The sequence below is a fragment of the Phaethon lepturus genome, unplaced genomic scaffold (assembly GCF_000687285.1).
Source record: "Phaethon lepturus isolate BGI_N335 unplaced genomic scaffold, ASM68728v1 scaffold6039, whole genome shotgun sequence".
NCBI classification, from domain to species: domain Eukaryota; kingdom Metazoa; phylum Chordata; class Aves; order Phaethontiformes; family Phaethontidae; genus Phaethon; species Phaethon lepturus.
Genome location: NW_010562637.1, coordinates 1 through 54,368, shown reverse-complemented (window position 1 = coordinate 54,368; position 54,368 = coordinate 1). Strand labels below are relative to the sequence as shown.

The window sequence follows — 54,368 nt, the reverse complement described above, 5'->3', positions numbered from 1 at the left end:
GGGGCTCTTGGCCGGGCGCCGCCGAGCCGGTGCCCCGAGGTCAGCTTGGTGGTGCGGGTAGTAAGCGGACCAGTCCCCCTTAAGCCGGGGTGGGTTACAACGGTACCGGGGACTCCCCGGGGGCAGGGGAAGAAGTGGGGCCCGGGCTGCCGCTGAGGCCTTCCCCGCCCACACCTCCAAGCCGAGCAGCTCGTGTCCTGCCACGCAGGGTTGCGGATGAGCTCTGCCAGGGCAACCTTGGGGCAACCAGAGCTTCTCGTTGCAGGAGCCCCCCCAGCGACCTGCTGCTGCAGCCCTATTTCCCCTCCCGGCACGGCCCTCGGCACCACCACCGGCACGTCAGAGACTGTCAGCCCCTCAAGTACGGCAATGTCACACACGAAGCTTGGCCCAGTGACAACAGGACGGGTGGCCCCGTGGCTACCACCAGAACATTTGTTTCTTACATCCCTCCGGAGGGCGAGGACCGCAAGGTGGTCTACGGCCACTTCACTTTCGTGAGGAACCCCCTGAGGACTTTCTCTGTGCTAGAGCCAGGCGGCACGGGAGGCTGCCGGGCTCACCGCAGAGCCCCCGTGGAAGAGACCGCAAGGCTTGGGAAGTGTCTGGTGGCCCAGAATGGCGGGTACTTCGACATGGGAACCGGAGAGTGTCTTGGGAACGTTGTGAGCAACGGAAAGCTGGTGAGAAATTCTGGAGGCCTGCAAAACGCTCAGTTTGGCATCCGGAAGGATGGCACCATGGTGTTCGGGTAAGAGCTTGGGGGTGGTTTGGAGAGCACTCTCTCCTCCCTGAGGAGCCAGTAGGCATCACTGGGGCAGGAGTCACTGTCTAGGCACTGCCTCCTTGGCCTCTCCCACTGAGCGTAGAACCATGCTTTGAATGCTGAAATTAGGCAAGTCCTACCTGTACGCCCCTGAGCTATCTCTCTGGCCATTGGCTTTTTTCCCTAGGATGAAGGGAAGTGGGATAAGTTACTCTGATGATCTCTAGCTGCTTAAGTTCCTGTGTGTCCTCTCCCAACATTCAACAGGCACACTTGATTATGGCAGAAGGGAGGGAGGGCTCTGTCCCCCCACCAGAGAAGAGGCAGGGTGGACTGGAACTGATCTGGCTGCAGTACAGAAACGCTGGTGTTGGAAGGGACCTCTGGAGGTGCCTCATCCAACTCCCTGCTCAGCACAGGGTTAGGTGAGCAAGCTGCTCAGCGCCGTGTCTAGTTGGATTTTGAACATCTGAGGGTGGACACTGCACAACCTCTCTGGGCAAACCTGTTCCTATGATTGACCACCCTTTAAAAAAGTAAAAAAGTTTGTCTTAAGTTACTTACTTTTTTAAGTATTTACTTTAAGTAGAAATCCAGGCATCTCCTGGATTGCCTGTGATCCGCTGCATTGCCCTTTCAACAGGTGGTTAAGTCCCCCATAAGCACCAGGGCATGTGAACACAAGGCTTTTTCCAGTTTTCCAGACCAGAAGGTCTTACCTACTATTTCCCAACCAGGCAGCGTGTGGCAGTCACCCACTGTGATGCCACCCACACTGATCTGCCAGAGGTCTAATCCTAACCCGTAAGCTCTCAGCCAGCTTATGGTCAGTGCCAAGGCAGAGCTCCAGGTGTTCCTGCTGCTCTCGCACGTAAAGGGCAGCCGCTTTTCCTAAAGAGCCTGTATCCATCCATTGCAGCACTCCAGTCACACGCACTGTCCTGCCATGTCTGCAAGATCCTGGTGAGGTTGTAGCCCTGCAGCTGTGCAGACCTCTGAGTCCTCCGAGTCCTCCTGTTTGTGCCTATACTGCACAACTTCACATAGGCACCCACTCTGATTTTCCAGGAAGAGGGCAAGAGCTTCCCCTTAAGTCCTCTCACCATTTGCTTATTTGTGTGCATATGGTTGAGACCCCTTCTTGTTTATACTTTTTTGTTTCAAGTTCTTACGCCCATGTCACTCTGCAACCTTCACTTGCCAGCCTGGTCTACCACTTCCTCACTTGTCTGGGGGTGATCATCTCCCTCCTGTGTCATTCCTGGTCTAAAGCTCTCCTCAACAGATTACCTATTTACAGAAGTTCCTTTTGCCTCACTTGGTCAGGTTCTCATTCCTCAGAGAGGGTTCTGTCCTTGTAAAAGCCAAATTCCTGTTGTCAACACCAGCCGTGCTCCTGCATATTGACCCACAGAACCCATCCACTGCTTCTCAAGCCCTTCCTCCTCACCAGCAGGATTGAGGAGGGGACCACCTGGGCCACCCTTGGCTATTGCCTCCAGCGCCATGCAGGCGCTCTTGATGCACTCCTGGTTTCTCCTGGCACTGCTGTTGGTGCCTGTGTGGAAGAGCAGCAGGAGGTGACAGTCCAGGGGCCGGAGAAGCCTCAGCAGTCTCCCCACACCATCCTAGATCTGAGCCTCCAGCCCACCTCCCTAGACAGGTTAGCAGATGGGGGCCCTGTACCCCACAGCAGAGCTTCCCCTATCACTCACCCGCCTCCTCTGATGCTGCTGCAGGGTTCAGGCTCAGCTGGCACAGACGCTTCATTTCACAGAGCTCACAGCCCAGTACTGCCAGGGCACTGAACCTGGGTGGGGGAAGAGCTCCCTCCTAGTGCCAGAGCTCATGGACTTCCAGCCTTCATCATCACAGGATTTGCCACCCCACTGAGCAGATACTGAGTGCTCTGGGGCATTGTGGGGTTCAGGGTTTTGTTTCTGTGGGTGATTAGGGAAGATCTGTCCATCTCCTTCTCATCATCCCTGCTGCTCTGCAGCATGCAGACCTCTTCCTGTAGCTCCTTGTGCCAGCAGCACAGCTCTTCAGCCAACACACGCTAGGACACTGCTTCCCTTTGCCCCAGTGAGAGGCACCAGGTATCCTCGCTGCTTTCGCCCTCCACAGTTTGGGCTGAATCAAGCTATCTGCTGTGCTGAGGGTGGTTGTAGAAGTCGGTGCTGGAGGCTGTGCCCTGCGGTGTGTAACCACAGCTGACCACAGACATTGCTCTCTGCAGAATTTCCAGCTCCCCACCATATGAGCTGCAGCATTTGTTGGCTGCTAGGAGCCACAGTCTCAGCCCGTCGGTTATGTAGGCTCTTTCTGGCACCAGCTGAAAGGGTGTGTGCCACTCCCAAATGAGGAGTCAGCTGGAGACAAAAGCTCAAAGCACCCTTTGATGAGGAATAGCTGACAGAGGGACTGTTTGTGCTTGCTGGAAGTAAAGGCCCCCGGTAGCTACTCTTCCTTGGCAGCAGCAGGCACCCTAAAGGTCTTAGAAGGGTTCCCAGAGGTCCTTCTTATGGTCTCAGAAGATTGAGAAGCAGTCTGGAAGCTGCTGCATCTGTTGGCTTCATTCCCCACCCTTCTGCTAACCCACTCCCACGTGTCCTCAGACCTCAGCAAAGCCAAACTGACTGTACCAAGCCAGGGCTTTAGCCTGCAGCCATTCCCTGACAGCCCAGAGAACTATAGCCTTAATTTACGTGGTGGAGTGGCTGGCAGAGTTGGTGACATGTGTGCTTAGTGAGGAGCCTTCTGCCGAGGAGACCAAGTGCAAGGTCACTGCTGAGTCCTTAATCTCAGGTCTGCCCTGCCTCTCTCCTGCTCCGGCAGCATTTCCTGTGGTAAATGGAGTCACTGCGCTGTGCGGGTTGTTGGCTGCTCGATGTCTTTGCAGCTTCCAAAACATGACCCTAGAAATAGTTTTGATGTAAATAATTTGGTCTGTCAGGGCAGCGGGGGAAGTAATTTGCACTTGACCCTTTCACACTAGATCATGATCAGCAGGACAGTGCACCAGGGCACATAGTTACGCCCCACCTAGCAAAGATGCTGCCTCTACCACCTAGACGGGTGATGGATAATTGTAGGCTTTAAAAGCTGACAGTTGATTAGTCCATGCTCAAGCTGTTGTGCAATTTGATCCTTTTTCAGCTGTGTTCATTTTATCTTTGTGCTCTCTTCCCATGGGCAAAGGGATTTCTTTTTGCATGTTTTTCATTCAGGTATTTTCAATTACACTTTTCTACAAAGCGTGAAGCTTTGTTTGGCTGCAGTCATGGATACTAAAAAACTAAAAGTTGAGCATCCAACTCCCACAGGACATATCTGGAGTATGCAGAGCAATCAGCTTTAAACCAAATGGGAAAGCACAGATCTTCAGCCCCAACCTTTGCTGCTGTCCTTTCCTGTCCGTTGCAGACATCACCTAGCATCGGGTTCTGAGGAGGCGGATGTTACTTAGCACCCTAATTCTTGAGGGGAGTATATCCCTTGGGAAACAGCCCACAGTGACACGCAATGCCGATCATGGAAATAGTAGCTGAACAGTCCTTTTACTGTCTGACACTTCAGTGAGAGGTTTTGCTGTCTGCAAGAGTAGAGGAAGCTCTTTCCCAGACGGAGGGGAGCAGGTAGCATCCAGCCATGTCTTCCCTGCAGTGCAGCTGTAGGCAGACTGGATGCTGTTGCTGAAAACCCTCTCAGAGGCTGTTTGGTGTCACTGTTCTGCAGAATGGAAGCTGACAAACAGCAAGATGTTACAGCTGCTTCCATAGATGCCTGAGTATTTGGCAATGGCTCTGCCCTCATGTTCTGCCAGATGCTTTCTGTCATTATGCTGGCTCAGGTCCGCTGGCCACTTTGTTGGCAGGAGTGGTTTCATGCACAGTGGCCTTGGACCATCATCAACAGTGGTTTTGTGCAGAATAGCGGAGAACAGGGCCCACCCTGGCTGCTGAAGTGATGTTTCGTGCTGCTTGGCCTCTAGTTTTGGGTGTCGCTAGCCTTCATTCAGCCACCTTCTCCCTGCTTCTGGAGCCTGCTGACAGCAGAAGAGGCTTTTACATGACACTGCTGTGACTGTGGGTAACCCCTCCTGCTCTCTCTTTCCTAGTTACCTGTCTGAGGAAGATGTCTTGGATCAAGCAAACCCTTTTGTGCAGCTTGTGAGTGGGGTAGTTTGGCTCCTAAGAGATGGAGAAGTTTACATCAGTCAGAGTCAAATGGCTGAGTGTGGTGAAATTCAAACCACAGGTAAATACTGTAAAGCCTACCTTCAGCCTGGGTCTAGTGTGTCCTTCTGATGGGGCTATTGGAAGGAGGGGGTAGCAGTGGAAACTATGTTGTCTAGTTGCAGTTTGCAACTCTCTTAAGAGGTCCAAATTTCTTCTGTGCTACTTTACCCCGAGTCTGCGGCAAGTGCAGTACAAGAAATAGGCTGCCTGCAAGATGAGGCTGCACTCGCCTGTTCAGGGTTGTTGAACAGAATTTGCCAAGGACTGTAAATAGTGGTGGCATGGTTGGAATTAATACTTGTCCAGAGAAATTCAGAGTAGATGCCTCTTACAGGAGTTTAAAACTGAGGGCTTCTGAATCCCCTTCTTTGTTCCTGTGCCAGACAATGAGTTAACAAGAGTGCTTCTGGAAACGTTATTCCTAGATGGGCTTGGATGAACAAGAGGAAGCTGGGCTGTTTTCTCATTGTGTTTCAGTTTAGATGAGCTCCTTGCTGGGAGCTGTTTTGCAGACAGATGTGTCTAAATGGCCAGTTCTGTCACGCAGCCAGTGCGCGAATGATTCCCTCTCCTGCACAGGAACCTTCGACAAGTTCATCAATGTGATATCAGCCAGGACTGCGGTTGGACATGACAGTCAGGGGCAGCTGGTCTTGGTTCATGTGGACGGACAGACAGAATCCAGAGGGTAAGGCCAGGGTTGTGGTAAGGTCTTGGGTCAGGTGCAAGATCAGTCTTTAAATTCTGTCACTGGAACTGGAGGGACTCTGCAGCTGCCAGTAATATGTTTTAAGGCAGAGACTTGCAGAGCTCGAGAGGTCTGTTGAAGGCATCGCTGTTTGGTGTCTTTCTGGCAGAGCCAGAAAAGGCTAATGCAGCCTCCAGGCAGTGAGTGAGCGTACCCTGGGATGGGAGAGCTTCCCCCCTTCCGCTGAGGAGATGCGCCAAGCTTCTAGTGTAGCAGTTTCATTGAAGTCAAATAGCGTGAATGAGCAATGAACAACTGTTCACTCTTACAGGGTCAACCTCTGGGAAATGGCTGAATTTCTGAAGCAGCAGGGAATCATCAATGCTATCAACCTGGATGGTGGAGGGTCTGCAACGCTGGTCTTAAATGGGACCCTCGCAAGCTACCCGTCTGAGCACTGGTAGGTGCTGGCTGCACATGCCCAGGGCTGCACAAGTAACCACGCAGCTCCTGTTAGCGTGCAGAGCTCAGTCCTACCCCTCTGCTCTGCAAGGGAGTCAGTCTGCGTTGCTGGGAGGTCACAATGTAAAGGCAAGTGACAAGTTTTGAGGCAGAGCACGACTCTTAAAATTTAAAGCGATTTAGTGACTACATATTTTTTCTATGGTTTAGCTTTTTGAGACATGCAGCAAAGCTGTTTGACATGACTGAGTGGCCTGATGTGGAAATGAGATAAGGAAGCAGCTCTTAGACTGGAAGATCCAGAGCTGGGCATTCACAGGAATTAGCAGACATCTGTCAACAGCTTATTGTTAGGGAAGAGAAACACTGACTTGGAGGCCCTGTCCTGCCTCACGTTAGGGTACCCGGAGAATATTTTCCTTCCAGTTTAGCTTTTTAGTAATTTCTGACTGTAAATATGAAAGGATTTAAAATTCAGTTTGCAGTCAGACAGTTGAAAGCCAAGCATTGCTATAACTGCAAAGATGTCGCTTGTATCAAAGCAAATAATATTCAAGGAGAGGTGTGTTGAATGCCAAGTGAGGGAAGCCGGGACTGCTTAAAGGGAGACGTTGCGTGTTGCTTTCTGTGCTTCTGTGTTTGAAATGACTCCTATCCAATAGAAGTTAACAGTTAAAACATTGACTCAAATCTAGTTTTGTGTTTATATTTTCCCATTATTAATGTTCTTGTTTGCCAGTGTGAATCGGGATGAAAATTTGTGGATTATATCAACTGGTTTCACGTAGGGCTGGGAGCAGCACAGTGCTTGCACCCCTTTATGGGACCCGCCTTCTATCCCCAGCTCCTTTGACAACATGTGGCGTTGCCCTCGGAGCATCTCGACCATCATGTGCATCCATGAGCCTGCCTGCGAGCCCGCGGACTGCAGCGGTCACGGGGACTGCGTGGAAGGGGTGTGCCAGTGCACCGGGGACTTCTGGAGAGGCCCAGCCTGCGACATCTTGGACTGTGGCCCTTCCAACTGCAGCCTACACGGCGTCTGCACCGACTGTGAGTCACTGTGGTGCGCAGAGGTGGCCTCTAACATGGAGATGCCAGTGGTGCCCTTGGGTAGCTCTAGGGGAAGCATGGACCTGGGCAGCGTATACATGGGCAATATTGCTTACCTGCCTGCAAGGCACCATGGTGGGGCCTCAGTGTGTTGCAGTGCACAGTCCTGCCTGGTCCACGAAGTCCTTTCCCACCCTGCTGTGAAGGGCTGTAGCTCACATGGACTGGCACCAGCAGCAGCCGCATCCTTCGCTGCAGAGAGCACCAGTCTTTGGAGAGGCTGCCCAGCCCTTTAGGGCTGCAGGTACCGATTGTCTGGCCAGCCCACGCCCTGACTCTGGAAGCCAGCTGGAGCTGTGTGCCTCAGCCCTTGTCCTACCTTCTGGGCATATGGAGCTGCTCTCCCCCTTCCCTCCAGCATCTGAAGCAGCAGTAGAGATGGTCAGAACACTTTTTTGCCTTTAGGAGACAGCAGCAAGTGCCAGGCTGGGACTCAGATCTGGAATCTGGACCTGTAATGGGACTTGACTTCAGACTCTGTGTCTCAGTTTCCCTCTCTGCCCCCTGGGCTTGTGCTTCTGGTTTGTTTGTAAATCTGCTGACGGGAAGGGCAGTGTATTATGCTGTATGACAAAGCAGCTGAGTTCTGCCCCTTCCCTTCTTGACTCTCCTGCTTCATGATTTTTGCAAGTGAGCAATTGCTTCTCTTCCCTAAAGTTGTTTTGAATCTAGGGACTGCCATGATGTACAGCCCCAGCTTCTGCTCTTCTGTGCCTGCTCAGTCCTATTTTCCTGTTTCTTTGCTACCTCCCTGATTGAATTCACAGCCAAGCTTGCACCAGTGAAGTGACTGGGCAGAGGTCAGTGGCTACAGGTGTTGGTAATAGTTGACCCAGAGTTAAATCTCTGGAAATCCAATCAGCAGGAGGTTCTGCTGTGTTTGGCAGCGGTAGTGGGTGTGTAGTTGAACCTAACCTGTGTGAGTTCAGGATTCCTCTTCTGTGGGTTCCCTGGCAGAGGCAGGGGAAGTTAAGAGGGCACCCCAAGAAGCAGAAGCTCCTAATTTTGAGTTCCTGCTATTTCTAAGTCTTTCTCTGTTGTTAACGCCTGTTTGTGTGTGTTTGCACAGCTGGATGCCTGTGTGATGCTGGCTGGATTGGCAGCAGCTGCAGTGAAGGTAATGCTGACTTCCACTCCACATCTTCATAGCCAGCAAAAGAATAGTGTGAAGCACTTCCTAAGAGCCAGCTGCCTGCAGTGGTGGGTGGCTCCCAAGAGGGAGCAGTGAAGGGAAAGGCTACACAGTGCCTTTCTTTTTGTCAGCATGAGTTTAAGTGCAGCTTGAGCATCTTAAGATGGGCTTGGTGTGAAGCCCTTGCTCCTTGTTCAAGGCACAGGCTCAGGTTCTATTCTCTGAGCAGCTGTCACCACCCTGTGCCAGTGGCTACCCTGTGGGTATAAGCATGGGCTGGGAGTGCTGCCTTTGTAACAAGGGCCCTGATGAGTTCTCTGCTTGTCTCCTCTAGCTTGTGCTAGCGGTTTCTATGGGTACACTTGCACCCAGAAATGCCAGTGCCAGAACGGTGGCTTGTGTGACCCCGTGCACGGAGCCTGTTCCTGCCTGGCTGGATACTATGGCACCAGCTGTGAGCAAGGTAAGGGCTGCTCTGAGTAACAGCCTGGGCTGGGGAGAGGCTTTTGTGTCACAGCAGAGCCACCTCTTGTAGGTAAAGCAAGTGCAAGGTCTGCCAGGCAGGCTCAGGCCTGAACGGCACAGCTGGAGGGTAACCTGCCAGCTCCCGGCTCTTAAGGGCTTGCCTGTCCTACCCCATTTGGCTAAAAGGAAGAGGGAGCAGAGAGGAAAGAGGAATTTTCTTCCTCATTAGAAAATTGTGGACTCCTGTCTAGTCTCTGCCCCAAAGAACTGTGCTGCTTCTCCAAGCTCGTGAGCGTAGATACTCGAATATCCTGTGCTTGAGGGCCTTGCACCAGGGCCTGCCTGTAGCCCAGGCTTCAGGTGATCTCAGTCAGCAACTGTGAAATGCTCCAAAAGGCCTTTGAACTCTGGCTGCGCATGTGCGAGTGCTAACAGAGCTAGCGCTGGTCTCGGTTGTGTAACCACTCCAGCTTTTCTGAAGTGCACACAGCCCCCGTGTACTTGACTGAGGAGCTTGCTCTGGTGACAGGGCAAGTTAATTACAGCGTGGGTGCAGACTTCTTGTGTGCATGGTTACGTTAGCGTAACCTAGGTTCTCAGCCTAGGAACGCTCCGCCAGCCCGATCCCCATTTTACAAAATCTTTTCTGTGAAGTAAACAAAATTAACAGCAGTTAACGCTGTTAAGGTTGGTGCTTTCAGGCCGTTGGAGGAAGCGGGGCGGGCAGGCAGAACAGCTTGGTCAGGCTGCAGGAAACCTGGGGCCCCGACTGCTCAGCATGGCCAAAAGAGCATGGGGGCTTGTACTCAAACACGAGTACTTGCTGCCCTTTAGGAGTCAGCCGCTGATGCCCCCCTCCACCTTTGCTTACAAGCCAAGCAGCAGGACCATAGCTTGGATGTGACAGGGAGAGAAACGCCTGGGAAGCAAGAAGGGCAGAGCTTGCTGTGCAACACGAGTACCTCAGGGAGATATAGGTGAGGTTTGAGCCTCTCCTAAAGCTCCGAGTGTTCCCATCCTTCCCAGCACTGAGCCGGTGCAGCTGGGGAGACAGGCAGGGCTGAGCTGGGGGTGAGGGGAGCTGCACTGGTGAAGTAGGTGGTTTCAAAGCACATGGAACTTTGCCAGTGACCGACTTCTTTGTAATCAATTCCCTAGAGTGCCCCATGGGCTGGTACGGGCCAAACTGCCAGAAACAATGCGCATGTGAGCACACGTGTCCCTGCGACCGGGAGACGGGCAGCTGCAACATCACCTATGAATGGGCAATACAGGACCAGTTAAACAGAGGTACCTCTGGGCACAGTAGTTGTGTTTCTTTAAAATAAAAGAACAGCTTTGGTGCATGATGTTCTGTTTGCTTAGTTATCAGCTCTGGGTGGCTGTCATCTGACCTAAGCTTACTCTTTTTCAGTGGAATTTACACCTTCCCCCCCGCCAACACTGCCTTTCTTTCCTCTCTTTGTTTTCCAGCTGGGCGGTGTTTGGCTTCCCAGAATAAGGGAAGGAGCAAAGAAAAGTTCTCTCTGTCAGAGTAAGTGTGTAATCCTCATGGTATACATGCATACGTACACACCGAGCCCACGGAGTCGCTCACTGTGCGATTTTGTTGTTCACATCAGGGCAGTCTGTCAGACCTGCTGCTTCATTGCCCAGAGCATCTGTGTTCTGACTTCGTCATATCACCTGCAGCTCTCAGGGTGGGGAGGAGGATATGGAAGGCAAAGTGATGGAAACAGAGCTGAAAGCCCTCATCCATGACCGCTCATGCTCTGTATATGTGGCAGGCAGACAAGGACAGGTCACTGCCGTAGTGTTGGCAAAGCTACAGAGCTGTGCTCTGGGGGCACAGCTGGGCACTCGTAAACCAAGTAGAAAAGCTAACAACATCCATTTGCTCCAGCTGCCAGAGCAGCCTTTCAGAGGCTTTCAGTGAGCATGTTCTCACCTGCCTGAGAGCAGAAGCACAAGCTTGTGGTGACAGAGAAGGGACTACAAACCTCGAGAAGTCATTTGCACACTGGGAACATGTGAAAGCAGGTCAAGATCTGTTGCTTATGTGGATTTTTCTTATGTCTGACAGAAAAACCTGGATCTCCATGACCTCTGTCTTGGCTCTGCTTCTCACGATTAGCGCCATGGGAAACGTAGGCCTTTTTCTCAAGGCCAGGTCAGAGAGGCACCATGAGAGTGGTGACTATCTCTACCACCCCCTGAGGGAGATGAACGGGGAAGCCAGTCAACCCTCCACCTCCGCTGCCTGCGAGACAGAAGATACTCGGGACCAGAGTCAGGCACTCCTTCAGAGTCCCAGATGAGAGGAGATGAGGTATTTTACTCTGCACCTGGTACTGTTACAAACCTGGAGTGTAAAACTGCTGCCTGACTCAAGAGCAAGATACCTCAGTCCAAGGAAGTCCCTTGCTTCTGGCCCAGCCCTGCTGAGAACACGGCTAGATTCCCCCCTTCAGTTGCTCTAGCCTGAGCAAACAAGACTGTATAATCAGTTGCCAGGAGAGGCTGCAGGGCACAAGCCACAGGGCTGTACAAGCCACAGGGGCAGCATCCACACACACAGGTGGATAAGGGAATTCCATAGCTACAGCCAGAAAGGCAATGGGCTGGTTCCCTCCAGTACTTGAGGGAAACAGGTGAGGAATGTAAGCCATAGGCACTTCAGAAAGGTCCCTTCTCACCTGAGCAGTGGTAACTATTTTTAAGATGGAATATAAATTCTCTGTAGCATAAAGCTAGGCTTAAGGAAGCTGGCTTAAGGATGGTGTAGTCTGTAACTGTCTGCCCATCCCTGATAAGCTCAGACTTCTATTAGAAAACTAAAAAAAAGCCATTTTAAAATGTTGCAACATATGCAGCACACAATAAAACCACAGCATTCCTCTACCTGGCCACAGTGGTAGGCTGAAAGGCTGACACACAGGGTTGGGGCTTTCTCACACCTGACTTTCTTCACCAGCCCTGTGTTGGCTGCAGAATGTTTTCTTACTGAATCCTTAGTCCTAGAATTAGTCTAACCCATGCATGATGAGCATTGCATTTTTGGTACAGTACAGCAACATAAAAAGCCTTTTCAGTTAAAAAAAAATCATTCTTTAATTCTTTTGTACCTCACAGAAGCCGGTGTGCTCTGCCCGGCCGCGTGGCCTGCCACTGAGGTACCGCAGCCTGGAGCTCTCCGACAGCAGCGGCCTGGCATGGCCGGCACGACACGATGGAGCCGTGGGACTGGGCTCGTCCTACCCCAGGCAGATCAGCGGGACCGTCCGTGCAGCGGCGCTTGCTCCCTGCTGCTAGAACTGCCCTTCCCTCCTCGGAGGGAACAGCTGCCAGCAGCCAGCTGGGACCATGACCAGTAAGTACTTCAAGCAACCCAAGATCCTGAACATCTCAGCTGGAAATTGGACATTTTACTAGAATACATCCTTGCACGATGCATTTAAAAAAAAAAAACACAACATATTTGAGTTTGCTTCCTTGTGAGGAAAGACTAGCCTTAAATGTGCTACTTTAATGCTGCAAAGGTGGGGGGTTAAAGCCTGTCTGAGCCTGAATACTAACATTTTTATGCTCTCTGTTTTTATCTCTCCAAGTAAAGGATATGTGATTTTTGTGCCACTGTTGGCATCAAATCAAGCTGTAAATGGAAGATTCTATTTTTCTATTACTTACAGAAGACTATTTGAAACTTGAATAAAGTCTATTAGTAATAACTGCCTGAAACTAATTCTTAATACTCAGCTGAAGAAGGAAGGCGTGATCCTTTCCCAGTTATAATCCCTGTTGGCCACTCAAACCCAGTGGGCCCTTTTTATTTTAAATAACCAGCTACACTGCAGGATGGTGTGTTGTACCAGCCTAATCTGTGGTATGAAATACACAAAAAATGCTGCATCTACAGGAAAAATTTAAAGAACTTTTTAACTAAAAAGGAATAACTGAGTACAAGTAAGACTTATCTCCATTTCTGTGGGTAAAGAGAGGCACACATGCTGAAATTTTCAGAGTTTACTAGAGTTAGAACAGTTGCATCAGACACGTTCTTTAAAGATGCTCTTTTATTTCCAACATACAGAAATGTACAGCTCCTACCAGAACCTACCGATACTGTAACGAAGTACATTTGTTGTCAAGTAACCCGTTACAAAGAACTCTGCATTTTGCTAGTGTGCTCTTAAAGAATGTTTGGGGTTTTTTTTTGGCTGAGAAAAATGAGGCCTTCAATATATAAAAATGAAGACAGCTGCAAGAGAGAGAAAGTGCTTGCTAAAAACATTAATACCCAACTAATAGCTTGGAAGTGGATGTTGATGTCATTAAAAGCCAATGCATGCCACATGATTCCAGTTTAGCCTTCCAAGAGAGAAATCAGGTGTAAGAGTCATCACAAACATAGTGGAAAAATATTAAAGCTAATGGCATGCAGGAATCTTGACAAGCGCTTGTCAATGTTAGTCCTTAAGAGTACAATAGCTGTTCCTTGCATTGTTCAGCTCAGATTTCAGATATTACAGAAGCGTGAGCTAGGAAAATGCAGTTTCACACCTGAGTTGAGTGGACAGTCGGACTCACCGCTTCCTACCAGGAATTCCGAGTTGCAGTAAGTGTTACAGATTTAAGATGACTGGATTATGGCATTTTCAAAAAATTGCTATGAATAAACCAAATTGGGATTATAAATTCTTATTAAATGTTTTTTTCTTGCTAGTGAAAGGGAATTGATACAACCAAACGAGCCAGCCATAAGGCTGAAGTGAACAAGGCTATGCCCAAAACTCTGCAGCAAACACGTCTGCACAGCCAAAGCGACTGTGGTCACTCGGAATTTCCTCACCTAATGACAGTCAGGATTGCTCTTCCCCCAACAGCAACTACAGAGGAAGCCCAGAAACAGCCAGGACATGCTCCCAGTGCCTCCCTGCCGGCAGCGTGAGAGTGCCGGTTTTCAGCTTAACCCTCGGCACATGGAAGTGGAAAAGCAGCCTGCACTGCTGCTTTTGCACCTTCCAGGGTCCCTCCACAAGGCTAAGCCGTTCTGTCCACAGCAGTTAAAAAAGCCCTTTTCAAACCCAAAAGACAGCAAAACATTTAGCCAAAATGACTCACTGCATTCCAGCTTTACCCCGAGTCTAGGCTGACATCCACCTTCAACGCAGGCCCACTGGTGATGTGCTCCATGTCTGCCTTTCCCAGTCCTACTGGGACAGGAGCCAGTAAGTGACAGGATGGTGCAAGCCTGGGAAAACAGCTAAGGATAAAGGTTTCACATATGGCCATATTTCATTGTAAACAATGGCACAACACTTCGTACCTACAGCATAGCGCCCTTCCTCTTGAGATCTCGTATCGCACATTAAACATGGCAACAGCTCTTTGAGGTAGGTATTGTGTTTTGCATACGGAATATTTGAAACAGGGGAAGAGCCCCAATTTACTGAGGAGCTTTTTTTTTTTTTAAATACCCAGCTAGTTACCTGAACGCAGCCCGAGCTCACTGACTTCACTGGAGAGCAGCGGCCCGGATACTGCTGGGGAGCGGGGAGGGCCTTGCTGCAACTCTGGCTCAGCACCCAAAACCAGAGTCCATTTTTCAAGGTTCTGGCTTACAAGATTTTTGAGAGACGAGTGGCTCCCAGGGAGCCAGAATCCAGAACTCCTCTCAGTCTCAACTCACAAGAGGTTGCTGTGAAGAAAACGGCATGTTTCATTTTCTAAAGCACACTGATGTCATTTGCAGGGGGAGGAGGTGTTTTAGAAGAATTCTGCTTCTCTCCCTGCAGTTCAAAGTCAGGTTTAAAAAGCACAGCACCAGCCACAACGTCCAGGTTGTTTTGCCCTCTGTCTCCTGTTAACTTCAGGGGGAAAAAAAAAATTCCATATCGGATTATTTAAATTGGTAACAAAGTAAACTGGTAGGTGGAATAACCCAGGTAGTTTTGCTTACAATTGACAAGGGAGAGATCACGAGCTGTTTCCCAAAGAGACATGCGTGGCAAACTCCCGTGGGGCGGAAAAGCGGTACCATGGAGGAACAAAAGGAAAGACCACGGTGGTGGCATCCCTGGAGCCAGCTGGAGGGAGCGCTCCCTGGGTCCAGCCCTTCAGCAATTCCTGGCTCCTTCAGAGAGCTGCCAGGTTCCAGAAGCCTCACTGACAAGAGTTAAAGACCAAAATCTTTTACTGGTGGCAGGAGAACAGTCACATTTTAAAATAAATTAAAAAAAAAATCCCATGTAGCAGAAGAGATTCTTGACCAGGGCAAACCAAGGGAAATAGGAATGTTACCACCACTGGACGTGACCAACCATGTAAGAACCAAGCCACAAGAAGCTGAAATCCTGAAATGGCACAGGGAGGACGAGGCTGGGTTCACTCTTGATGCTTTGGGAGTCAGTTTGAAACTCTACTTCCAGCATCAGAATTTATTATGGGTAAAGGATTTTACGTGAGGGACACACGCACGTCTAATTCTGGAACTCTTGATTTTCCAGTGCAAAGGCAGTACTTCTCCCCCTGTGTCAGACTCCAGCTGAAATGCCAGAGACAGAAGTTTCATTCACCTGGGGGAAATGGTAAAGTCTGCAGAACAACTGAGGAATTCTCTGAAGCCAGAACTTTCCCAGAGGCCTGGCATAACTAAGGTCCCTGTTCTTCTCTCACAGTGAGAGATGCAAGGTGGGAGAGTAGTTTCCTTGGCTCCAATACTTTTAAAAAAAAACACCAACAAAACAACCAAGCAACTTAAACACATCAAGTTCTTCACCTCCCATTGTTCCAAATATTGGGGCTCTTTTCTCCTTCATCAACGCCTGGTGCTTCAAAACCGGTAATTAAAAAAGCAGGGTTAGAAGGAACTACTTTACATGTGTGGTGTTCTTCGCCGCACAGGCTCCATCGACGTGCATAAAAGCTTGGTGAGAGGGAAAGAAGCCCCAGGTTTTACTGAGAAAGATGGCCATGGACACACAGATTGCTGTGCTGGAGGAAGACGCCACACGTCCACCACCACCTGTGCTTCCCCCCGCACCAAGCCCAGAGCTGTTTGTGCTGTTCCCCAGCTGGGGAACTGGAAACTCATTCCTTTTAGCCCACATTTGCCATGTTACGTGACATGAGCCACTCAGCTGGGATAATGTGAACCACCATGGTAGCCCTCACGATCCTTCTGTAGGCAGCAGATCTGTGCAGAGGTAACCTCCAGCCAGTGGGGGTGAGGTCTTCACACAGCACAGCTGGATCCAGATGCAGACCCCCATCCACATCAAGTCCTGCCTGTCTGCTAGCTGCAAACACTGCCTAAGTATTTGAGTATTTGCCTAAGGCAATTGAGTATTTGATGCCTATTTTCACTCTGTTGCCACCTAGACATTTGCTACCCAACCTCAATGGATCACTAGGAGCTTTGCTACACATCTACCCTCTGGAATAATCAGTGGAGATTAGGGACAAGCAAGGTATTTTTGGTGTGTCACAAAGATGCGCTATCTTCTTCCAACTCCTGAACTCAATCCTTGCTTCTTGATCCTAAGAAACATCCCTCTAGAGTCCAAAAAGCATTGGACTAAGCTTACCTTGCCGGAAAAGGTGACACACAGCCCTCATCCCAAGCGCCATATATGACGCAGCCCTTCACGCAAGAACATCCAGTGATCGCAAAAGATTAGAACCCAAGTAGAAAGATTTCTTGGGATTGAAGACAATCAGTTGTGCCCTTCTAAAACAAAGTTCGTCCCATTAAAAAAAGGTGACTGGATTTAATAAATAGTCATTTTTGAAATTATAAATAAGTTAAAAATTAATTTAAAACAAGCTAGTGTTTGAATAAATATGTTTCAGTTAAGTGCTTAAATACATACATGCTTTTTTTTTGTTTAAGTTTTCTCTTCAAGTTAGCTCATGTTTAAAAGAAGCAAGTTCTATAATATTTCCATAAAATTTTGTGCCTTCAGGAAATAAAATATTGCTTTTCTTAGCCCTTTATAATTTGATTCAGTTCCCATCCACTTTGATGAGATGGGTCAGATCTACTCATTATTGCTTGTAAACCTGAGGAAAAATGAAAAATAGCCTATCTTTAAGAAAGATGCTGCTTACTGGAAGCAGGTTCTCTGCCTGTACTTTTTTAGAAAACCATTTTGACTTTTGTGTCTCAGTGGGTTAAAAAAATCCAACACATTTCCTAATAGCATCCTGTCAGATCTGAAGAGGTTTTAGGTTTGACCTGGAACTGATTTCTGAAACATCCTACCTGCATTGAGATATTTACAGTTTGCTTCAAGTCCCTGCACCTGAAATGATGTGTAATTGGTACCCTGGGCACCCAGAAAACTAGATTAGTTTTGCTACACATGAATAATCCAGTCCTACAGATCAAACAGATAAGGCAACATCAGTCTCCCCTACCACGTGTAGGAAACGGACTGATCGGAAAGAGCCCTTGGAAGTTGAGTTACACACGGATTCATGCAAACTGACATTCGTCCAAAAACACAATTCATAAGAAAAGCTACTGAGAAGTAGGCATCTGATATAAAGTTTCTAAATCTGCCATTTGAATTTTAAGTTTTTATGCTTAAAATAGCTCCCCAAAGCCTCTCCGTGTCCAAATGGCTGCTACCTGTGGTTACACGAACGACTGCCTCAAGGCTCAGCCCTTGTAGGCTCTTTGGTTTGGTGCACAGAGCAGCTCTGGGGTGGCCAGGAAGCCCCGAGCGAGTTTTCCGTGCCGCTGTAGCCTTGGCCCTGCTATCTGGAAAGATGGGAGCTACTCTGGGACTGGCTGGAAGATGTCGTGGCTCCACTCAGCTGGGAAAAGCCGCTGTTGCAGGATTCCAGGCTTGACATGGATCCCCTGGGATGGGACAAAGCAGATGTATTTGTAAGGAAGGCAGCTATAAATGGATAGCTCTGTACATCTGGCAGATCAACTTACACTTTATAACACTTGCAAAAGTATTTTTTTTGGCCCATCATTTTCAACTTTGTCTCTAAGAATCTCAGGGTTCCTTTGTGTCATAATGAAAAGTTAATTTGTCATAGACATCTTTTGTATGATACAGATATTATAGCTTGTCTCTTGCAGTTATTCTGGGAGTGAGACACAGCTGGAGCCTCCCTGGGGCTGTATTCACAGCCCCTGAGCACAAAGGAAAAGTAGAGAGCACTCCAAATGCAGCACAGCTCGGTGAATGCAGCTGCCACCGCTAACCCGAGGGCTCCAGCTTGCTAAGCACGAGAATCCCAGCTACGGTCTTCAGCTCCTCCTGCCGAAAGCAGACTGGGTTCACCGTAGCTGTGACTGCCTACTGCTCTTGACACATTTTATGCGGGTAGAGCAACAAGGAAAAGCTTTGAATGATCGGAGTGAGGAATTTGCTGCTGCTCTGACTCAACAGGTTCTGGCCAGAACATTCTCGGGGTCACCACCTGCCCATCTGCAAGTCTGGTCTACCTAACACTTCCTCCAGCTCCTAGGGAAAGGTCAGGTACTTGCAAGGTATTCAAATTGCTGGGTGATTTGAAAAGGACTTTTAGCATTAAAGGAGGCTAGACAAATCCTACCAAGGTTGATGTAGTCACCTACTCAGAACGCATGCTCCAAGTCACAACTGACATCCTTCTCAAGTGCCAAACAAAGTATATATGAAATAGCCCAGCTGATATTTCTTAAGTTATTCCAAAAGTAACTGTTCAGAATGTTCCCAACTAAAATAAAAAACCTCCTCAGCTGAAAACCTTCCCCACTTCAGGTGGCTGAAAAAAGAGCTGAAGCACAAATTCCACTGGTGGCCAAGGGGTCCCTTATTACCTACAGCACCAAAAGAGATTCTTTGCACAAAATGCCACCAAACTTTTGTCCATCTAGCTAACCATCAACGAAACACACACCCTGTGGAGGTATTTGAATGTTTAACTGGCACTCAGTCCTCTCATTTGGCTTCCCTATTGCCAGTCGGATAGTAAATCCCCCCAGTAAGTCTCCTACCTGAAGTCCTTGGATGCAAGCACCTCATAGTAGTAGATAAGCTTGCACTTGTGGCTGGAAACTTGCAGAGAGGCAAGAACATCATCCACCCGAGGGAGGCTAGTGCCAGAACAGGGCAGCGGGCCATGCATTTTCCACTGGAGAATGTAAAAGCCAGGCCAGCGAGTCACATGAGATCCCTGGAAGAGAAAGGGAGTGCCATCAAGTGGCTACCAGGCGTCTTCAGAAACAGACTAATGACTTGGCAAAGTCAAAAGAAACTACCGAGCTGACTACTTCGGGCGGCATACACATTCACTTATTTTACATGCCTGAGCTACACCCCTGTAATGCTAGTTTAAAAAAAAAAGGTGTCTTTTCAATTAGCTTTTTATCATGGGTTATTGAAGCCCTTTCCAATGGCTCAGCCTAAATTAGGACTGCAATAGCAGCCACTTTCACAGGGAATCCAGAGAATGATGAACACCACAACTATTTCCAAGCAATATGTGACTTCCCCGTGCCATCAGTTCCTTCCCCTCCCCACCACCTGACCATTTTGGAGTTTGCTAGGACTGCAAGATCCATGCCAGGACCCAAGCACATCTGACCTGGATGCTCTCTCCTTCCCGGCAAACCAGTGGAGATTCCATACGGCTGTAATCCACTCCAAGGACCCATGTCTTATCGATTAGCTGCATATTGTCCCCAGCAGCAGAGGTACTTGGTATTGTGGCTTCTTTATGACTTGTTTCAGGAGCTCGTTTGGAGTGAAAGAGGCTGAACACCACATCTCCCTTGAGGATGTCAAAGTCCCAGGTGATGACAGATTCCCCTTCCAGAATCTCCACAACTATCTAAGAAGGGAACAGAACAAGCATGTTGTAGAGAGTCGGGTCTTCAGGAGGCAGCCAGCATCTTCCTCCCCACTCTGCAAACATGCGTTTCTCGACAATTCTTCAGTTAAGCTATTGGCCTTGATTCTCAAGGAGGATGTAAACTGATTCCCATTGCCAGTCTTCTGCCCCAGGAGGTCTGCTCAGGCATTTTTGCCCCATCTCTCCCCCATATTGCTCATAAACTATTTGCTAGTTCTGGGAAAACCTCAGTGGAACTGAAGCAAAGCACTCAGGACACAGCAGAGAGCACCCTCCTGCGCTCCAGAAGGCACTGCTGCTTTTTCATGAGTCTGAGCAGGCCAAACCAGAGTTACTCATCATCAGGGAAGGCAGCGGACTGTTTTGACATTCCAGTGCTCCTTTTTTGAACATTTTATTTTCTGATGACCGCCGTCAGGATGTTCTCAGTGCATACCTTCTATCACCACCAGTACTGTCCTGGCTACGCCACTGAGAATGGAAGCTGTACTACCAGAACAGAAACTGGGGAAACTTTATTTCCCCAAAAAGGAGGGGAAAGAGACTGCATCTTACAGAAGATCAGGCCATAGTATATATGACAGACATTGCTTCTCAAATCCCTGTTCTTTACTACCACACTTCTAGCTTTTAGCTGGCCTGAGCCTTCCCAGGAAAGGCACATTGCTACTGAACCATGTCGTGCTCACGCTTTGGGAGCCCTTTGTTGTTCTAGTCAGCCTTAACAAAAGGAAGACATCACTGATACCGGTTCAGTACCTCCTTCAGCCTTATGAAGTTCCGGTTTTTACCTCGTGTGGAGCTCCTTTGAGGACACTTGCAGAATGATAGATAGTTTCTGTCCATAACCGGATGTGATCCGAGTTTTCTGGCTCTTCATCCGTTTGATAAAGTGACTTGGGAACAAGTCCACCTTCTGGGACAGTACACTGGAAGAGTCAAACAAATATGAGGGTTCATACTCATCTAGTGGTAAAGTATCGAGCCACCTATACCAGGAACACTTGCCAGCTGCCAGGCACAGAGGATGACACCCTCAGCTGGTGTAAGATTTCACAGTGGGACTAAGTTTACTTGAGCTATAATGGTTTATCTAAGCTCCATTTAGAGAGCTGACCTCTAATCCTCTTCTCCAGGGCATCACCAACCACTTCAGGGTGAAGTCTCCTGTGCACAAATCAACTGCACAGCAGTGGTACCCCAGCCAGAACAGAGGTTTAACCATCTTTCAGCAGGGAGTGGAAGGCCAGGGTGTTAAGGAGGAGGGAATCGAAGGAGCTTGCACGTTGCAGATTCCACCCGCACAACAGGAAGAAAAACTCACCATGCAGTCTCCTCCCAGGAAGTCTGGGATCACGTCTTTGTCCACGTAGTCTACCAGCCCTCCCGGACCCTGGTAGTTATTCCCACTGTAAATGAGGAACTTCTGCCTTGTGTTCTCATTGATAAAGGGACTGACCTGAAATAAGAAGTGGACAGAAGACATCACTGCCACCTAGTGAAGTTAGAGACAATGTTTATATCCTCTTTCATGGGTGCTTTAGGTGCTGGACTGGAAGGCCTCATGAACAGGAATGCAGACCAGCAGTAGTGCAGAGCTTCACAACTCTGAAGCACTTCCCCAAAGAAAAGGGTAACAAATGGGAACTGTACTACATCATCGTCTCACAACATTTTCTACTTCATGTAAAGCAAGTTTGCAGTCACCACAGCATGCAGAAACCTCACAAGAAATTTAACAAGCTTGGTCTTACATTGCCAGAACAGTCAGCAGGCACCAAGCAGAACGATATTTATTATTCTTCTCTTCGGTGTCCTCCAGCATGAGATTAAATAAAAAAATAATATTTGTCTTTACCCATCAACATGAAAACCCACTAAGTCTGGGCTACCAGTGCTGCATGAGGATTTGCAGTTTAGCTCCGACATCCTGTCCTGCCCTGGTGGCATGACAGCCACTAGAATCAAGTGGGCTACAGGTAGGCTATAGCTTGCTCTGTAGCAATGCTGTGGCCTTTTCAGGAGTTCAGCCACAAGTTACCTGGAAGCTTTTCCTTCCCTAACTCTTCAAATAAACAGAACTTACACTGACTGGATGATTCAGCTATTTGTACATGCACGAGTGCTCACGATCCTGCAGTCCAGATTTCACTCACCAGAGTCCAGAGCACCGGAAAAACCCTGGGTGCTCGCACGATCAATAGTCTGCCCAGGGTTTCAGGGTAGTTGTCCTCTACAACCTCAATTATCCGAAGCAGGGCCTTAACTCCAGGCCGCCAGAGGTGCCGCATATTTAGCCCTTCCAAGTCCACCAGACACGTCCAGGATCTAAAATAAACACGCAGAAGATGACCTGTCAGAACTTCATTGCACAGTGGCTGCCCAGTTTACGATCCACAAAACATTCCAGTAGCACCAGAGCTTGTACAGGGTCTAGTGAAGCCAACGAGGGAGACCAGCAGTTCCAATAAAAAGTAGACCTCCACTCAGGCAGCAGACAGCCTGAATCCAGTTGAGCTTTCAGGTAAAACAGACAATCAAAGGCAACCAACTGCAAAGGCAAGAACATCTGCTGTCAGTGTGGGAGAGGGGGAAGGTATGTAGGCCTATCGCTAAAAATAATTCAGAAAGGCATTTTCAATGAAAGTGGAATCTGGCAGACAGTTTCCGGTATTAAAAAAGATAATTTCAAGGATCTGGATTAAAATCACCAAGATAGCAAGATAAAATTCAGCTGAAACGGGACATAAAAAGATGTAAGGAAGGACCAATTCTTGCTTTCATATGAAGCTGTAGAATTTATCTGTATTTAAGTCCACTATATAAGGTACCCCAAGCCCAGGAGCAGCCCTTAACAGAGACACTCTGCTGTGTGCAGTTTAACCCTAAGGACATCATCTAAAACCTTCACAGAAGCATTCTTCTCACCATGTCAGTTTAAACTCTGTAAGGACACAAGAAAACTAACTATACTAACGTGATGGGGCGGCCAAAGATGTTGGTATTTTCCTCACACCTCTTTTGTCCTTCCTCGTTAATTGACAGAACCTGAAATCAAAAGACAGTACAGACTAGGATTAGCCTGAGCATGACCGAGAAACCAGGATAGTCCAGAGAATTTACTTCAAAAAATACAGAACCCAGAAGCGTACCAGTTTGAGAACTTGCAGTACGCAAAACAGAGAATAGAGTCCACATAAAAAAAAAGGCTTCTCTACTGAAAGTCAGTGCTGACCATACAAGGTACAGATACTGAAAGTCTAAGATGAAACCTAAGAGTCTCCAGATCAAACGTTATTAGCTGAGCTGCATGAAAGGGCCACGGAAAGCTTACAGCTAAACTGCAAGTTATCGGAAAACATCCCTTCTGGCCCATTCATACCATTACAAAAGCTTCACTTCTGTCTCTGCGGGAAGCCTTGCCGAAGTCACTAAGCCAACTGAGTCGCCAGCCACAAGACACAGGAATTATTTGTGTCAGGTGGGTTGCTGCGCAATAGCAAGACTTCTAAACACCCCGAGGGAAACAGAGTCTCTCGGATGAGAAATGAAAGTACAAACTTACATGTCGCAGCAGTGATTCCTCTCCCAGAGCTTTCACCAAGCCTTTTGTGTCCATCTGGCCAAGACGAAGGATGTAGAGTGGTCGTCCATCTTCAAAACAAACATAAGGCTTTAAAAAGAGGAAGTACTCTAGTCTCCCAGGCTATCACTCTAGTACCTTTTACCAAAGCCACGTTAAATATTCGAAAAGGATAAAAGTCACATCCGAAGGCAACCTTATCAAAGGGATGCTGCTTTGCGCTAGCTTTAGTCTGCCTGAGCTGCACAGAGGAAATAACAAAGCTACAGCAAAACAGAGTGGCATTTGAACTACTTTGTTAATGTTTAAAGCGTCAATACAACTGCCTCCAAAAATCCCAGGTTACTTACGAGGTCCTTTAATACAAACTGTGTTGTATAACTGTCAATGTAAGGGGCAGCTTCTAACCTTTGTCTTGATAATGCCATCCTCCGGTGTAGTATTCATCTAAGAGGGCTGGGGGCCTCCATGACTGTAGGATGTAATCCACCTGGTACTGCTTTCGCCAAGACAGCGACTGACAGAGCATTTCTCGAGCTTTGTCAATGTTGAAGTCGCGAGCCCGCAGAAATCGAAGGATGTGTTCATCTTTGGGGATCTGAGAGACGAGAAAAGAAAGGCCAGGGATCGCGAGTGGTACATTACCTGTACCACTGTTCCATAAAGCCTGCAGAGCATGCACCAGTTTTTAATCAAAACTAAGACAGAGGTTAAGCCTACGTTCCTCCTCCCTGCCTCCTTAGCTAAACCTGCTGAATGTGGCGGATGGTGCTAGGAGCACAAAAGAAGTGACCAGTTCGTGCCCCTTTGAGAGATACGGGCTCGGTATTTACCCGAGTCCTGCACATGCACAGCCTGTGAGAAGCCATCCACCGATCCAACTGCCAGAAGCCCCAGCAAACTCTGAGCTGGCTCAAGTTTCCCCTCAGCCATCTATCCACAAAGACAAACCAAATACTGAATGGAAGCTGCAAGCTTAACTCCCCGTAGGGCAAGTCAGCAAAGGATGAAGAGATCCACAGGCAGCACAATACGGAAGTTAAGCACGCACTGTTTGGAGGGGGATCACGACCGTACAGTCTTCAAGTCATTAGCCATAAGCACCAATTTCAGCTCTTGTGCAGCCCCCTCTTCTGTTGACCGTGCTTCCCTGGTGGTGTTCGAACAGGAAAGCTTTTGAGTTCTTCCACCGGCTTCCCCGCTCCGTCACACCACACTAACTCTTACCAATGAAAATTACAACATACCCGCTCACCGTCACTCGGCCCAACACTTTCTATCATTAATTCTAACACCACAGGCACAAAAGCCTTCCCAAACCAAGCCTGCAGAATGGCTTGTTCCAACCTCCTTCCAAATCTCCCACGTTCCCTCTAGCTGAAAATCAGAGAAAATCTGCCAGCAATACTGAGCAGCAGGAACTAACAATAACCCTGATAGACCCCCCCAGAAGTGCCAAATTTGACAAAAAGTCTGTTAGTTGCAAAAACAACTGGATTACAGCTGCATGTGCTGCCTATTTCTCTTCTCAGCCCCTTCACCCCAACTCCCCCAGAAGTGTTTGGCCTCATTCGCTACATCAAGTTTCCACCAAAAATTCAAGTTCTGTCGAGCAGGGACTGTCTCCTCCAGGGTATCTGCGCCGTGCTTAGCGCAATGCAAACAATCCGAGCCCTGCTGCAAGACAGAAAAAAGCACACGTTCAGGAGTCAAAGCTCTTTTGTTTGTTCACTGACATGCTCACAAAAACAGAAAGCAGGGAAGAAAGCAAAGCCACCAGCAGTGTCAGGCTGGGAGCAATCCCAGTTTCACCAGCTGGTATGAAGCTGCAAGAGATACTAAGAATTGATTCCACATTAAGGAGGAGTTCAGGCAGCCTAAAGTCAAGCCTAGAAGCATCTGAAGAGCAGATGGGAGATTAATGCTGTTCAGCATATTCCAACACTTTGCAGATACTGCATTTGTATGCCATAGAAAGGAAAAGGGCAGCCTTCCCAAACAGGATCTCAGATGTATTTAGAAGAATGCCACCACAATTTTCTGCATCGTAGCAAGACTAAAGCCAGCAGAATTTTCATCAGATGATTTACATTTGCATTTCTGCTGCTCAGAGGAAGATGCTGTTCGCAAGACAACAGACAAACCCCACAAACATCTACAACAGCCCCTGAATCTCCTGTAAGTTTGCTGGAGAGGGGATGGCTCTTAAAAGGTTTTGCTAATTTGATGTTTTAAACCTACACCTTACATAGCTACAGGTAAGCAGCAAGTTCAGTGCTTCTGTTTGGACCAAAGGCAGAGCGCTCTAAGGGGACTTACTCCACTCTGAGTGGAATTACTCTCTTCATTATCTTTGTCCAGCCAAAGCAGTAACTGCCATATGCAAGAAAATGAAGTTTTAATTTCAGCCTGTTTTTCTATTTATTAGGGAAACTACACGTACAAAGCCGCTGATCACTAGCTTTAAGTACCTGCAATTCTGACACCATTTGAAGTTGTTTTAAAGCAACGATAAATCTGATTAGAAACAATAATGTGTTTTGGAAGGAACAGGGAATAGATAGCAAAATAGGATGAAGAGGACAAAAATAAGAAGGAACAGCTTACAAGAAAGAGGAGATCTACAAATATTTTTTTAACAGAGGACATCCCTTCTCCAAATTAAAAGAACAGATTGTCACAGCAAGGTGACAGCCACTCCAGAGAAAACTCAAGTCATGTAGGACGAGTTCCTGGGTCTGTATTATTCTGACAAAGAGAAGCAAACAGGCGACTAGTAAGGGAGTTTAGGATGGAGTTTCATTAGCCAGCACCACCCTTCCTGCTTGTTCAGGGCTCACAAAGCCTAGCCAAGGGGTCCAGGGCAGCTCCCAGCCGTCACTAAGGGTGCTCAGCGATCTCCACCTTGCCAAGGTACCTGAACGCAGCAAGCAGCTGTCAGGAAGCACAAGCACAGGCTCACAGAGCTCCACGCACCCAAGAGGTGGTTGTTTCACATTTTCTCGTGTGCTGCCACTGTTGCTTTCTCCAGCTTCCATTCCCCGGCCTCTGACTGGGGCCGGGGGAACAACGCACAGAACAAAACAAGTAGAAGTTTAGAATGTGCTGCTTCCACCTGAAACAGAGACCCTTGCAGATCACACATGGATACAGTCCGTCTTACTCTCATTTAGGGCTCGTTTTCAGCTGGATACCCAACAGCTGAGATATCTCCTACCACACAGGAGTCCACACCGATTTACCAGATCACTGTAGATCTGAATAGCTTCATGTCCTATATTTCAGAGCATAACTACACCTGGGAGTTCACCCCTGCCCGCTTTGTTCTGTGCCTGCTTGCTGTCAAGCCCCTGTTATCTGACAGGAGGTTGAACTGGGGGAGACGCGGATCACAAGCAATATTTAGCACAGCAAGTTTTATTAGTCAATCTGTTGTTATTATTAGCAGGTAACCATTCACACAGCTCGCTCACACGTACTCAGTCACCTGGTTAGTTGGGAGGCCAGCCCTAGCAGTTTACGAGGAGGCAGAGCATCACAGCGACATGACAGCAGCTTGCAGGCAGGTCTTCAGACAGTCCTTCCAGGTGTCCTTTGTTCCATCGGGTGTATTCCTGCAGTCTCTCCCTGCATCTAGCAGCCACCACACTCTTGGACATAGTCCAAGTTATACAACCTGTTGATGCTACCATATACTAGTGGCCTTGGACAGACTTGGCAGACATTTGGTGTTCTGCATTTATCAGCTCTTGCAGATTCAACAGTGGTGTTAGCCTCTGGAGCTTATCAGCTGCTGGGAGACTTTCACACACTACCTCAACATACACTGTTTTTCCCTTCAGCTTGCAGTTTTCTGGTAGCTTTTTTTCCACCCGCATTCATAGGTACCAACAAAACTCATACGCACAATCACACAGAAGGGGACTTCTTCAGAGTTCAGTAACAACTATAGCACTAAATCTTTGTTACATTTTACTTCTACATGGAAGAAACTAATGTGTATCACCCAAGAAAAAACAGGGGTTTAAAAGTGATGTTTATACTCCTTACACTCAGAGGAGACACGCCATCTCCCAGCTCAGAGAGGTACAGCAAGGCACGCAGAAAGTACTGGCAAAGCTCCCTGCAAACAGCAGCTTCTTTGGGAAAGGCCAGTTAGAAGGAAAAAACAAAGTTAAAACCTTCCAAAGCCCACGAATGGGGCGTACCTCCTAGCCCATTCTCTATGACTGACTGAGCAGTCAGCTTCTAAGTCGGGAAGCTGTTACTACTGCAGCCTTATCCAGCTGTACTCTCTTTTCAAGGGAGATCACTTGGTCCAACCGTCTTTCTCCTTTTTTCCCCTTCTTTCTAAGCACCCTATCTACCCAGCCCGCCCAACTCTCTTGCTACCCTTGGTCCTTCCTTCCCACCCAGTCTCTCTCCATCAGGGAGTCTGGAGTTAGAAGCATCCAAGCTGCCCTGGGTCTTTTCTCTCAGCCACATACCACTTACCCTCTTGGCCTGATGTAGCGGCTTCAACCAGGAGGAGCCCAAGCAGCTGCTGAACACTACAGCAAAGCAGAGATACATCTGGCCCATAGTACCCGTGTTGCTTTCCAGGGAAAAACACATCCACCTAAACTAGCTGGCCAGCTCCAGCTGTACTTGCCCCAGTCTAGTGCCCTCAGCTCCTCTATTTCGGGGGCTTGCACCATGTACCTCACACCATAAGGTGAGACTATTTCTACTTCCCGAATCCTGCGTGGTTTTGAAACAGTACATTTTGATAAAGGAGATTAAAACGGGAACAGAATGGATTCTCCTCGGAAGAATTCAGCCCTCGGCTGTAGAAGCTTACACAACCTGCCTGATCCAACACGCACAACACCCTGCTGATAGGCAGCAGCTGGGAGCTCAGTGCTACCAACTGCCACCTCTGCTGAGCATCTGCCCAGAGATGGGACACACCACCAGTGCACCTAACCCCTTCTCCCACCCCACCCTGCAGCGCTTGGGAGACACAGCCCATCCCGACAGGCCAGTCTGGGCCACCACGGCCCAGTCAGTGCCTGCTCAAAGCACACAGCAAGCACGCTGTACTTGGGGACCGCAGAGCGGCCTTTTCAGCACCGATGGGACCGACCTGCGCAACGCAGGTGCAGCCTGGGCTACTGTTGGATCCTGCTGTGAGGTCACACAGACCATTCTCCATGCCCGGCCTTCTACCTAACCTTGCCAACACAGTTGAGTCTCAACACACAAATTGTCCACGACCCTGAGTTTTATTGTGGGGCTGGAGTCACACAAGCGTTCAGGCTTGCAAAGGGGTGGTCTCTGCCTCAGCTGCCCACCTTGCCTTTGTGCGTTTCTTGAAGCCACTGGCGAAGGCGGATCAAGCAACTCTCTTGCATTGGAGTCAGCTGGCCCAGATATCGCTCAATGTAATCAGCATCCAGTTTGTCAGCTGGAGAAAAGGGAAAAAAAAAAAAGAACAATTCAGAGGAGACTTGGCACAGCCAGAAAGATATGCAGTTATTTCTACACATCAGGTTACTTACGATTTATGCTGGAAGAGAGAAGCAGCCCTCATTTTAGCCACCTGAGGGAAGCGAGTGATATTCTCACAGTGATTAGGGCATGAGGACACAGACAGCATGTAAGGTATCAAAGCTAGATCACTCCACCCGTCTCTTAGAACACTAATATTTCATTCAACCCTGAACCACTCCAGCAGGAGCTTTAAAAAAAAACAACAACAACAAAAAAAAAAACACCACTGCAAAACAGGAGCTCTAGCACTCATTAACCGCTCCAAGACCCAGGCACTTAAATCTCCTGGTGTCCTAAAGATCTCATGCACAATTTCTAAGACAAGGGGCTAAAAAGCAGACAGCTGAAAACTGAAGTGTTATTCTGCTTACAGACACCAGAGGGAAAGGAAGAATAACACTATAATTTCTGACAGCAAGGGCAATTTTTGGCATGGGAAGTCCTGTGCATACCAGCAGCTCAAGGTCCCTCCAGATCAGAGACAAAGGACAAGGGGTCTGAGTCTGCCAGCATTCAGCGAGAGAAGCAGATGTGCCATCTGAGGCTTGCACGTACAGATGCCAGCGAGGAGAACGTGGCACCCAAAGGGGAGCAGCACAGGCCGGTAGCTGCGCTGGAGGCACGCAGGCACCCGAGGAGGAGGGCTGGAAGGAGAACCTCTGAGCTGAAAAAAAATCCTCCCCGATTAAGAGCTAGCTAACTATAGGATAAGGCCTGGACACCCACAGGATATGCTGTTGCTGACTGATCAAATATAATTTCTGTACTATTAAGTGCTAAGCCTCCCCTGAATCCACAGAGTTAGCAAGCTGGGGAGCAGTCCCAGGAAAGCTAATCGCTTCCTAAACATGAATATAAGCGGAAAAATAAGAGCTACTCTCTTCTGCTACATGGGATCTGCCACTCTTAGATTAACTTTAAGAAGTGTTCACGTGCTTTGAGATTATAGTCGGCTCCTCTGCGGATTTCGATCCTTTTTCCAGATGGATTTCAACACAGAGAAGTGCCAGAGAAGGTCTGGCAGAACCACTGACAGTTCCAAATTCCAAGCTTTTTCCCTAGTTACACACAGCAAAACAAGTGCTGTCTTTCCTTCTGAGGAATGACAACTCCTATTTCTACTACCACGGATCTAAATTAAAAGGCCCCTCCTATTTCTTTTTGTCAGAAAAGAATTTTATTTAGTCTAGAAGATATCATCAGATCACCACACAGAAAAATAGTCCGATTCAGGCATTTTGTGTGAGAAATGCATTAGGCAACATTCTTCAAGATATAGGGGTTGATATAGGGGCAAAAACCATCCAAACCAATCTCCAAGAACATTAATTTTGAAACAGCCAAAATATTTAATTTTAATTCAGTTACAGCATACTCAAGATACCTTTATGTTTGTCCAATTTAAAGTATAAAATACCTCAAAGGTCAGATCAAAACCAAGTTTTTTTTTATAACTTCAAACAAAAACATACTGCCTGCACAGCTTTTCCTGGCTTTTCAATTTTGGGAAAAAAGTTCCATTGTTTGTGTTTGTGTTTTCCTTGAAGGAAGAAAATAACTTCCCCTCCTCTCCACCCACAATCCAGAAGAAAAACATCATGCCAAAAAAATAAAAATAAACCCGTTAGTCAGTGCTACTCAAGGTATTTAGATCACCAGCAGCTGCTACTGCCGGGGCAGTGCATACCGTCAGGGCTGACAGCCTCTGCTGGAGGGCAGGAGGTGCCAGTTTGCTCTTTGGTGGTTCCACGAGCCCCAGAGTCCAGCGGTACGTCACCAGCGTCCTGTCCAACAGCCGGGGTTCGCTCATCCTTCTGTCGGCACACTGGGGGAGGTGTCCAGCGAGGGATGAATGTGATCCCTTGGGAGATCAGCTCCTTCAGATAGTGTTCAATCACTTCCTTGCCCTGAAGCGGAAAGCTCTCATTAAGAAAAAAAACAATCCCATCTCCCTAAAACCAGCAAGGTGCAGAAGAGTTTTCCTCAGGACAGATGACTAATGCTGTTAGAGACAAAACAGAAGGGAAATAGTTGTCTCCTTCCATCTGCATGACCCGGCTGGAAAAATTCCAGTATGAAAGCACCATACAAATGGTGAATTATAACACTGGCCAGGCAAATTCCGATGCTATGGATGCAGCTACCTTTATAACGCTTTTATCCCATTCTCCTGCTCCAAAACCATCACTTAGCTGCCCTGTTCCTCTGCAGCCCAGGGGAAAAGGCCACCCAAAGGAAGGCACCTCTGCCCAAGCTACTGGAGAGACAGGGTGCTGATTTTTACCCAGAACTTTCTTGTCTTGCGTGAGAACAGTGTCCTCAGTGTCTGAGGAGCCTGGTACCCACAGCATCCACTGCTATCCTCCTCTGGTACAGCCTGCTCCCTCCCCTGCACAGACACATTCCAGCAAGCAGATTGTTTTTGCTCCCTGCACACTGGCTTTTTCTTCGTTTCCCCTACTGAGGGATTTCAGAGACGTATGCGAGTGTATAAAACTATAGTGGGTCTATTTTACAGACAAGAAAATAGAAGCACACTGAGAGCAGGCGTTTGATTTTCTTTTTATGGCACAAAGGGAAGCCCATCTTACCCGCTTGATATTTGAAGTGTACTGCTTCATGGCAATTTTTTCCACTGTGCTTTCAAAGCCAAAAAATGACTTGATGTCAAGAGATGCAGACTGTTCAAAGCAAGTCCACTCTTCATTCTCAGGGTGAACCTAAGCCCAAAAATATACATACCGTTGGATGGTAGGAGGTAGTTCACATTATGGCAGGGCCCTTGCCCCTGGTACCCACACTGGCTATTTAATCTCCAGAGCTACAGAGCGAGGGGGCTGAAAAGGCTTCCTACGAGGCACCGACAGACCCACATTTAACCCTCAGTTTAATTCTCCTAGAGTAATAGAAGCACATCATGAACTGGACATATGGACGTTTGTGGTTAACCCAGCATTCTTCACATATACAAGCAAATAAAGATTAAAATCCATCTCTGCCCCAGCAGACCTGAACAGCAATATTCGTAGCAGAAGTCGCACTAAGTAGTAGTGAGACTGCCCACTTGAAGCCATCATGTCATGATCTCCTTACAGAAAGGCAGGCATAGCCTCTCAGAACACACAATTAAGGCCCCCCCACCCCCCGCCATCTGCAAAGGAAGAGAAATGCAAAACAAGTTTTTTTTTTTCTAGTTTTGGATAGGAAACTTAGCCACTAATGTCAGTCTTCCCCCCAAAACACAGGAGACATAGCAGTGCAGGGAGTTTTCCCACTGTCAGTTCAATATCCACCTTTCCTTTCTAGCCATTTCCCCTCAGTTACTGTATATATGCTAAAAACCTACATAATCTTGTCCTCTTTCAAATTTAACTCTTTTCTGACAGGGCTCTGCCTTTTCTCTGTAGGTGCTGCTGTTCAAACCGACACGAAATCAAAAATTCCAGCCCACACACAAAGATAAAAGCTCTATAAAGGACACAAATTCCCCCAGGGGAGGTATTAAGTAACTGCAAGAGCAGGATCACATTTCTCCAAGTTGCTTCAGAGAACACTGCAGAAAAGGAAAGATGAGACTAAACCTGTTTCCGGTGGACTCTGGCAGGGAAAAGGGAACTGGTAAAAATAGAGCAGGGAACCATCTTGAGGATGCAGGCAGCTAGCTCCCGCCCTGTTCCAGGAAAAGCACTCCCCTCAAAGTCCAGCTGCTGACGTTTCCTTCCGAAGGACAGGAGCCGGAGGCAACACGGCCAAAATCAGCAAGTGCAACAATGTCTGAGCGATTCCAGAGTTGACCTGGGAGCATTTCGGATCTGTCAGCGCCTTTCACAGTGATGGAAGTTTGATTGACTGTAGTTTTTAGGAAGCCCCACGTAGCCACCAAGCGATCTCTGGCTCAGGAAGCCCCCTCACCATCCAAAATATTCATAGTTTTTCAACTCTTTGTCTTGCTTGAAACAAAAGCTACCTACAGCTTGCTTACTCCCAAAGAAGCTGAGCTGTTGTCCAGTTGCCAAAAGGGCAGGTAAGTAACAGGATCTGGACTTTTGTTTAGGGAACAAAAAGCAGTATCTGATTGCTTCCAGAAACAGATTAAGCTATTTAATGGTGACTGAGCCCTAACAGCACAATTACAGTGAAATGGCACGCTATTGCTGAAGACACAGCCACAAAATGAGTCATCCCAGGCCACAAATAAGGCTCAAGACCTTTCTCCAAATATTTAGAGCGTGAAGATCATGACAAGATGCTAAAACTTTCATTTATTTGTGGGCAAAATAAATTGCCAGACTTTCCTCTGGCCCTCATTATAATAGATATTAAGGTTTTCCTTCTAAATATCCAGATCTAAATACATGCCCAAGCTCCAAAAGCTTTTAACAACTTGAATTTCAACCCGAAAGAAATTCCGGGAACATCATCAGTTCTGGAGAACCAGCTGCATTTTCTACTCTCGCCCCAGACCTAACACTCCTATCAGAGAATCACAATCAACCTAAAAGTTTGTGAAGCCCTGTGAAAGCACTGGAAAAAGCTCGCACCCTAAAACCCGATGGCCTTCCAGTCTAAGAGTGTCTAACCATATTACGTGGCAGTCCAGTGTTCCCAAGTTCATTCAAGCAGCTTCACCCTGTATGTTAGCACATGGCTTTCAACACTTCCTTCACAGACAAGTAGAAACAAGGCACTTACTGAGTAGCTACATGTCTCAAGGACGACAACACGGTTGGCAAAAGTCTCATTGTGGGCTTCAATGCGGAGAGTTCGCTCTTTCCAGTTCACTGTGTTTTTCTGGATGAAGAAAACATACTCTACCCCTGCAATCTGAGAAGGATGAAGAACCAAAAGGAGGGACCAAAAAAGAGAGAGAGTAACTTTAGGAGCCTTTATCTATCTAAGCCAGCCAACAAAATCCAGGACTCTCTACCCTCTAAGTTCCACTTGCCTTCTTTAGCAGCCTAGGAGCATCCACGTTCAGTTTGCAGCTCCGTTCAATGATATGTATAGCTCCGTCATCACTCCTGGATTCATGCAAGATTTCACTCCCCAGGAAGACTGGGATCTCTGGACATGTAGGAAAGCGCTTTTCATATGCCTAGAAGTGAAAACAAGACAAATTTCAGCTTCTGACTAGATCAACTTTAACTCTTTCTGAATTAATTATTTCCCTTCCAGCAGGAGTCCAACAAAACAGATGCCCTTCACCTCTGAGAAAAGGGGAGCCAACGCAGGGGTTGAAATTAAGGCAAAATAATTATGAACAGAGCCGGCACCCACTCATGTCAGTCATCTAGCTAAGCGTGTCTTAACGTAACTTCTCTTTCACACATTAAGTACAAACAAAAGCCTGTTGTTAAAGAGTTCTGGGAAGAGACTCAGTAACTTGAACATCAGGAACCTGATCTTTAGCTAGCAAAAGACTTGATCCAGGGATAATAAAATTCAAGTCAGACATCTTGCTTGTACGAAGAAGCTGTTTTAAAATATTGAATACTCCTGTGCCTTAAAAACAGTTCTAGCTGTCCTAGACTATCAAGGGTAAGACCACCAATTACTGGCTATGCACTTTGCCTTGATTTATCTATTTCTAAAACAGTTCTGTCCTGGTTCTGAAGTCTTCCTTGTTTTAATTAACCCACATCCCTCTGAAAAGCCTTTTATCCCAAGCTTCTTTAATAGCTCTAGCTAAAACCCGGCTTTCCATGGCACGTGCAGCAAAGTTAACTTGCATAAATGCTACCTACTGTTGCTCCTCTCCCCCTAATCTCTCCATTTCTCATTATATTGCAAGATCTTTGCAGGATGGAATGTTTCCCTTGGATTTCTGAAAAATCCTTTGCATGTTGGGATGCTATTGTAAATATGTAATTGAAGCAACACTAGCACGAGCTGCACAAGAAGCCCTGAATTCAACTACAGCTGCAACAGGAGAACCCATGTTCTTCCCACTGCACTCGGAGCTACACCATTTTGGGTCATTAGATTTTTTTTTTTTCCTATCATTCCATAGATGAGCCTAACCTCTACAAACTGCTGCCATCTTCCCATCTTCTGTAAGACATAATCATTTTAGATGGCATATAATTCCCTCATAAGTATTTATATTTTTATCTACCACAGAAGAAAATATTAATGTGATAATGATCGAGATCAGCTCAGTTGTCAGCACATGCACAGCACCATGGGCACGCTCGGGGTGGCTGTGTTCTCCGTTCCCACCGCAGTTCAAAGCTGGTTACCCCTACATATTCATGTAGCCTGGCGCTGTGAGTAATACCTGCTCTTAAAATAGCTCAGGCACTTAAGGACACATTCCATACCTCCTGCTCCTAGACCTCCGAAGTTATTTCAGATTATCGTGTTGCTCTAGTACCAGGAGGAAAGTGCAAGCAGACTACCAGCTGGAGTTCTGGCCAGGAACAAAGTGCACAGGTCTTTAACCACCCTGTCCAAGTCCTCGAGTGATGTTCTGCTTGATTTGCCACGTTTCTTGGAGAACTTTCCCCGTCTCTGTGAGGCCTCTACCTGCGCTTTTCTCTCCTGCTCACAGCTAAAGCATTTTAGATAAATGCAAAGCTTCCCATGGCAAGTGACTGTTTTCGACACCAGTCCACCTGGCTCCATACCACAAAAGCACACTCTTTGCTTTAAGAAGCTTAATTTGTTATGACAGAAATTCACAGACGCTGTCCGGCACGGCCGCAGGATGCTTCCCGCTATCCATGCCTGGTATCCCGCACTTCTCTCAAGGGTCACAGAGCATAAGGGGTGCATCCCTTATCACCCACTCTCCAATATCTGCAGTTGCCAGCACATTAATCTTCTCAGGCATAGTTAATACTTCCTACTTGTGCCGCTACCTGCCCTCTCCCAACCCTCCAGACTCCAAACCACCATCTAGTGCTATCATGAGGTCAAAGCCTTTACCCTCTTCTCCCTTGCTAATCTCTTCTTATTCTAGCAAGAGTCTCTCCAGGCCACCCAGACCACCCATTCTTAATTACAAGTCTCAGCATTCAGGCAGCAAAATCCGTGAACACCTTGGTAGGCCACTAGAATACAAGAACATTTAGCGACTGTTTTTCAACCGTTTGTCCCATGCCACTGCTTACACATGCCCTCATCACACTTGCAAAAAGCATAACTGAAAACCCTACCCTAAAAGAAGGCTGTCCCCATTAATCTCATGACTTTGGAAAACAGCAGCGAGCGCAGAGGCTAGGGAACACCTTGAGTGCTGGAAGACCATGTGAGAACGGTACTAGAGTTGTCCACAGGCTTGACAGCTAATGGCAAGTCCACCTAAATACCCCTTAAATCCCGCACCTCTGCTCCTGCAAGGAGTGCCAGGCCTTCCTCACCCTCAGCTACGCACCATATCCCTTGCTGCCTGAACTCAGGGGCATTCTCCACCGCCTCGGCTCACAGCTCCAGGCAAGGAGGTAACATCGTACGTTCCAGGGCTCCATGTTCAATGAGCAAGGACTAACCATAGGAAGCCAAGGCTGAGCCAACACCACTTATTTCTCTGGGTCAGGATTAGGGCTGGCCAAGAATTTCTTGCCCCAAGTACTCATGATTTCCCACAAATTTAAGAGGTGCAAAGCAGCTGTGCCATGAACATTTCAGGGAGTTTGCAGTGAAACAAGAGCTCTTATACTAGGACAGCAGACGATCAAAGCACAGATACCCTCCAAAGGCCTCACTTCAACAGCTTCACCAAGAGTACTGAGCTGTAAGTGCCTCCTCTGCCACCGAAAGGCTATAATGGCCAATCTGAAGCCCCCCACACCATCACTGAATCCAGGTACCTCTGACTCCAATTTGAAGATAAAGCCACTGGATCTCAATACACAGCTAGGTTTTTTTTCCTCCTCTATGTACTTGACCCAGCCGAAGACAGGCTTCCTAATAAACTGTCATTAAATCTAGCAAAACCAAGACCAGGACAACTGCTAACAGTGCAGTCACTATTTTGGACAGCTAAACAACATCTGGAGAATGAAGAAAGGTCACGGCAGAGGCACGTGTCTATGCACAGCCCTGATGATATAACGAAGATAATAGCCCGAACCCATCACCTGAATAGGTGGAACATTTCCATATTTGAGAAAATATCAATGTGGGAAAGGGATTCTAAGTCCTTTGCTAATCTTCTTTGCACAACTCTAAAAATACAGCAGCCGAAGATGCCTGAGATCATATGAAGGACAGCTGAAGAACCACACTGCAGTCATAATAAAGTTGGATTGTTAACTGAAACTGAGGCAAAACGAAATATTTTACTTTTTTTCAAGCTGTTGCCAGAACTAGTTAATTTTCTCCTCCTCTCCGATTCTGCAGCGTGCAAGGTGAACAACAGAATATGCCAGGCAAATGAAAGGCACAGAGTACTTAATATTAGTTTGTTTTAATACTTTGGCTGCTAATCTGCCTGCATTTGCTCTTCCATCTCCTTGCTGCAGTAACTCTAGATTAACATGCTCGCTTTGTACCCAAAACAACCCTTTCACAACAGCTGGTGGTGCAGGCCCACCAGTGTCCTTCCCTAAATCAAGCTATTTTTTCCCAGATTCCTTAAAAAAGGATTGTTGCAAAAACCAGTGCAATGTTGAGGTTGTTTTTTTGTCATGGACTCTATACATAATGTGACCGACATACAAATGTCATTTAAATTTTTGCAGTTATCTCCCTCGGACTGAAATGATACATTAAATTTCACAAGAGAGCTGGGTGAAGACAGAGGGATTTGGGATCTGTCTAAACTCCCCAAGGTATTTCACTTGGAAATATAACCGATTGGTTTTGGGTGCATCTGAAGTGTAAAAACAAACCACAAAACAAAAACATTTACATAGAGATGACAGCCTGTTGGAATTAAAAATTTCAAAAAAAGGAGAAAATAAATGAAAAAAATGTACAAGTGAAGCAATTTCTAGCTAAAAAAAATTTAAAACACACAGGAAAGTCATAACAGATACTCAAGGTTTCGGTAGTGTCAGATCTTCCTTTCACGCAGGAGGGAAGACAAGGGAAATTTGTGCAAGGCTGCAGTGCACGTGTTTGTGTGAACATGCCGCTGGCACGACCTGCCCTGCTATCACGAAGCGCCTCGGCGCACGTGCTGCGGCAACACGCGTGGCCAAGCAGCCACGGGGTCTTCCACGGCACGGGGTGCTGGAGAGGGGGGTCTCTCCAGTCTTACCGCCTAAACCCAGATTAGTGGTAGCACAGACAAGGCTATTTCAAACTACTTACGCAGTGGCCTCTGCATCCCAGTCCAAGACCCCTTCGTGCCACAGGAGCTGACAAATGATTAATCACACCAAGCAACGATTAATCAACAGTGATATGGCTGACTATGAAATCAGCAGAGTGCTTTGACCAAGGTTTTGCCCTGCAGTCTCCTGGAAGATGAGTCTGAGTGGTTTTACCTACGCTAGCCAAAATGATTATGGGACCAACACTGTGATAGATGAAAACAACTTGGGAGAAGAGAGTCTTGGAGGACAATGCAAGGAAGCCACACTAAAGTGTCCTAAGTTGGTCAAATACACAATAACCAGTACAAAGAAATGCATCTGTGAGAAGAGATTGCCCTGAAGGCCAGCCAGCTGCCAAACAAGAACAGGTTACACAAGAATACAAGTGTCAAAAACAAAAAGTGACATTCTGAAGCCTCACAACCACAGAGAAAAGGGGAAATTACTCTCCTCTACAAGCCCTCTATTACACCTACTTAACTCCTTCCCCTCCAGAGCACAGAGGTCCTCTCCAAGTCCTTCCTAGCACCAAGGTGTTAGACGTATCGATGGTGCAAGCGTGTTCCTGCTCCCCCGCCAGTTTAACCTCCTGTAGACTGACGATAGCTGCACCGCTGCCGTGGCCTACACGATCCAGAGGACATGGCCGGAGAGCAGGATCTTTTATAACAGCTACTCCTGTTTCTCCTCTGCAGGTTTCAACATCCTTCTCTAGCAAGTGACCTTGAAATCAATTCCACAACAGAAGCCTTAGGAATCCAAAGCAATAGGGACGTCCAAGCACTGAATTACTGCATGAAACAAAACACCTCAAAAACCAAATTCTCCCACGCCCATCGAGGCTCCTGACACTTTCTTTCAGCCCAGTGTCTGCTGGGTCCTGAGTGGTTCCAACATGCTCCAACAAGAGGCAGCTTTTGTTAGATGATCTAGTTCCATACCTCAATATCCTAGAGGGAATGTTATCCTCTTAGTCTTGGGGCTGCAAACTGACTCCCAGGGCAGCAGTTCTGGCTTTCTCCCCACACTAGTCCCCTAAAAGAGTTGATTCTTCAAGCTTCTCACTAATACACCGCAAACGGGCAACCTAGTTTGGATTCTCCCTATCAGCATGCAGACCCTTTAGCAAAGTATAGCTCAGCTATTGGGGAAAATTACATTGTGTAGAACACATGAAGGAACTAAACTTACACACCTGATGTAGACAGACACTGTTATAGTCAATATTATACGAATATGTTACAAGGATAAGACTTCATCCTTGTGGTAAGAGCTAAAACACTTCAAACTTTCATGATCAAACACAGAGTTTAAATCTGTATTAACGAGATTCCTCAAGGCCATGTTACAGCCGTGTGCAGAGTGCCAGGATAAAGGAAGAAAATGGACATCTATGTTCAGATGAACAGGAAGTCAGGAGGAGATATGATACCAGGTTTTGAGACAGACATGTCCAGATCATCATCCTTTTGAAAAGAGATGATGAGAAGCAAGATAAGACCCCTCATTACTTTTAAATAGAAAGTGGATGCATTTGGACTACTTTGATACTAGCTAATGACACATAAATATGTCTCCAAATTCAGGTGTTTTCAAATTATGGCTTTCTAGGAAAACGTAATCATTTCATCTTGCAGTACCTCCTACTACTTGGTCTAACCGCTGAAGGGAACCACAGGGTCTGCATTCACCAGACAATAATCCATTTACTTTGTAATCACTAGAACAGATACCAGCTTCTCACTAACCATAGTAGCACAAAAAAAAAACCCCACACGTGAAAAAATTGGGAGACGGGAGGGCTCAAATGGATATTTGGGGTGCAGAAATGCACTGAAGTGAGGGAAAAGGGAACTTCATTTTAAGGAGGCACGAAGCATCTGCAGAGTAGCAGAAAAAGTCTTTGGGGTCTGAGAAAAAAACCAAAACACTTTTGCTGGAAAGCAGAGAAAAAGATTTGCCAGTGAGAAGTCCACTGGACCACAGTACCCAGGCTACAAACATTGACCCAGTGTTATTTCTCCATGGACTACAGCCAATAATTTGCCTCATTTCTTCAGATTTTGGTGAAAGAAACAATTCAGGGAGCAGCAGCTGTCTATTACAATACAGGCACAACTGAGTGACACAGCAAACCTACTAAAACCAGGACGTGCACCGCAGCTGCACAAAGCTATCCCAGGAAACTACCAACGTGCCTGACCTCCTGTCTGAGAGGAAACAACATCCCATTCAAGCAATTCTCCTCTAGCATTCTCCTCTGCTTACCAGAGAGAAGAAACTTGGTGGTGGAGCAGTTCAAGTGACAAACAGCACAACGCATCAGCCTTTACAAATAGCTACGGAAGCGACGCCTTATCCAGGAACCATTGCTAGCTGGTTGGACAGATTTGCCACAGCCCATTGTGGAAAGAAATAGGAGGGCAAGGAAGTAGACATCTCAGGTGACCAACACCTTAAAGAGCAAAACAGCAATCAAGTGTTACATCACACACTGCTCAGTGAATCACCCCAAAAATCAAGAAGGCTGGCTTACAAAGTAATGCCTAGTTGGAAAAACAATCTGTCATTGCCAGAAGCTGCTGTGAGAATTTATACAAACTGGCCATAATTCAGGGTCAAAATTGGGCAGGTCACTGTGCTTTGCAGTTTAAAAAAAAAGAAATCCATGCTGGTCAAGATGTAACAATCGATAATGATTCTAAATTTTCTCACCTCTTTTAGTCCCCCTTCAAGAGCTTCCTACTGGTCTTCTGCACCTGCACACTCAGTAGAAAAGGGTCACTCCTGGAATATTAGATAATGGTGCTGCCTCCAGCTATGTGCGTCTCCTTGTGCTATACTGCCGTGCCATTGAACTACAGCTTGCTTTAGAGCTCATCCATTCCAGCACTAGACGGCACTGACCAGATTAAGCTTGAGACACCATTCATCCTTCAAGGAACTAAGCCTCCGTGGTGCAGCTGGACAGGTGATTAAAGAGAACAGGGACTATCCTGTATAGACTCTTTGAACGATCAAATCACTGTAAATCTTCTCTCCAATCCACACATAATGCCAGCACCATCCGCTCCTAAACCATTCTTGTCAAGCAAATGGAGTCCTAGCAGTGGCAATGCAAAGCTATCAGAGACTTGCATGATCCCCACAAGGCAGACTAAGCAGGCCAGATGTGCAGAATTTGCCAGCAGTTCTCCAGAACTCTGCAAGAATAAGCAGTTCTTCCACCCGTTTCCACCAGCTGTGGTAGACAGCATTCACCAAACATTTTCTACTCACCTGAGGGGAAACATCCCACACCATACCCTCAAGAGAAATGTCAGCTCTTTGCTCAGCCTGATTATTGCTCACTCTCAACCTGCTTAACACCAGGAGGAGGTGGTGGCAGGGCACAGGGACTGAACTCACAAATACAGCTGTGAAGAATCATCCCAGCTGACACAGAGATCATTACTTTCAGATTTTTCTTGCCAAATGCTTCTTAACAGTAAGATGTGATATTTATAGTTTATCTTGACAGCATGGTTTCAAACCATCAAGTAACACTGAAGCATCATGTCTTGAGTCAACACTAGATCCCCTGTAAGTGCATAAAACATTAACCCAGTAGCTTCTGCTAGTGACAAACTTACCTTCAAAACATGGCAAGAAGAGACAAGGGAACCTGTCATCTTTAAAATACCTGGCACAGACCGTGGCTGCAGACAGGCCATCTGCATCCAAAGATGATTTATTTGTCTGCACTCCAGGGACAAGTTCTAACAATCTAACAAGCTCCAACCTAACAATCCTGCCAGAGAGAATAGATTCTGTTTTGTAGGGGAGTATCCATTTCTTAACTACTGCTCAGATTACTATCAGGACATTTCATGTCACGTGTGACATGGACTGAACACCAAAGAATAGCTATTTTAAAGCTTCTTCCCCCTTGCACATTGGTTCTCTCAATCTCTAGGGCACTGTCAACCAGAAATACCATTTCAGACAGCATCTGACAACTGTGTCATTACCTACGTCACAGCAGCTCCAAAGGAGCTTTCGAGCACTGGGCATGCAGGCTACATGCTACAAAGCTCTACCGCATGTCATCTGCGGCTATCCAAGGACTCGGTGGGTAGCAGGTGACTGCAGGAACCTCTTCTCTGGCACTCCTGCAGATGCTGCACTCGGAGCTCCACTCCAACCTCTTTGGCTGCTCTGCACAGCCCTCTGATCAGCTGCACCATCACTGCTGCTTCAGAGTGATTCCAGCTGCCAGAAACTGCTCTGCTCTCCCTGCAGCAAGTGCTCTTCTGGTTCCACAGTTCATTCTTGAAGGCAGAGGCTATGAACCAGCATCAAACATTTTAGTTAAGATTCTACTTTTCTTTATTTAAAACCAGCCTGTGACGATACGAGAATAATGACAACAACTTGGAGCTCCAGATGGGGATATTCCAGTCTGTAATTACAATTAAGTGTATGGGAACCCCCAAAAATGTATTCTGTGGTGCATTTGTGCTGTAGGCACTGTAAGACATTGCGCTGTAGTTGACCTAGACAGACAATCTGCGAATCCTTTGTAGCAAGACAGCAACAGCCTTTCTGAGACCTGGATGGGCTGTGAACACACACATTGAACTTGTCAGTCTAAACAAACCCACAGAACTAACGTGATCCTTGCTAGACATCAGTCTGCTTGTACACTATACTGCTTTCGCACGCCATTTTATCTGTTACCAATGTGTACTGCAAGCTGTTTGGGCCACACTGCGGTGCCTACCCAGCAAAAGAGAGCTCAAAGGTTCTGCTGCAAAAGCATCACCACATCAGTCAGTGAAATACTGAATCCTTTAAGACACCACAGCATTAGAGAAGAGAGCATGCACGATATATCAGGACTTAAGCAGTCTCTCTGTACACTCAATGTGCTAAATGCAACAGGAAGAAGTCATTAAATAAAGCTGCTTAAAGATCTAACATCTTTAACACTATGCATGTTGATGCTGAAAAGGCACAAATAAAAGCAATTTTGAAAAGGTGTATGGAAAGCAATTCTAGCTGTCAGGACCTGGACCTCAGTATTCAGAGTTTCTTCTCCTGCAGCTAAACCTGACAGCTAAAATAACAAGGAGCTGCTTTCAATTAGACTACATATACAACCCTCACAACACCGTTGGCACAAAAGAATGTCAGGAAGATTGCGAAATAAATGATGCATTTTTGTTTTAGTCGTACCAGATGTTTGACTCTTGCATGTAACTGTGGGCTAGATCCGCAACTGCTGTAAGTGAGCAAAACTTCGGCGACTGCAAAGCAGCTTTGCCAGTGTGCAAATAGCTAGCGTAGTCAACGCTGAGCAGCTGGTGGATCAGCCTATTATTTGGGGGGGCAAGAGTGAGGACCCTTGCCAAATCCAGTGACTATCAGCAAGACTGCTTCAGTAGCATCAGGCATGAGAGACATCTCACAGGGACTGCAGATGATTGCTTCTGATGGGCTATGACCCTGTGTTAGAGGATGAGAGTAAAGACGATGGAGAAGGAATACTCTCCGCTACTCACTCCATGTGAAGTAATTTTCTGACTCCAAATAAACCAGCAACATTTGTAGCCTAAACGAAATTTCCCACCCAGCTTGTTACTGCCCCCAACACTCAAACCACACTGGGAAGAAAGAGAAGTATATGCCACCCTGGTTCCATTAATTTCCTTGATTTTTCAGGTAAGGTAAAGTAGAACTCCAGATCAACTGCATGCAAACAACACTGAATTGCCACTAAAACTAGAAAACAGTCACAGACCTGCTTGGAAGTACAGGTGGCAGGCCAGGACCTCCGATGACCAAGCTTTCCTTGCAGACACAGGTGGGGAAATCATGAGCTGCCACCTAACAGATCTGTTAGAGTCTGAGTGATGCCAGAGATAAGAAATGCCTGTATACCACACATACACCCACAGAACCACCGTCCCCCCCACCCCAAACTAATGTTGCACGTAGCAGAAACTCCCTAGACTGAAGAGTACCACTCAACCAGCGCAGTGAGAAAGACACACCACTGCTGTCCATGCATGCATTTTCAAGAGATCGGGCTCGCAGCAGCTCTTATGTGTCAACACATGCTGTGGGCAGCACCAAGAAATGAGGTCGAGCAGAGAGAAGCACTGACTCACACCGTACACATACGAGGCTCAAGAGCAGTTTCATCTTAAGCACGGAGTACAACTGGTACATGCAATGAGAGCTAATGCTATTGCAAACTTCCAAATGCCTGATCTTTGTTCCATCTTTTCAAAAGCATGACATATTTTTAGATAACAGTAGTAAACCTCTCAAAGCCTGCAAACATAAAGCTGATACCCTGTATGCAGTAAGCTTAAATGTCAAGTTACATATATATTTTCACATATACATATAGCTTTTAACTAAACCCAGCCTTTAACCTACTAGTTTTGTGTTTTGCAGAGCTTTTGTTTCATAGAAGAGATAAAATCTCAGATAGTAAAGTGACGAAAGGTTTGATTTAGTTCAAGGTGTAAAACCTGCAAGCAGAACATCCCCCTTTTCGGGATCTGCATCCTTTACCATTCCCTTGGCACCAGGCTGTGCAGAAAGACCCCTCACTTGCAGTGGAAACCATAAACTGCTATTAGGAGCAAGAAGAGCTGAACGTGAAGTGCATTGTAAATGTGGCAAGAGAAACAATTGACAGAAGCGCTGTCATGAAGTTTCTCATTTACACCGCTATTGCAGCAACTCAAACTACACATCAAGTACAGAAGACCATGTAAGAGCCCCTGGGGGTGTTATTTCAGCTTTCGGAACCATCCTAAGCAAGCTTAGTGTATACTATAAAGTATGTGAAAATGGCAGATGTCAGTTGTAAGCATGAAGGGCTGAGTGCACTACTAAAATTAACGGCAACAAAACTCCCTACGACTTTAAAAGCTGAAACTCTCCAGCTAAATCTATCTCATCTGACCTAATAATTCACTGGCAACAAATAATGTTAAATATGCAATCTCTCTTTTAGCTCTGTTTCCCGTACAACTATGCATTTTGGACTTGCTCACCCAAATCAAATTCTCATCTCCCTATATATATATAAAGAGAAGGCTCACGACAATTTACATCAGAGGAAGTTATCACTCAGGAGCTATGTGGCAGAATTACCTCTCCTTCTGGACTTTTTCCCCTCATCATAACATTTTAGTAAAAAAAAAACCAAAATCTTTTAGCTTTAAAACTACAACTACTACACAAAGAAAACAAAAAGTATGTTTATACTTGGGGGTTTTCTTGGCTGTAAAATAAAATCAGGAGACATGCAGTCTCAAACCTGCTGATCTAATTGAAGAGAAGACAAGATCAGGCCCAGAGAGGCATGGAAACCCATTTGAGGGAACAGCTCCATTTAAAAGGAGACACACACACACACACACACACACACACACACAAAAGAAGAGAGAGGTAAAACGGAAAGGAAAAAACACAGCAAGATAACAAAGCATAACAAATGATAAGGTTCTTTCCAAGTGTAAGGGATAAAGATGTCAGGCACTGGTTATAATTTGAAGAGCGTAACATTTTTGATCCTTCAATGCGAGTGCATATTAGGAACAAAGCAGGTAAAAACGACTATTGGGAACACACCCAAGCACACACACACACACATAAACACACACACACACACACACACACACACACACACACACACACACACACACACACAAAAAAACACAAAAGAAGAGAGAGGTAAAACGGAAAGGAAAAAACACAGCAAGATAACAAAGCATAACAAATGATAAGGTTCTTTCCAAGTGTAAGGGACAAAGATGTCAGGCACTGGTTATAATTTGAAGAGCGTAACATTTTTGATCCCTCAATGCGAGTGCGTATTAGGAACAAAGCAGGTAAAAACGACTATTGTGAATTTGGACAGGTGTTGAAAGATAGTCTTTTGTTTAAATCTTTTTAGAAGGGAGGACAAGAGAAAGAAAAAGTTCAGAACTCCTGAATGGCCAGAGAGACTTGGTAAGCTGATTCCTTTTTACTTCCTCAGATGCACAGGACTGGCAAAGAGAGCAAGAAGGGAATGCGCTCCTCCCTCCAAGAACTTGGAAGATACATCAAATCTACTGCCTGCAAATGCCAGAATACAAGCTGCAGAAGTATTATGAAGCAGCAGAGTGTAAATCCATAGACAATTATCCAGAGACACACACAACAACAAAGGTATTAACAGTAAAAGCACCGGCTCATCTGTCAAGCACAGCCCTGTGCTGTCTAGAGGATGAGCTGCACACACATGCACTCTGTACAAGCCCAAGGAAGATAAATTGTGTTTCTCATGGCAGGGCTCAACAAAAGGCATGGGAAACACTGCGTGTTTGAACAAGGCCAGGAAGCAATGAATCATTTGCCTCATTTGGCTATGACAACCCTATTTCTCAGGCCCTCATATCTGAACGAAGCACACGCACTGTTTTCTATAGTGGGGTCCAAACATCCGAGGTTCTGGGGAAAAATACTTTTCCTAACAAACAAAACTTACCTCATGACATAGCCTGAAGAGACCACAGGAAGTATGACCCTCCCCGTCATACAGATGAGGAATCAAGCACAAGTGTATCAGGCTGACGGGTGCATAGAGAACCGTGAAATAAGGAGGTGTCCTGAGGTCACCCACATGACCTCTGCTTTCCTACCATTACCCACGGTATGGATCCTTGGCACTCCAAAGGTTCACGCAAAGCATTTGAGAGGAAAAGATGAAAGCAGCTGAAGATCAGGTTCCCAGGGCCGAGGAGGCTGCTGTCAGATCTGTGTTGAAGCGGATTAACAGCAATGCCACGTGCCGAGGAGCGAAACGGCTTCGCTGTACGCCCACTCTCCCTGCAAAACTTCCAGCGACTGACAGCTAGCGCCTGACAGCTCTGTGCAATCTGCCCTGCCTCCACACAAATGGAAGACTCCATCTGAACACATCAAATGCGACGAAGCCTGCATCCAACTCCGCCTGCATGGGCTGCCTCTAGATCGAAACAGTACTCTGTAACACCAGTCTTCACAATAAAGCAGATCCTGCTGTGAACACATGGTTTTTACAGGACATTAGAGCAGGACTAAGGGGTTTATATTCAGCTCCCTACTGCACTACACAGTCCTTTGGGTGACCCTGGGCAAGTAACTTGATCTTCATAAGAAAGAGGACTAATAACTTTGCTAAGGTAATGGGAATTTGAGTTTGCTGAACAACTAAAGGATGACATTTACAATCCCAGCCCTGAAATCCCAGAGAACTTTAAGTCCTGTTATGTTGAAAAACTGAAAGCAAATAAAACTAAACCACTCGAAAAATAAACCCATCAAACCTTGATCTTTAGGCATTCTGCTAACAAGCTTACAAAGGATTTGTCTAGAGGCAGCCCTTCTATATTAGCAGCCTATCTATTGACGGGCATCTGGTGTTAGGTTTACCCTGCTGATACAGGAATGTGGAGAGGTATGCATAGAGCGAAGACCACCAGTATCTTCATAACAAGCACCAGTGTCTTATTCTAATGCAGGATACACTGAGAGAGCAAAGAACACGGCCAGAAAAGTTTCAACTGCCACAGACATCAGCCCCAGGCTGGCTGGGGCACTTCTACAGCACGTTACTGGCTTGGCTGTTAACAGACCTGGCAAATCGAGGCGGGGGCGGGAAGGGGGAGGGGTGCAATTTGGGAGGGAGCCCAACTGTCAAAAAAAGAGTGTTCATTTTGGTCATCAGAGAGCAAAGTGAATGACAACTACTCTCATCTGAAGAACTGCTGCTACCTTTGGGGTCCATTAATCTCTCCCACAGTTTTACCTATTGAAGTAATAGTTGGATAAAACAAATCTTACGGCACTTATTTCTCAGGAATCTAGAAGAGGCAACGTTGTCAAGAGGAATGCAATGCATTACTTCAGGCTCTCCCTTCCATTCATGGGAATGACATCAGCTACCTGAAATGGCTATAGCTTTCCAGCTTCATTCTTGATCTCTAGTTGACTAAAAAATTGGTGTCCTTGTTCAACAGGGAAGAGAGACAATGGAGAAAGCAGCTAACTAAAAGTGGCAAATACTAAGTCTCAGGGATCCCTACAGCAGACTGAAATGCCCAACAGATTACAAAAGAAAGCCTTGCAAGAGTCTATAAGCACGCATCTCAGATAAATGCCTAAATGCTCAGTGCTGCCCTTGAAATGCAAACAGCAAACCTTTCAGAAGGATATTTGCACATTGAAGAGGACTTGCACCTTGAAGAGCAGTGTAAGTCCAGAATATCACAAACATCGTTAAACTCTACCTAAGGAAGCTGCCATGGTCACATTAGCTTTCTGCATCACCAGCAAGAGAACTTCTATCACTCAAGGGGCCCTCAAGCCCCTTGTGGAAATCAAAGTTTAGAGAGAGATCTCCCAACACTTCAATCACAGAGTGAACAGGGAAGAACAATACGAAGAATTTTTCCAAAGATTTCTAGCTTTTAACCAAATCAAAAAGCTCTGTATGATTTAGAATCAAGTTCTAGATACATACACCCTACAATATGGACCGGGATCATATCTAGAGAGATTCTAAACTGAATGGCATTTAGTGATAAGGCGAAGGCTGTGTCTGGCCACAAACTGACCCTGTCTATCTGAATGTCACGATTTTTTCCTTCCTTGTGAAGAAAGTTGGGGTTTGTTGCATTCCTCCCCCCCCACCCCCATCAATGACTAAACTGCCTCTCAAGATACTGAGATGTTTATTCTTATTTTTCACAGAAAACTGAAGAAAGGACAAAAAGATAATGAGACCTAAACCTCTGTTCCCACAATGTACCTGTAAGGTTGCCACAAAGACATGCTAGCTAAAACTGCAGTGCCTCACCTCCCACTAGCCTGAGGTTGCAACCCTTAGCAGCTGGAGAAGAAAAAGTGCTGAGTATTACTCACTGCCATGACGAGCTCAAAAGGATATTTGTAGACTCGAACTGGGGACTGGTATTTCTGCACCATTTTTACTACACACCTGTAATAGAAAGAAATTGGAACATTTTAGATTCCTTACACCAACCACCACAATACATTCTAGCAATTTTCACAAGCAGACCTTGCTAGAAGCCTTAACTCTTTCTCACAAATAGAGAGGAGGAAGCATATTAGGTAGAGTATCTTGCCTAGCATGGCTTAGCAAGTCAGTGGCAGAGACAGAACAAAAGCCAGGTCTTTGCAGTGCCAGCCCAGTACTGTGTCCAGCACATGGTAGTGTCCTCTGCTGCTTCCCAACACGACTGCAGTAAATTCAACGTAGAGCTCCAACAAAACTCACGACAATTAAAGCCCAAAACAGAGATGTAAAGCTAGAATCAATTGTACTCTGGAGAAGGAGCCTGTCTTAGGAGCTTGGCAAAGCTTAAGTGGCCATACTTCCTTCTATCCCCCTTTTCTGCATTACATTTACAATCATTGTGCAAAATCCCCCTTGTTGAAAGCTTCCACAACCTCCCATATTTTGTTATTTTAAATGCTTTTGTGCAAAGTAGCATTCAGTTGCTTTAACCCACTAAAAGAAAAAGGAAACAGCATGCTTAAAGAACATGCCTGACGCTAAGCCAGCAATCACATCCCACTGACTGGATGCCCACTGCTTCCAGCTGAACTAAGGAAATAACTGCAAGCAATGGGAACAATTCAGTTCTCAGCATTTCATTTCTCCTAGCCACCTCTCACTGTTCTCATCAGGATTCCTCCCCCAGACTCTCTTGCCGGTGTTTTAACCCTCAAATATGCATCAATAACCAGCATCTCAAGGAAGTACATACACCGTTAAAACAAAAGGTTATTAGGCTGCTTTCTGCAACTGCTTTAGGTTCCGTTATATCGCTCCTATTAATACCATCTATGAACATCAGGAACACAAAAGACTGGACGGCTGGTTTGAGACACTGTGCTGATTCCACCCCACTCAAATTCCACTGCTAAACAGACACAGCCCTCGGCAACATGACGCAGTGTAGCACTGAAGTCAACAGTCAGAGCATTAAGACGACTTATCCCTGACATTTTATGCCCCAAAATGGAGGTGAAACATTAATTAAAGGGCAAACAGTAATAGATTCCCCCTCAGAAAGACTGCTGCAAAATGCCATTACAAAGTAAAAATCTGAGCAAGGGAGAGGGGAAAAAGACTTTAAAAAGTTTGAGTACCTGAGAACAGGGAATGTTTGTAGAAGAAGGGTCTCACAATCAGGCAATTACTCTGCAGAGGACCACGCTACCCAAGGAACAATGTTCAGGACTTGCTGGATCTCTAGGAGTCTTACTGGTACTAAAAGCCAGTCCACGTAGAACAAGTAAACGCAGAGAGAATGCATCAGCAGAGCATCCAACTCAAACTGAAGTGAGCGGAGCAGGGACAAGCAAACACCCAGGAAGCCTGGGCTGCTATCACATATCAGATACCCAAGCCAAGAAGCACGGGGCACCTTGTAACGCAACTCTGTAATATGATTATGCAAGCGCGATACCTAGACTGTGCGGGAACCTTCCGAGTAAGTGCAAATATAGCAAGAGAAGCCTCATCAAGTGTATTTAGCTGCCTGTTCTGACCTCGCCTGCTAAACCAGGAATTCCTGCACCTATGTAGGAGGGGGTCAGGGACCTCTGCAGGAGGAAGTCTGAGGACAGACCAGTCAGTCTAGAATCACCCACGGCCCAGAAACAAAGTCACCAGCAATGAAACAGCAGGATGGCACAAGCTGTAGTTCAACAGCCTCAACCATGCTGCTTGGACACATCTGTTGCTCCCTACCAGCTGCAATACCCGATTGCCACGGTTTACTGCCCCAGACTTCTCTAGTGGAGGGAAGTTTGAGAAAAAGAGCCAGTGACCATTATACCCATGGGAAGCTGTGGAAGAAAGGCAGCCAACAACTCAACGCCTGCCCTAGAAACCTTTCATACCTTGGGGAAAATGCAGTGGCAGACCTTCTACGCCCTCTCCTCAAAACAGAGCTGTGACACAGTCATTCTGCTTCTCAAAGCAAGAAGGACTCCAGCTATAACTCCTGGAGGAAGAAAAAAAAAATCAGAAACGGCAGTGCAAGGTAGCTACTCAGTGCACACAGATACAGAGGGATGACTAGCACTGGTAATAAATACGATTTTCAGGTGTTACCTCTGGGCAGTTGGGCCATATTAGCTAAAGGCATGCACCCTCATAGGGCTTTAGAGCCAAAAAGACAGACGTGTTTTTAAAGTCATCTCATGTATTCCACCCAAATTCTAAATGGTTTTGTTCAACCACCTTGTAAAGAAAACCAGAAAGAAACTATACAACTACAGAATATGTCTGCTCCTTAAACACCCATCACACCACTCCAGCCTCTACAGTGGCCCAGGCTACCTGCTCTACTTCGTATTGGCATCTGGCTAAAAGCACATATCCGGAAACACAGCTCAGCTGAAGTGCAGTGACTCACTAAACTGCAGCTTGATCACTTAGAAACCCCAATCCACAGCTGGAGGCAGACCTGTAGCCATTCACTGGGTAACACCGGGGAAGAGCATGATTTCAGCTGGCCAAGCCCAGTGCAGTTTGTAAAAACTCAGAGAGGATGGAGCTGTCAATGCTTGAAGCAACATATCTAGCTAATAATTACTTCAACCATCCCAATTAGATACTAAAAGCGTTTCAGTTTCTGCACACCTGAACACAGAAAACAGCAGCAGCTACCACACTTCCCAAAGCATCCCGTGACACACTGACAGCAGTGCCAACAGCATGGAGGCTCAACAGCCCGCAGCGTCCAGCTGGCCTGCGTACCCCCTTTTGCTACAACCCGTACGGCAATTCACAGATGAACCAAACCCTAGAAGGCAGAGAGTTAATTATAAGCTTGGGATACACCAGCTGGCACTGTACCAGGGGAAGGAGGGCATGGAAGGGGGCATGAAATGGAAGGACATGAACCCCTGACGGCACGTGCATTTCCCTGCTGTAACTTTGGTAGCATTTCAGAGAAATGGCAGGTTCTTAAGAAGAAGTGGCATACACACAGCTTGCAAAGCTACCACTACATTATTAGCCGAGCTTGAAGACTGTGAGGGGTCCCATGAGGAATACGCATCACTACACACACAGCAAAGGGAAAGGAGACAGTGGTATTAACTATATGCTTCCATTTTATTTAGAATCATCCACTACGTACCTGAGGGATTTTTCCATATGCTTAACTTTTATTCTACTATTTGTAGGAGAGGCTTGCTTGACTGAATACAGCCAGATGGTTGGAAATCAGAAATTGAGTTTGTATATTAAATATACGTAAAGCCCTGAATCAAAGCCCCCAACCCCTGCTTTTCACCCAGGCTAGTATGAACTCATTCAGCTCTTTCCACATCAGAGTTGCCCGCTGGACAGTGAAACTCAGCGGCGAGCGACTTTATTAACTTCTCCCACCGGTGGTGGCTTCTTTTCAGCTGGAAGAGGACAATTGTGCAATTTTTTTTGGTGGTGTTTTTGACATAGAATAGCCGAAAACAGCAAAATCCCAGACTTCCTTAAATACTATTACAACATGCGAATGCCAGCTGTGGCACCCAGCTAAGCTGATATTTCCAGTTAGAAAAAGGGGGACTCCGCAGGGCTGTAGTCTTTCCTCCCCGCTTCTAGAGGAAGGTGGAGAGAAAGGTGTGTGACATTTCCTCTGCCTTAAACGCCTTTCACTTAGGTAGGTGTTGACACAGTAGTTGATGCTTAACACGCATAATAAGACGGTACCAAGCTATAGGATATTTATGAGAGCTCTTTCACGTAAGAACTTGAGAACAAGTCTTTTGTAGCTTGATATAAGGAAGCCTCGAAGTGGAACGGTGCCAGCATAAGCCTTTACTATCTTTTAGAAGCAGACATCTTCTCAGGCAGGACTTCATCTTAACTCCTGAGAAACACCTACAGTGCAGGGGTGAAGCAGCACGGAGGGCCGCAAGCCAGCTCACTGCCACAGAGCCTAGCCACGGCTCGGTACACCTTACAGAGATGCCTGGAGTCCTGTTGCAGATTATAATCAAAAGACAAGCAACACAAACATGCAAACAACAACATTCACACGTTCTTTACAACACAGTAAGGAACAGTCTCTTTGGCAGAGAGGGGAAGAATAAAAAGGAACAGCGTACAGCAATCAGCTCTCAAAGCCCTGTAAAGCTAGCAGTTTCTTCCATGTATGTATTAAATAAGCTTCATGCCTAATACATGCCCTCACCTTCATCTCATAAGTTAATTTTCTCACCAAAGAACCACCACTGACCTTTTACACACAGCCACATACTAAATCCTTGGTATTGGCCAACCTGCAGCAGTAGGTAAGCTTTCTTGAAGGAAAGCTCCTCGTTCCTTGCCTTGCTACCCCATAGAAAGTCATATCATGCCATTTTATCCATCAACACTACAGCCAATAGTTCAACTGAAGAACGGAGACATGCTTCAGCTTAACACATAAAATAAGAGCAGGACCAGTCAGCAGGTCCCTTGACAGTGCAACAAAGCACCAGCACAAAACTGTTTCAGCTTGCCCCGAGTAAAGCTCGCAGCCATATTTTCTCTGAACACAGGTACGCCGCACGCAGGCTCATTACCCAACTGGACAAGCGATGCCATCAGCACAAACCCCCTTCTCACTGTCCGCAAGCCAATTTTACTACTTGGAGGAGTTAAGCGACCCAGAGCGCAGCACATGCTTGGTTTAACCCTGCCCTAAAGCCAGTGGGGTTTTATATAGAAGCTGACCCAAATACACCAATACATTTAGTAGCACCTCGCCAGGGTCAGCCTTTGTGTCTACAGATACTTCAGGGCCAGTTTTGTTTGGGTTGTTTGGTTTGTTTTGTTTTTTTAACTCTAAGCCCTACAGAGAGCTCGGCAGACAGTGCCCCGCTCTCGGGGAGCGACACCAGCACCGAGGCTGACGCCGGCACGCGAAAGGAGCTGGGGTCCCACTCGCTGCGCCCTCCACGCTGCGGGTGGGCCCACACTGAGGCGGCCCACTCGGGGGCGCCCCCCCGCCAGCGGGAGGGGACCCGACGCTTATCCAACTTCCTCCAGCCAGGAGAGAAACCAGCAAACTTCAAAACCGTATTTTGATTTCTGCTTGTTTGGTTGGTTTTTGGCTTTTAAGTAAACCTGAAGCGATGCTCAGCCAGCCTGCCCCTCACCGCCACCCGGGTTTTCACCCGCTCCCCCCCTAATCTCCGCAGGATTACGGCTAA

At 46.7% G+C, this 54,368-nt stretch overlaps 2 protein-coding genes across 2 annotated transcripts; one reads left to right on the top strand and one right to left on the bottom strand.

The window, feature by feature from the left end:
• Window positions 1-265: 265 nt before the first annotated feature.
• Window positions 266-12,179, top strand: NAGPA (N-acetylglucosamine-1-phosphodiester alpha-N-acetylglucosaminidase; the record flags this gene model as incomplete). Its single annotated transcript, XM_010294326.1, has 11 exons — window positions 266-751; window positions 4,887-5,026; window positions 5,587-5,695; window positions 6,027-6,155; window positions 7,002-7,210; window positions 8,340-8,387; window positions 8,737-8,865; window positions 10,026-10,157; window positions 10,341-10,401; window positions 11,002-11,161; window positions 12,000-12,179. Coding segments are annotated over 11 exons (1,783 nt in total), but the record flags the coding sequence as incomplete, so codon positions are not given.
• Window positions 12,180-17,532: 5,353 nt separating this feature from the next.
• On the bottom strand, window positions 17,533-49,115 carry LOC104614246 (SEC14-like protein 5). Its single transcript, XM_010294325.1, has 15 exons — window positions 49,053-49,115; window positions 33,785-33,934; window positions 33,532-33,663; window positions 31,431-31,559; window positions 30,527-30,746; window positions 28,641-28,753; window positions 23,716-23,905; window positions 23,290-23,378; window positions 22,702-22,772; window positions 21,881-22,052; window positions 21,049-21,183; window positions 20,516-20,653; window positions 19,458-19,703; window positions 18,868-19,046; window positions 17,533-17,733 (listed from the first exon to the last, which is right to left on the bottom strand). Exons 1-15 carry the CDS (start codon window positions 49,113-49,115, stop codon window positions 17,628-17,630), a joined length of 2,133 nt encoding a protein of 710 aa, XP_010292627.1. The 3' UTR covers window positions 17,533-17,627.
• Window positions 49,116-54,368: the final 5,253 nt, after the last annotated feature.

Excerpts from the sequence above, each read along its gene's own strand:
- LOC104614246 (XM_010294325.1), bottom strand. The coding sequence starts at position 49,115 with ATGGTGCAGAAATACCAGTCCCCAGTTCGAGTCTACAAATATCCTTTT. Across the intron at positions 28,754-30,526 it reads AGAGGCTGTCAGCCCTGACG|CTGACAAACTGGATGCTGAT; the intron begins GTATGCACTGCC and ends CCTTTTCTCCAG. Across the intron at positions 19,047-19,457 it reads GGGAAGGAGAGAGCATCCAG|GGATCTCATGTGACTCGCTG; the intron begins GTCAGATGTGCT and ends TTTCTCTTCCAG.